Genomic DNA, 71,333 nt, shown 5'->3' with positions numbered 1-71,333 from the left:
GGCCCATATCACTGACCTCATGTGCGGCCAAGCTTATGGAGACGATGGTTCAGGATCCCATCTCTCCATACCTGGAGAGTAAGGGCGTCTTTGCACTCACCCTGTTCGGGTTTCGCCCCCACATGTCTGCACAATATGTCCTTCTCCAGCTGCACAGGGATGTAATACGACCCACAACTATGCAACACAATGACAAAGCCATCCTCGCCCTTGACCTGAAAGGGGCTTTCGACAATGTTAAACACGGAAGCATCCTGGCCAACTTGAGTTCTACCGATTGTGGGGCTAGGGCCTACGCGTATGTAAGAGATTTCTTGACTAATCGCCAGGCCTTCCTTCGGATTGAGGGCGAGGAATACGGCCCTTACATGATGGTAACACGGGGTACCCCTCAGGGAGCGGTGTTATCACCGCTCCTGTTCAACATAGCTATGATGCGCCTCCCAAGCCAACTGGCCCGGGTGGAAGGCATTCAACACGCGTTATATGCAGATTACATTACAATTTGGACCACTGAGGGGAGCCTTGGGGACATGGAAGCCCGCCTTCAGCAGGCCGCTTCCATAGTCGATGCGTATGCTATGGACTGTGGGCCCCAATGTGCTGCAGCGAAATCAGAGCTTCTGCATGTCAGAGCGAACCCAAAGGATAGGACAGCAATTCACATCTCTCTGTCAGGAGGTCCTATTAGAGAGGTGGAGGAGCTCCGTATTCTGGTCCTTTTCATTCACCACAGACTCAGACCGGACTCCACCATTGTGAAACTCAAGAGAGTAGGCGAACAGGTAGGGCGTATGATCCGCCGCGTTTCCAACAGGCGGGGCGGTCTGCGGGGCAGGGACGCGCTTCGGCTCGTCTATGCCTTCGTGACTAGCCGGATCCTCTACGCCGTGCCATATCTCCGCACTACTAAGCAAGACGAGGCGCGAATAGACGCCATCATCCGCAAGGCAACTAAGCGAGCACTGGATCTCCCGGTGGCTACCTCTAATGCCAAACTGAAGGCATTGGGGGTGCTAAACTCCTACCAGGAGCTGCGGGAGGCCCACCTCGTGAACCAATACACGCGGCTCATGCAGACGGCCCCTGGGCGCCGCCTGCTAAACCGCTTACACATCCAACACGACTGCACTCCAGAGGAGACGGAGCGTATCCCGGTACTGTGGCGCCATATGCTCTGGGTCTCCCCGCTCCCCCGTAACATGGACACTGACATGCACGAAAACAGACGACAAGCGCGGGCTCGGGCTCTTGAGAGACAACACGGCTCCCGACCCGGTGTATATTATGTAGACGTAGCAGGGCCGTCGCCCACGGGATTTTACACGGCCACTGTTGTTCACCAGGAAATGCACGTCGATAGACTCTCTTTTCGAGCCCCGAATTCAATGCGAGCCGAGGAAGTAGCGATAGCGCTTGCTGCCGCCCACGCCAATTCGAGAATCATCATTACGGACTCCCGAAAAGCATGTGATCATTACTTGGCTGGGGAGATCTCCCCCTTAGCTGCTTGCATTCTAAGACGGACTGCCACTGATACAACACCGAAAAGAATCATTTGGGCTCCTTGCCATCAGGGCGTACGGGGTAATGAGGCCGCTGACGCGGCTGCCCGAGCGCTTATTTACCGGGCTCCTCATCACAGCTCTTCTGGCTCGGAGACTAACCAGCCGCTGCTGCGATTCAGGGAAATAATAACGCATTATAGCGACAACCACCGCCTTTTCCCGGCCCCTGCCAAGGGGCTGAGTAAGACGGAGAAGCGAACTTTAAGGCGCCTGCAGACAGGTACTCTGCTCTGTACTGCAATCTTAAAGCATTACGATCCTAACACAGATGGGCGATGCCCGCACTGTGGGGAGATATGTGATATCTTCCACATGGTGTGGGCATGTACTGAAAATCCCCACCTCCCCCCTTCCCCTACCCCTTCCAGAGAGGCATGGGAGACTGCCCTCCTCAACTGCTCCTCGCTTGAGTCCCAAAGGGCTCTGGTGAAACGGGCGAGAGACGGGGCATTGTCATGCGATGTCCCGGACTAGGGACGCCGACCATGTAGCGGGGCCACTCTGTGGCTCCCCAACTCTATTGCAGCAATTAAAAGTTTTCACCACCACCATGTCAGTGCACGTTAAAGATCCCCAGGTGGTCGAAATTATTCCGGAGCCCTCCACTACGGCGCCCCTTTCTTCTTTCACTCCCTCCTTTGTCCCTTCCCTTACGGCGCGGTTCCGGTGTCCAACGATATGAGACAGATACTGCGCCATTTACTTTCCACAAAAAAACAATTATTATTAGCTAAGGCGCCCGTGTGCTGTGCGATGTCAGTGCACGTTAAAGATCCCCAGGTGGTCGAAATTATTCCGAAGCTTTCCACTACGGCACCTCTTTCTTCTTTCACTCCCTCCTTTATCCCTTCCCTTACGGCTCGGTTCCGGTGTCCAACGATATATGAGACAGATACTGCGCCATTTCCCTTCCCCCAAAACCAATTATTATTATTATTAGGCAGGCGCGCGGAAGGACACCTTTTCGCTGCCCGACTTAATTGTGGCCGGCATCGCAACCTGGCACAAAACCAGGGACCCCGGAACAGGGGGGAGGCGCCTCCCCCCCCCCAAATCTTCAACTGCTTGCATTTGAATCGGAGTTGTGACAAGTGAAGCATTTCAGTTGTAGGACTCCTTTAATGCAAATCACAGTGGCGCTGAGCTACTTTGCTTCGTAGCCAGATGTAAAGGATTTCATATAACCAGACATGTCCCAACAGAATTAAGTCCACTGTCTGACCCGTGTACATAATCATGATTAGCGGAATTTAAAAAAATAAACTATGCACAAACTTTTTTAATGCAATTGTGATCACTCCTCGTGCGTATAGGTTGCCGCGTTTGTTTGTGTAGCCCCTGCAGTTCCACTGCCAGATTATAATTTTCTGAGTTGTTTGAAGGGGGCTTCGTGGCAGTTGCTGCACGAGCATTTGCACGGTAGCTTCTAGAGCCGCGAGGCGGTCTAGTGCTGTTAGGCGTTGTAGGATTTGTTGGAGAGTCTGTCCGACTAGTGAGAGATTGTGTTTGGTTTCCTGGTTGTCTTTTTCAAGTTTGTCTAACCTCTCGTTTATGCGCGCAGTGCCTTTAGAGGTGACGGTGGTTTTTGGTTTGGGCTGCGGCTCACCCTCTGGAGATGTCTAAGCTACTCTCTTCGCGTTAGCATCTATGTCCTTCGACGCCTGTCTCTTTAGCGTTCCGTGGTTAGCGTCCGTATCCATCGCATCCTCAGTTACGATATGGGTCGGAGTAGGTTGAGCCGGTCGCGCGGTTACCGGTTTGTTGAGGGGTATATGATTGGGACCAGCTTTGACGAGTTTTTCAAGCTCGTCTAGATCCCGACGGAGTGCAGCATTCTCTTATTTTAGCTTTCTATTTTGCTCCAGAGACGCGCGCGCCCTAGTGTCCGCTTGGGAGACAATGTCCACCCAGCTCACCTGTTTGTCGGCGTTCTGGGTGGTACTGCTGCTTCCTGAGAGGGGGGGGGTTTCTTGCGCTCGTTGCTCTTGTTTCTCGGGATGCTTGATCCGCGGTCGTCCAGGAGCGGGCAGGAGGTAGACCTGTCCCTCGACTGACTTTCGCTGCGGCGTCGGCTCGAAGACCGTTGTCTGGATCTCGAGCGTCGTCCGGGGTTGTCGTCTTCCGACGAGAGCAGGGTGTACCGATTTCCGGTCGGTGGCTTCTTGGCCTAGAGTTTCTTCGGTTTCTCGACGAAACGGTGCTTGCAGTTGCGGCTTCCCGTAGCGTGCGCACCCTCGAAAATGATGCATTTGACTTCGCAGCTGGGGGACTCGCCTTCCTCCGGTGGCGGCCGTGCTCCTCCCGGCAGCGACGGCCACGTTGGCTTTTCGGTCTGCAGCCCACATCGGCTCGGTGCCCGACCCCTGCGACAGTTGAGACATGTTTCTACCCGTTCTTTATACGGATAGCAGGTGAAAAGGCCTGCTTGGAAAATCATTTCCTTCGGCGGTTTGGTGCTCTCGAAGGTGATGACGACCGCTCTGGAGCGTCCCATGCGGCGTGCGTTGACGATGGGGAGTTGTGGCTTTTCATTGATGCAGTAATGAAGAATATCATCCGGCGTCTCGTTGCCGAGGGCTCCGTAAATCACTGCTCTCACGGATCGCTCTGGCGTGGGGAAGTAAGCCATTACTGGGTAGTCTTCGTTGTTCATTGTGAATCCTGGCATGCTCCGGTAGGCGTCTGCTCGTTCTTTCACGGGGGTGCTGACCGTGAAGGTGTTGTTGTATGGGTTGATCCGCAACCTGTCGCTCGTGAAGATTTCTTGAGGCGGGATTGGTTGGTTGTGAAACTTTATTTCCAGCGGATATAGAGGAGCGACACGAAGTCGCCCCCCGCTTAAACGGCGGCCGCTATCCCTTGGGCAGCGGCGGCGTCTTCAGCCAGCTGGAGGAGCTTGATCTGTATCCCCGGGTCGGGGCTGAGCAATAGAGCCTCCCAATGAGCAGAGTCGGTAATGAAGTGACTCGCGGGTTTGGACTGCGGGCAGTTCCAGATCATATGATTTAGATCGGCTTTCGCATCACAATTTTTGCATTTGTTTGAGTAGAGTCCTTCCGAATAGAAGCTACACAATTGGGGATTTGGATAGGTGTTAGTTTGAAGTTTACGCCAGGCTTTGGCCTGTTGCTTGGAGAGCGTTTTATCTGCTGGGGGAATCTGAGTCTTGCAAGCCTGTAGTGCTGCAGGATTTCTCTGTAAGAAAACAACCTGTCCTTGCCAGAGTATAGGGCGGGTGGGCTGCACGACCCAGCTCGGCGGGACAGTTCTCGAGCTAGGTTATGAGCCGCCTCATTACCAGCAAGGGAAGCATGAGCAGGCGTCCAGATTAGGCGAATGCGCCGCGTGGGCTGATAATTTAGCAGAATCCGTGCTGCTTGTGGGGAGATTCTTCCGAACGTGTAGTTACGTATAGCCAATTTTGAGTCGCTGACAATGGTTTCTGCCGAGGATCCCACAATGGCTAGAGCAAGGGCTGTTTCTTCTCCAACATGTGTGTGCTGAGTGCGTATAGTGCCCCCAGTTATGAGTGTACCACGTTCCGTGGTGACCACAGCTACCATATTGTCAGCCGAAGAATCTGCCGCATCTACATATACCACAGAGGTATCATTAAGCAAGCGTTTGCCTAATGATTTGGCTCTCTCTGTACGACGTTCAGCGTGGAAATCTGGGTGCATGTTCCGAGGTAGTTGAGGAATGACCAGAAGCTGGCGTATATGTTTGGGAAGGTCAGTTGTGGGTCCGCCTTGTCGTTCGTATGTTATGCCTAGTGTGGACAGAATGTGTCTGCCAGTTAGTGTGGCCGATAGTCGTTCGTACTGCGAGACGGTTACCGCTTCAATAATCTCGCTTAGGGTGTTATGAAGACCGAGACCTAACACTTTCTCAGTCGCTGTGTGCATGGGTAGCCCAACTGCCTGTTTGACGCATTTTCTGATTATGGCCTCCACTTTTTCTTTTTCAGCCTGACTTGAGATGTAGGTAAGGGCATACGTAAGCTATGCGGCTTATCACAAAGGCTTGTACTAAACGGAAAGTATTGCTTTCCTTCAAGCCCGAGTGGCGGTTACTAATGCGGCGAATGAGTCGCATAATTTGCTGCGAGGTTGCCTGAAGCTTCCGAATTACGTCACCGTTGAAGCTGTGTTCTTGTAGAATTAGGCCCAAGATTTTAATTTTGGGCACTCGAGGAATGGGGACTCCGCGAATACTGAGTTCGATGGCCGGTGGGGTTTGCGCAAGGGATCTGATGTTGCGGAATATGAGAAATTCAGATTTGGCTGGAGAGCACCGCAGCCCCCTAGGGTCTACATAGTTCCCCACGATATCTATTGCATGCTGTAGTCTCTCTTCGATTTCGGCATCACTGCCCTCGGCGGTCCACAAGGTGATATCGTCAGCATAGAGGCTGTGGTGGAGTTGCGGAACCTGCGCTAATTGGTGTGGAAGTTTCAACATTGCAACGTTGAAGAGAAATGGTGATAGGACCGATCCCTGCGGGGTGCCCTTGTTGCCGAGGGGGAAGTCATGCGAGTGGAGACCTCCTACTTGAAAATGCGCCTTTCTGCCTGAGAGAAAGTCGCGGATATAGTTGAAGGTGCGGGCTCCCACCCCGAGTTCATGAAGGTTCTCCAAGATCGCATCATGTCTGACATTGTCAAAGGCCTTTTCCAGGTCAAGTCCAAGAATTATTCTGGTGTCCCGCGTTTTTGCCTCAATAATCTGATGTTTGAGTTGAAGCATTACATCCTGCGTAGAAAGTTTTGGTCGAAATCCAATCATGGTTGGAAGGTACAGCTCGTTCTCCTCCATAAACCGGTTGAGGCGGGTATGAACTACGTGCTCCATGAGCTTACCTACACAAGACGTGAGCGAAATCGGCCTGAGGTTCTCAAGGCTGAGTGCCTTCCCTGGCTTTGGGATGAGAATGATCTCTGCCGTTTTCCATATTTGTGGGATGGAGCCCTCCGACCAGCATTTCTGCATATACTCAGTTAGTGATTGTAGCGACACTTCATCCAGGTTGCGGAGGATCTTGTTGGATACTGCATCTGGGCCAGTGGCGGATTTGCAGTTTAGCCTGGCAATCTCTGCCCTAACCTCATCCACAGTAATGGGGGAGTCGAGCTGCGTGTTTTCCGGACCAGCATAATCTGGGAAGGCTTGGATAGGAGCATTGCCAATATATCTATCTTTAAGTTCAAGGAAAAGGTCCTCTGGTGGGCCTGCATACTCATGCACAAGCTTCTGCAGGTTCTGCCTCTGGGTGGTTCTGCTACCTGTAGGGTCAAGTAGATGACGGAGCAAGTGCCAAGTTTTAGAGACTCCCATATTGCCATCCATTTGGTTGCATATGTCATCCCAGTTTTGTTGAGTAAGTTTAGCTGCATGATCCTCGATCTTCTTGTTTAGCCTAGCTATTCTTCTGCGCAGATTGCGGTTCCACCGCTGTCGTTTGAGTCGGTTCTCGAGTCCTCTCTTTGCCTCCCATAGGTGAAGAAGCCGGCTGTCCGCAATCTCCAGGTGGTCAGCCTGGTCTAACGTATGGGTGAATGTTTTGGCATCTTGACAAAGATCCTGTGCTCAGATATCTATGCCTAGTATTTCGGGGGTATCAGCTTCTCGGGCGGCTCTTTTAGCGCGGAACGTGTCCCAATCGACAAGGGTGGGGGCTCGAGCGCTACGACGTTTTGGGCCAGTTGAGGTCACTATTTCCAATATGTAGTGATCGCTGCCGAAATTTTGTTGAGTGTTTATCCATGTTGGAGTGCCCGAATTTTTAGCAAAAGTCAGATCGGGAGACGTATCCCTGGAAACACTGTTACCGCAGCGGGTGGGGACTAGTGGATCTATAATAAGAGTCAACCCACACTGTTGTGCGGTGAGCCACAGTTTTCTACCTTTAATGTCCTCCTGTGCGTAACCCCAAGCCGGGTGTTGGGCATTAAAGTCTCCCGTGAAAATGACGGGGTGATTGCCTGCGAGCTTCAGGGTCGCCTGAAAAAGCGGGCCGAAGCTTGCTTTCCGTAACTTTGGGCTGCTATAGATATTCAGCACAAACAGGCTGTGGTCGGGTTTCCTAGGTGGAATTAATTCGACTAGCACGTGTATGACATTTGTGACTGGTGTATCGTGCTGTACTATCGTAATATTTCGTTTGACAAGAGTCGTGACTCCAAGCGTTCCACCCCCCGATGAAAAGGATTGATACCCAGCTAGCTTGCTATTAGTTTGTGTCTCTTGTAGTGCGATTAAGTCCGGTCCGTCCCTATTGTTGAGGAATTGTTGGAGTACAGCTCGTTTGCGGCTAAATCCTCGGCAGTTCCACTGCCAGATGGTGTAATTGGGTTGTGGCGCCATGTTGTTGCTAGTCGGATACCGCTTCAGAAGAAGCGGGTTTGCGAATTTTGTGAGGAAGGAGCCTGCTCTCTGCTTCCTGCTGCCAGCTGCCTAAGTTAATTCCTGCCGGTGTCTGCATAATTCTTCCATGATGGAAGTCATTGTAAGCTGCACTTGAATGAGGGTGCTGTTAGTCTGCGTTTGCGCTTCTTGAATTTTGTGAATGGTGTCGGCTAGTGTTTGGCCTTCGGACAGGGAATCGCCTGCTTTTCGCTTAGGCGGGGGCTGGGTCAGATGTTGGCATTCCTGTTCCCAGCGGCGTTTGCTGACAATGTATGGAGTGCGGTAGATTTCGCGGCATTTGTTGCTGCCCAGTTCATGGCCCTTACCGCACAAGGCACACTCAGGCTCGCAGCTATGTGTCTCAGGAGGATTGGCCACGCCGCATCCGCGGCAGCGAGCGTTTTTCGGGTCCGGGCAAACGTCTCTGCGATGTCCGAGTTGTCCGCACAAAGAACACACTTCGTATTTTTTTTTTGTAGAGGCAGCAGCGAATCATGCCACCACCGAAGCTGATCCAACGGGGAACTCGCTCACCGTTGAAGAGAATGAGGACCGTCTGCGACTGCGCACCCATGCGCCGGACTCCACATATTGGAGGATTCCTTGGATGCTGAAGGTTCGCAAGGATGTCAGCGTCCGATAGATGTTTCGGAACGCCTTGGATCACTCCTTTACCACTGCCATCCGGCGTGGCGACATTCGAGGTGATGGCGATCTTGTTCTCGCCGTAGATGAGCTCCTTGATGTTTAAGTAGCGTTCCACTCGTACCGCGGAATGGGTGGCCACCAGTATGGTGTGTTGCTTGAAGTTGAGTAGCATGCAGTCTTCAGATGATTCTGCCAAGGTGAGGCCCGCGGCGTCCCGGATGAGTTGAAAGATGCCGAGTTGGCCACAGCTCTCGAGTATACGGAGACCGCCTGATGGCCGGAATATCACCTTGGTTAGGCCCTTGGGTAGGCGAGGTAGGTTCGACGCCACCGATTGTCGAGCAAGTCGTCGGCCAAGCTTTTTCGCAGAGGAGTCGGCAGAGTGCCGCATGCTGCCCTGTCCCTGGTCGCGATCGGTTCCATTGTGTGCCACGGGGTTATTCCTTTGGCGTTCGTGACCGGAGCGTTTCGATTCACCGACGGTGAACCAACCATATTGGTGCGAAACTTCTTCGGGGCTAATGTCAGTCCCCTCCACGGTGACTTCCATGTCCAATGTTGGAGGAAGATCCCACTCAGATAATGCGGCACAGCCCCGTCAGAGCGGGGTCGCTAGGCCTGGCGTGGGCCTAGCGGGCCGTGCGTAACGGCGAGAGCCGAAACGCAGAAAAGTCCGCAGAAACAGGCAAAAAGGGACTTGCCGATGCGTCCGACGGCGTTATCCGAGCTTCGAAGACGAAATCCAGACAAGAGCGGTGTTGACCGTCGCTGAATTCACCGGTGGGCATGGGTGAAGCGAGGAGCATTCGCGCGAGCGTCCAATCCACGCCACGTCCGAGCCGGTTCTCCCTTGAGGCGGGAGGTTTAGCTGCTGGCAGATCGCTTTGAGCAACTGCCCTGGGGTAGTTGTGCGAAGGTTTAAGTTCTTCGGCCTGACTAGGACCTTGCGGTCATATTCCGGTAGGCGTGGGAGTGGTGGCCTCCTACGTCTCGTTGACGACTTTTTATGATCGGTCACTACTGAGGACTTGCCTGTGTTTCGGGCGCGTCCGGCGTTGGTCGATCCGGCGTGCTGCTGCTTTAGGCCAAGCAGCTCCGCTCTTTCCCGGATCCTGGTTTGGCGTGCTCCTTCATATTTTCCGCTGATGTACCCCATCCTTCCTCGGAGAGGGCTGCGGGGGTGATCGTCTCGCCTTCCACGGCGTATACCTCCATGGCAGATGTTGTGGGGGCCCGCGAGCACGATGGCGGGCCTCCGGCGTCCGATGTCGGGGTTACGCCTAACCCGTCCTCGCACGCGTTGAAGTCAGAAATGCCCGAAATTCGGCCAGATGGTGTCCCACCCGGAAAAATTTCGCGTCGGTCGATGCGGCTCACCTTGTCGAATCTGGCGATGTAGCACACGAGTCAATCGCGATGGCGCGTAGCGCCGAAAACGGCTGCAAAGCCGGAGCGTTCGTGGACACGCCCGCACCGCTCAGTTTGGAGAGAAAAACCAGCTAATCCACTTAACTTCTTTCTAGGGGGTGTAATAACGTTGTTCGTATCGCGGAATGGGGTGCGCGCTGAGTTCACGTTGGATCCTTGTACGCGTCTGTCTAACAGCTGAAACCAGTCATTTACAACATATCGCAATGGAAACAGGAACATACCGTTCTCAATCGGAGCCAGTGGCCTCAACGCACGCTACAATATCTATTCGTATTTAGCGCTGGGATTAGTGAAGGCTTTGCCTGTCATAATTAGGTTAGGCATTTATTGCACCTTTGTAAAGGCCGTTGTTGCTTTCCTTATTGGCAGTGCACTTAAAGCATTGCATGAAATAGTAATCAGAAGAATTCAGTTAAGCCGCAAACCAGCATTCCGGCTGATATGCGATTAGTGTGGCGGCAGCCACGTAAATCGACCGTATTGCGTTCACCTTGAGATTGAAAATTGGTTTTTGAGGAAAGGAAATGGCGCAGTAACTGTCTAACCTATCTCGGTGCACACCCGAATCGTGCCGCAAGGGAAGGGTAAAGGAGGCAGTGAAAGAAGACAGGAAAGTAGTGGTACCGTAGCGATGGTGCCGTAGCGGAGTGGCGATGCCTTCCCTAGTAACGCTAAGCTATGATGCACCGGTCTGACATCAGTAGACAGAGAGTCTGGGAAATCCATTCAATAATGTGTATTAGCCCAGCTAATCCAGGATATACAAAGCGAAAGCGATATTGCGATTTGCACTGACCCAAGGAGCCGGTTGTGCGCCTTTCTTTTCGTGAAAATGCGTTGTCAACGTCAATGAACGCTATGAACGCCGTCGGATCACTTGTTTTGTTTGCTTTTGAGGAAAGGAAATGGCAAAGTAACCGTCTCGCATATTACGGTGGACAACCGAACCGCGTCGTAAAGAAAGAGATAAAGGAGGGAGGGAAAGAGGAAACAGAAAACTGAAAATTGAAAGTAGGATTTTGAGGAAAGGTGCGGCGCTGCGCAGCGGCGGTACACCTGTGGCTCGCTGCTACTCGTGGCGCATGCGCAGTATGGACAAGGGAACGAGAGAGAGAGAAACAAACGGATGGAACCAGGCGACGGAGTCGCCGGCGGCCAGCTGCGCCGTGCGTGACGTCACTCGTGGTCCGATATACGCCGGCTTCGTGAAGCGCGGTGTTAACTAGCGTAGTGAAGCTTTTATCTTCAAAAAAATAGCTGCGGCTTAACTACTGCCTATAGGATAGGATAACTTTATTGAGCTCCGCTGGATGCTGCCGTCAGCTGAGGTCGCCGCATCAGACCGATCTGGTCATCGCGGCAGTCGCTGGAGAGCATACCCTCCCATTGCTCCGCACTTGGGTTTGGTATAACGGGAACGACGTTTACTTTTGAAGAGAAAAGCTTCACTAGGCTCGTCAACACCGGGCTTCGCGTGAGCCACACTACAGATTTGCCACCGCTGCGCATGCGCGAAGCTGAGTGACGTCACGTGCAGCGCAGGTGGCCGCTGCTGCCGCAGCCGTCGTAGCCACCGCGCGCTGACTCCGTCGTCTGACCGTGAAACCGAGTGACGTCACGCGGAGCGCAGGTGGCCGCTGCTGCCGCAGCCGTCGTAGCCACCGCGGGCTGACTCCGTCGTCTGACCGTGAAACCGAGTGACGTCACGTGCAGCGCAGGTGGCCGCTGCTGCCGCAGCCGTCGTAGCCACCGCGCGCTGACTCCGGCGTCTGACCGTGAAACCGAGTGACGTCACGCGGAGCGCAGGTGGCCGCTGCTGCCGCAGCCGTCGTAGCCAGTGCGCGCTGACTCCGTCGTCTGACCATGAAACCGAGTGACGTCACGCGGAGCGCAGGTGGCCGCTGCTTCCGCAGCTGTCGTCGCCGCCGCGCGCTGCCTCCGTCGTCTGACCGTTCGGCATGGAAGGAGAAGAAAACCCAGAAGTGGTAGCGTGGGAGTTGGCTCAAAAGCAGCGAAGATATGAAAAGCGCAAGGCTAGACAAGCGGCTGAAGCGCCAGAATCACGAGAGGCACGCCTTGCTAAACGGCGGCAAAAGGATCAAAAACCAAACAAAACAAGTGAGCCGACGGCGCTCATATATAGTTCATTGGCGTTGACAACTTTGCAAACTCCGTTCATTTTCACGAAATTAAAGGGGCAAAACCGGCTCCGTGGGTCAGTGGAGACCTCAATCTCGCTTTTCGCTTTGTATATCCTGGATTAGCTGGGCTAATCTATATTAATTTTTTTACTCACTTTCTCCCAGCTGTTTCTCCCGTGCGAAGCTACACGCTGCGCCTTTCGTGACCCCCCCCCCCCCCCAGGCACCCACCCAAGATCTTGTTTCCTCTACCTTTCAGCTGAAAACTTTTTTTTGCGACCACGAAAGCTGTGTAAAAAATGGCTCTCCCCCCTGCAGCCACCAACCCCTCCTCCCCCCCTCATCGTCGTCTCCCCTGTCATTCTTCACAGTGCTATGCATCGCCACGACACATTCTTGACTGGAAGAGTCTTGCCTTGTCTGGCACGCCGGCGCCAAACCGCCCAACCAGCGCGACGAAAGAGCATGCACACTCGAGCTGGCTCCGTTCGTATTATGCGCAAGCGAAAACCCACATAGCTTCGACGCAGTTCGCTACCCTGGCCTGCAATGTCTTATTTGTAAGTGCCACAAATATTTTATCTTGAGATACGTTCGGAAATTAATGTGATTTTGGGAGTAAGTGTTGCTTTAGCTACATGCGGCTTTAGTTTTACCGGCAGGAACAGAGAACGAGACAAAGCACGAGGACGACTTCTATGTACCTACTCTCATTGCCAAATGTCTGGCTTGACGTCGTGCGCAGTGCAGATCTGCCCGAATGGTAAGAACTTTATTTTTCGTCTTTGGTGCAATGAATTCACCAAACATTCACTACTTTGTCGAACAGCAGGTTTGAATTCATGTGACCTGACACATTCAGGAATACGTTTGTCATGTACAGCTTATGCAGGATAGGAATCGGAACTGTTTTGTGTTCCACTACAGACCAGTCGGTAAGGATATGTGCACTATTTCCGCGCTGTTCCTCTTCGGCTAACACACTTGCAGGTTCAATAGAAAATTAGCAATTTATGGTTAAAGCTTTTGCCAAGATCTCAATGAAAAAGGGCATTACTCTGGACTGTCAGACGGGTGTTTTGCGTTGTTTTCAAGTCAAGTTTCGAATCTGTATTACATGCAATGGAAGCGACAAAGATAAGCTGCTGGATTTAAAAAAACAAAGGTGTTCTGAGTTTTTTTTTCATCCAGCGTATTTATTTTGAACCCCATCCAAAAAAAACGAGTTTTGTTCAAAACTCTTGTTTCGACTCTATGTGGAGGAGATGCTACAACCTGTGCATCTTTACCCGAATAAAAAATGCGCTCTCAATTTACATACGTAGTTATGATATTAAAACAACATACATTAATTTCCTTTCAATATCACGTTACTGTGTTTTTTTCACATTGGATACCTTACTGAAGGTGCGAAACGGCGCATTAAACTAAAAATCACCAAATTCGTACAAGGCAAATTAAATTTCACTTTGTGCAAGAAATGTGCTAGTTCTTACAAATACAAATTATCCTGTAAAATGTGTGTCGAGTGCTTTCACGCCGACTGTGCCTCACAAAATTCAGTGTTATTTAATCATTTCTGTGTTTGTCCTGTGACGGCCATATTTAGGTTCATCATGACATCACGCCTCACTTTGCAGGCCCGACGCATTGTGAGGTAATCGCGCAAGAGCTGGACGAGGAATTTGAGTGCAGTGGAAGAGTCCTCTTGCAAGAGGAGTGCAAAGATTACTTCAGATATGACTGATCAGTTCACAGGAGGACAGCTCCGTTAAGCACTTTACGGATGTCTTAGCCGTACTACAGCAGCTTGCCCAGCTGTGTTGTTCAACCTGAATCATCGGCACGCAGCAAACATGAAAATGATTTTCCCACAGCCTCTGCCACCATGCTCTTGGGTGCTCCTTTCCTTTAATTCCCAGGATAACCGGTAGCCGCGCAAGCCATTCTGCGTGCGCTAGGACTCCTATGGATCTATGAAAGGTTTATGGTTCATGGTGGTTTTACGTCCCAAAGCGACTCAGGCTATGAGGGACGCTGTAATGAAGGGATCCGGAAATTTCGACCACCTATACTTCGCTTCATACATCAGGTGCAACGCTGCGAAAGTTACGGAAGTAGTCCGCACGGGAAAATAAAGGGAGGCGTGTTACTCCGCGTTTGTTCTGCGGTCGAGTAGTCTTAGGCACGAGAAAGTGACAGCGTGTCGTCAGCAATAAGAATGCATTTAATCAAGCTGATGACAAATGTAAAATGCAGTAAGCCTGCAAGCAAAGGATTTACTATATTTTGCTCACCACAAGGAACGCACTACTTTTTGGTCGCGGATGCAGGCAGTGCAAACAAGATGCTCGCTAGCTTCGACAGCGTTGCACCTGCATGAAACGGAGTTTAGGGTTCTTTTACATGCACTGACAACGCACAGTACACTGCCTCTAGACTTTGGTAAATTGGTTTTTTGGGGAAAAGGAAATTCGCCTCAATCTAAATTCGACCGCAGCGGCCGGAATCGAACCCGTGTCTTTCGGGAGAGCCACCGCTACGGATCTACTAAAGTAAAGTAGAGAATGACCTCCTGCATATATGGAAAATACCCCATTCGAGATAGCGCAAAGCAAATATCGTGCGATGCACGTATGCTAAAAGAGAGTTTTAGCCCCACCGTACGGTAAACACGGCAACTACGGCAACTGCTACTGTACTACTGCAAATGTGGCTAGGCAAGCCTGGCAACGGTAGCAACGGCAACGCGTTGCAATTGCCGTATTTACCGGATGGCTGTCCGGCGGCGCTAAAACTGTCTAGAGTTTAATTTAAACACCGGGTATAGAGCAATATATCGATCATTATGTTAGTCGATCGAAGCAATATAGACCTCCTTCACCCCGCGGTCACAAAGATGCGGTGGCGCTGATGTCAGCAGCGACTTTCGCATGGTAGGCAAAACAGGTTCCGCCTTCCCGTGCCTACCACAGCTACAGGCGGCTGCATCATGCCTGCGCACTGCAGAAGCAGCATGTATTGACCAGCTGCGTCACTGTTGGCCAACCAGCACGCCGATAATGACCCGGAACTGGTCGAATACCTGGGAAAATTGGCTCCTATAACGGCCTATAATGGCATCTGCATGGGGCGCTACCCGATCCAATGTTTGAGCCAGTGCACCTCACTGGCTTTCCTATCAGCAGCCAGTAAAGGCATACAAGGTTATTGATTGGCTTGAACGGCATTCCTTGGCTATTCAATATTAGTCATCCAAGATTCCTCATTGGCGTATATATCATAGGCAGCCGGCACACCTCAGCGGCTATCCAATATTTCCCGCCCAAGCTTATCGCTGTTTGTTTATCACAGGCATCCAGCGACTCGCTGGCTACCCACTATTGCCCACCCAAGCTATTGCACTGGTTTTCGCCAAAGGCATCCAGCCACTCGATCACTGGCTATCGAATATTTCCCACCCAAGTACACCCACTGGTTGTTCACCGCATGCATCCAGGTACACTCAATTGCAGTCCCATTAGTCGTTCCCCGACACTGCTTACTATGCATTCTGTGCTTCGCACTGCCAAATTCATCTATGACGAATGTTTCATTTTGTCAACCATCGTCTATGCAATGACTTTGTAAATGCCACAGTCTATTGTCACTTGCACTGAAAGTGAGCAAACCAGCAATGAAGTTTAATGTTTTAACATTTATTAAAAACATAACAAAGAGCCGCAGGTCTAGACGGGCAGTGGAGGCAGCGTGGAAGCGATTAATTAGCCATGTAGAGTCTCATCAGGGCTCCACCGCCTCGCCAAAGGCTCTGCTGCTGTAGCAAGGCCCGGGTTCGAGGGAGCGGCTGCAGTGAGGGCAGGCCCAGGCGCTATCACAGCCAGCTAGCACCTCAGCCATGCGCTTTTTGCGGCCGCCTAACCCAGTGAAGAGCTGCGTACGGCTGCCTGCCGATGATTGCGGGGCAACCTACACAGCTGTCTTGTCCTTTTCGGTGACGGCATCTACACATACAAATAGCAAAAGAAAACGTTATTTGGTAAAATGCATTTTGGACAATAGTAGCTAGGATGTCTAGTACATGCGGTAAGGATTAGAAATAAAAATATCACCTGTAGCCCCTCTACAGAGCCTTGTCAAAATAAAGGCTTTCTTGCTGAATCTGGGCTGGTCGGGAAGGCCCATTATCTTCACAACACTGGCCGCAACCTCTCGCAGCTTGCGGGCCCCTAACTGGAGGAGCTGCCGGCGCTGAAAACAAGAAGCAAATAATTGTGAATGATAATTTGAATAAAAAAATAGAATAGAACCGCTCGGCTAGTTGGTCATGTATGTTAAGTCATACAGTACAAAAATGAAAAGGGACAAGCTTGAAGAAGCACGGTGACCCTTGTCATTCTTTGCGAAAAAAAAGGATATCTGCGTGTCTCAAACTTATTTCAACCTGCAGCCGCTTTCTACCACGACCTAAGGGAGCAGCGAAGCAGCCGGGCTTTGGAGGCAGAGGGGAAGGGTCGAAAAGGAAGGAGGCGGCCAAAAAAAATACCCCCTTGCCAGGCTGTGTTGGTGTCTGGACACTAGACGCGAAAAAAAAAAGACGTAAGCGGAAACAGAATAGATGTGCCAAAGGAAGGGAGATAAGAGAAAAGAAACCAGAGGGGGAACGGCAAAAAAAAAAAAAGAAACACGGCAGCGGGCTGCATCCCACGCATGCCATTGAACGTACTACCGGCCGAACGAACTGTCTCCTCGTCGGTCGGCGGCGGCCGCCAGAGCAACAACAGAAGCTGCGTCGCAGCGAGCACGCTCGAAGGCGTCACGTGTACGCAGCCGCCGTCACTTAGAGAGCGATTACATAGCCGGTATTATCGACTTCGCCATGTGTTAACAGAATGAAAGCGAAGTCCTTTCCCTGCTGCTCCCGGTTCGCATTTCAGCCACCCTTCAAGGGGGGGACCGAGTTGGTCTTGAAATGTTCGGCTTAAAATAGATTATTTGTTGTATCAATATTTTTCAAACTTTTGTTTCTTTTCAAAATTCTACTTCGACTGTACGATTATTGCACAAAGTTTCTGCTTCGAGTGAACTTCGCCGAAGGCGTACAGCTCAAAAATTATATGCAACGTCCGCCGGCGCACAATGACCCATCGGTTTGCTGTCATTCAAGATGTGAATAGGAAAAGGAGCAAAAGTGAAGCGGCCCATGAGAGCTGTATCCCATCTAAAGAGAAATACCACACCCGAGGAAGAATTTCTTGAATATGTAACGTCTACATGTGCGCAATGACCAATCGTTATCTCGGTCGAATTTCGATGAAGGCGAAATTCTAGAGGCCCGTGTTCTGTGCGATGTCAGTGCACGTTAAAGAACCCCAGGTGGTAGAAATTTCCTGAGCCCTTCACTACGGCATCCATTATAACCTGAGTTGCTTTGGGACGTTAAACCCCATAAACCAAACCTATGCTGATAATCGTAATGTGCATCTCTTTACAACTGCGACATATTGCGAGGACATCGTGCAAAAGCTGGACGAGGAATTTGTTTCAGGAAATTGCAAAAGTTCTCTTGCAATACAAGTGTCATGAGTAGTTCGGATACGACTCAGCAGTTCAATGGATGAAGCGCCACGAATCACTTTATGGATGTCTGCCATGCCACATCAGCTTGCCAAGCTGCGTAGCCCAACCTGAATAATCAGAACGGAATCAAACTTGATAATAAATGATGATTCAATAAAATATATCCGCTAGAATTGTTTGAATCTCTTATTTGTTGTCAAGTGATAAACTGCATCAAGAGAGATTCCAGCATTACTTGAAAGTTTAGCCGCCGTCGTTTCTCGCGGCGTCTGCATTGCTCCGGCCCGGCGAAATGATTTGGTCACGCGTGTTTTTATCCGCTTGAATGCTTTAGACGCTGACAAGTATCTTTTTTCAGCAATGTAGACGCTAAGATAATTTAATTTAATGCTTCACTACTCTCATTACACGTGAGAAACTACCAGCATCGACCACGCAGCTGATACAGCGAGGGGCTTAATCTTCAACGCTTATCTCCAATGCCAAGGTTGGCGCACTTGTGCGTTGTAGAAAGTACAGTTCGTCATAGGAATTACTGTGGAAAGGTCAGAACGCTGGAACAACCTTGAACATATGTCACCCGCGCATTTGTCACATATTTGCGATTCTGATAGTACTTTAAAGGGAGGAAGAGATTGGTGCACTATATACCGTCGTTATGGTACAGCCGTTAAAAAGATTACAAAGTACAAAACGTTGGCGGCTCAACACAAGTTTATTACAAATAGTGCAGTTATTACAGAGCACATTATTACAGAACACAGCGCTTAACCCTCTTGACTTTTTTGTGAGTATCAGGCTGGTTTAAACTTAATTGTAACCCAGGTACTCCCTACTCGCCGAGGTAAGGAGTACCTGGGTTCCATTCCGGCCACATTTCGATGGTAGCGACACGCAAATGCACCCGTGTGCTGCGCGATGTAAGCGCACGTTAAAAAAAAAAACCTTAGACCGTCCGAATTAATCCGCAAATCCCCACTACAGCTACCCTCATGGCCCGTTCGTCGCATCGGGTTGTTAAAATCTCAAGTTCTGAGAGAAGCTTTAACACGTACCTTGCGTCGAAGTGCCTTTCGATAACCGCAGAATTCTCTTGCAGCGGCTTGTCGGCCCTTGGAATAGCACGTGCCCACTTTTCAAATTCATGTTTGATCCGGAGTTCCCGGGTTCGAACCCGACCGCGGCGGCTGCGTTTTTATAGAGGCGAACGCTAAGGCGCCCGTGTGCTGTGCGATGCACTGACATCGCATAGCACACGGGATCAAACAGCGCCTCCGGATCAAACATGAATTTGAAAAGTGGGCACGTGCTATTCCCAGGGCCGACAAGCCGCTGCAAGAGAATTCTGCGGTTATCGAAATGCACTTCGACGCAAGGTACGTGTTTAAGCTTCTCTCAGAACTTGAGATTTTAACAACCCGATGCGATGAACGGAACATGAGGGTAGCTGTAGTGGGGATTTGCGGATTAATTCGGACGATCTAAGGTTTTTTTTTAACGTGCGCTTACATCGCGCAGCACACGGGTGCATTTGCGTGTCGCTACCATCGAAATGTGGCCGGAATGGAACCCAGGTACTCCTTACCTCGGCGAGTAGGGAGTACCTGGGTTACAATTAAGTTTAAACCAGCCTGATACTCACAAAAAAGTCAACTACCTCCATCCCAGGCTATCTCCATTTATTAGAATACATCAACCAGATCTGGGACGGGCGTCCACTCCCTCCCGAGTGGAAAACGTCACTTGTGACGTTTATCCCTAAAACAGGTAAGGCCGTGAATACGGACAACCTGAGGCCCATATCACTGACCTCATGTGCGGGCAAGCTTATGGAGACGATGGTTCAGGATCCCATCTCTCCATACCTGGAGAGTAAGGGCCTCTTTGCACTCACCCTGTTCGGGTTTCGCCCCCACATGTCTGCACAGGATGTCCTTCTCCAGCTGCACAGGGATGTAATACGACCCACAACTATGCAACACAATGACAAAGCCATCCTCGCCCTTGACCTGAAAGGGGCTTTCGACAATGTTAAACACGGAAGCATCCTGGCCAACTTGAGTTCTACCGATTGTGGGGCTAGGGCCTACGCGTATGTAAGAGATTTCTTGACTAATCGCCAGGCCTTCCTTCGGATTGAGGGCGAGGAATACGGCCCTTACATGATGGTAACACGGGGTACCCCTCAGGGAGCGGTGTTATCACCGCTCCTGTTCAACATAGCTATGATGCGCCTCCCAAGCCAACTGGCCCGGGTGGAAGGCATTCAACACGCCTTATATGCAGATTACATTACAATTTGGACCACTGAGGGGAGCCGTGGGGACATGGAGGCCCGCCTTCAGCAGGCCGCTTCTATAGTCGATGCGTATGCTATGGACTGTGGGCCCCAATGTGCTCCAGCGAAATCAGAGCTTCTGCATGTCAGAGCGAACCCAAAGGATAGGACAGCAATTCACATCTCTCTGTCAGGAGGTCCTATTAGAGAGGTGGAGGAGCTCCGTATTCTGGGCCTTTTCATTCACCACAGGCTCAGACCGGACTCCACCATTGTGAAACTCAAGAGAGTAGGCGAATAGGTAGGGCGTATGATCCGCCGCGTTTCCAACAAGCGGGGCGGTCTGCGGGGCAGGGACGCGCTTCGGCTCGTCTATGCCTTCGTGACTAGCCGGATCCTCTACGCCGTGCCATATCTCCGCACTACTAAGAAAGACGAGGCGCGAATAGACGCCATCATCCGCAAGGCAACTAAGCGAGCCCTGGATCTCCCGGTGGCTACCTCTAATGCCAAACTGAAGGCATCGGGGGTGCTAAACTCCTACCAGGAGCTGCGGGAGGCCCACCTCGTGAACCAATACACGCGGCTCATGCAGACGGCCCCTGGGCGCCGCCTGCTAAACCGCTTACACATCCAACACGACTGCACTCCAGAGGAGACGGAGCGTATCCCGGAACTGTGGCGCCATATGCTCTGGGTCTCCCCGCTGGACCGTAACATGGACACTGACATGCACGAAAACAGACGACAAGCGCGGGCTCGGGCTCTTGAGAGACAACACGGCTCCCGACCCGGTGTATATTATGTAGACGTAGCAGGGCCGTCGCCCACGGGATTTTACACGGCCGCTGTTGTTCACCAGGAAATGCACGTCGATAGACTCGCTTTTCGAGCCCCGAATTCAATGCGAGCCGAGGAAGTAGCGATAGCGCTTATTGCTGCCGCCCACGCCAATTCGAGAATCATCATTACGGACTCCCGAAAAGCATGTGATCATTACTTGGCTGGGGAGATCTCCACCTTAGCTGCTTGCATTCTAAGACGGACTGCCACTGATACAACACCGAAAAGAATCATTTGGGCTCCTTGCCATCAGGGCGTACGGGGTAATGAGGCCGCTGACGCGGCTGCCCGAGCGCTTATTTACCGGGCTCCTCATCCCAGCTCTTCTGGCTCGGAGACTAACCAGCCGCTGCTGCGATTCAGGGAAATAATAACGCATTATAGCGACAACCACCGCCTTTTCCCGGCCCCTGCCAAGGGGCTGAGTAAGGCGGAGAAGCGAACTTTAAGGCGCCTGCAGACAGGTACTCTGCTCTGTACTGCAATCTTAAAGCATTACTATCCTAACACGGATGGGCGATGCCCGCACTGTGGGGAGATCTGTGATATCTTCCACATGGTGTGGGCATGTACTCAAAATCCCCACCTCCCCCTTTCCCATACCCCTTCCAGAGAGGCATGGGAGACTGCCCTCCTCAACTGCTCCTCGCTTGAGTCCCAAAGGGCTCTGGTGAAACGGGCGAGAGACGGGGCATTGTCATGCGATGTCCCGGACTATGGACGCCGACCATGTAGCGGGGCCACTCTGTGGCTCCCCAACTCTATTGCAGCAATTAAAAGTTTTCACCACCACCATGTCAGTGCACGTTAAAGATCCCCAGGTGGTCGAAATTATTCCGGAGCCCTCCACTACGGCGCCCCTTTCTTCTTTCACTCCCTCCTTTGTCCCTTCCCTTACGGCGCGATACTGCGCCATTTACTTTCCACAAAAAAACAATTATTATTAGCTAAGGCGCCCGTGTGCTGTGCGATGTCAGTGCACGTTAAAGATCCCCAGGTGGTCGAAATTATTCCGAAGCTTTCCACTACGGCACGTCTTTCTTCTTTCACTCTCTCCTTTATCCCTTCCCTTACGGCGCGGTTCCGGTGTCCAACGATATATGAGACAGATACTGCGCCATTTCCCTTCCCCCAAAACCAATTATTATTATTATTAGGCAGGCGCGCGGAAGCGAGACACCTTTTCGCTGCCCGACTTAATTGTGGCCGGCATCGCAACCTGGCACAAAACCAGGGACCCCGGAACAGGGGGGAGTCGCCTTCCCCCCCCCCCAAATCTTCAACTGCTTGCATTTGAATCGGAGTTGTGACAAGTGAAGCATTTCAGTTCTAGGACTCCTTTAATGCAAATCACAGTGGCGCTGAGCTACTTTGCTTCGTAGCCAGATGTAAAGGATTTCATATAACCAGTCATGTCCCAACAGAATTAAGTCCACTGTCTGACCCGTGTACATAATCATGATTAGCGGAATTTAAAAAAAAAAAATATGCACAAACTTTTTTTAATGCAATTGTGATCACTCCTCGTGCGTATAGGTTGCCGCGTTTGTTTTTGTAGCCCCTGCAGTTCCACTGCCAGATCTTAATTTTCTGAGTTGTTTGAGGGGGGCTTCGTGGCAGTTGCTGCACGAGCATTTTCACGGTAGCTTCTAGAGCCGCGAGGCGGTCTAGTGCTGTTAGGCGTTGTAGGATTTGTTGGAGGGTTCTGTCCGACTAGTGAGAGATTGTGTTTGGTTTCCTGGTTGTCTTTTTCAAGTTTGTCTAAGCTCTCGTTTATGCGCGCAGTGCCTTTAGAGGTGACGGTGGTTTTTGGTTTGGGCTGCGGCTCACCCTCTGGAGATGCCTCAGCTACTCTCTTCGCGTTAGCATCTATGTCCTTCGACGCCTGTCTCTTTAGCGTTCCGCGGTTAGCGTCCGTATCCATCGCATCCTCGGTTACGATATGGGTCGGAGTAGGTTGAGCCGGTCGCGCGCTTACCGGTTTGTTGAGGGGTATATGATTGGGACCAGCTTTGACGAGTTTTTCAAGCTCGTCTAGACGCCTACGGAGTGAAGCATTCTCTTCTTTTAGCTTTCTATTTTGTTCCAGAGACGCGCGCGCCCTAGTGTCCGCTTGGGAGACAATGTCCACCCAGCTCACCTGTTTGTCGGCGTTCTGGGTGGTGCTGCTGCTTCCTGAGAGGGGAGGTTTCTTGCACTCGCTGCTCTTGCTTCTCGGGATGCTTGATCCGCGGTCGTCCAGGAACGGGCAGGAGGTAGACCTGTCCCTCGACTGACTTTCGCTGCGGCGCCGGCTCGAAGACCATTGTCCGGATCTCGAGCGTCGTCCGGAGTTGTCGTCGTCTTCCGACGAGAGCAGGGGGTACCGATTTCCGGTCGGTGGCTTCTTGGCCTAGAGTTTCTTCGATTTCTCGACGAAACGGTGCTTGCAGTTGCGGATTCCCGTAGCGTGCGCACCCTCGAAAATGATGCATTTTACCTCGCAGCTGGGGGACTCGCCTTCCTCCGGTGGCGGCCGTGCTCCTCCCGGCAGCGACGGCCACGTTGGCTTTTCGGTCTGCAGCCCACATCGGCTCGGTGCCCGACCCTGCGACAGTTGAGACATGTTTCTACCCGTTCTTTATACGGATAGCAGGTGAAAAGGCCTGCTTGGAAAATCATTTCCTTCGGCGGTTTGGTGCCCTCGAAGGTGATGACGACCGCTCTGGAGCGCCCCTTGCGGCGTGCGTTTACGATGGGGAGTTGTGGCTTTTCATTGATGCAGTAATGAAGAATTTCATCCGGCGTCTCGTTGTCGAGGGCTCCGTAAATCACTGCTCTCACGGATCGCTCTGGCGTGGGGAAGTACGCCATTACTGGGTAGTCTTCGTTGTTCATTGCGAATCCTGGCATGCTCCGGTAGGCGTCTGCTCGTTCTTTCACGGGAGTGCTGACCGTGAAGGTGTTGTTGTATGGGTTGATCCGCAACCTGTCGCTCGTGAAGATTTCTTGAGGCGGGAGGTTGAGCTGCTGGCAGATCGCTTTGAGCAACCGCCCCGGGGTAGTTGTGCGGAGGTTTAAGTTCTTCGGCCTGACTACGACCTTGCGGTCATATTCCGGTAGGCGTGGGAGTGGTGGCCTCCTACGTCTCGTTGACGACTTTTTATGATCGGTCACTACTGAGGACTTGCCTGTGTTTCGGGCGCGTCCGGCGTTGGTCGATCCGGCGTGCTGCTGCGTTAGGCCAAGCTGCTCCGCTCTTTCCCGGATCCTGGTTTGGCGTGCTCCTTCATATTTTCCGCTGATGTACCCCATCCTTCCTCGGAGAGGGCTGCGGGGGTGATCGTCTCGCCTTCCACGGCGTATACCTCCATGGCAGCAGTTGTGGGGCCCGCGAGCACGATGGCGGGCCTCCGGCGTCCGATGTCGGGGTTACGCCTAACCCGTCCTCGCACGCGTTGAAGTCAGAAATGCCCGAAATTCGGCCAGATGGTGTCCCACCCGGAAAAATTTCGCGTCGGTCGATGCGGCTCACCTTGTCGAATCTGGCGATGTAGCACACGAGTCAATCGCGATGGCGCGTAGCGCCGAAAACGGCTGCAAAGCCGGAGCGTTCGTGGACACGTCCGCACCGCTCAGTGGCTTGGAGAGAAAAACCAGCTAATCCACTTAACTTCTTTCTAGGGGGTGTAATAACGTTGTTCGTATCGCGGAATGGGGTGCGCGCTGAGTTCACGTTGGATTCTTGTACGCGTCTAACAGCTGAAACCAGTAATGTACAACATATCGCAGAGGAAGCAAGAGCAAACCGCTCTCAATCGGAGCCAGTGGCCTCAACGCATACTACAATATCTATTCGTATTTAGCGCTGGGATTAGTGAAGGCTTTGCTTGTCATAATTAGGTTAGGCATTTATTGCAGCTTTGTAAAGGCCGTTGTTGCTTTCCTTATTGGCAGTGCACTTAAAGCATTGCATGAAATATTTATTAGAATTCAGTTAATCCGCAAACCAGCATTCCGGCTGATATGCGATTAGTGTGGCGGCAGCCACGTAAATCGACCGTATTGCGTTCACTTTGAGATTGAAAATTGGTTTTTGAGGAAAGGAAATGGCGCAGTAACTGTCTAACCTATCTCGGTGCACACCCGAATCGTGCCGCAAGGGAAGGGTAAAAGAGGCAGTGAAAGAAGACAGGAAAGTAGTGGTACCGTAGCGATGGTGCCGTAGCGGAGTGGCGGTGCCTTCCCTAGTAACGCTAAGCTATGATGCACCGGTCTGACATCAGTAGACAGAGAGTCTGGGAAATCCATTCAATAATGTGTATTAGCCCAGCTAATCCAGGATATACAAAGCGAAAGCAATATTGCGATTTGCACTGACCCAAGGAGCCGGTTGTGCGCCTTTCTTTTCGTGAAAATGCGTTGTCAACGTCAATGAACGCTATGAACGCCGTCGGATCCCTTGTTTTGTTTGATTTTGAGGAAAGGAAATGGCAAAGTAACCGTCTCGCATATTACGGTGGACAACTGAACCGCGTCGTAAAGAAAGAGATAAAGGAGGGAGGGAAAGAGGAAAGAGAAAACTGAAAACTGAAAGTTGGATTTTGAGGAAAGGTGCGGCGCTGCGCAGCGGCGGTACACCTGTGGCTCGGTTCTACTCGTGGCGCATGCGCAGTATGGACTAGGGAACGAGAGAGAGAGAGAAACAAACGGATGGAACCAGGCGACGGAGTCGCCGGTGGCCAGCTGCGCGATAGGGCTCCGTGCGCTGGTATGGTGGCGCCACCAGCGACCACGTCGCCAGCGCCGCCTCGTGGCACTCGCCGCGTTAACCGGACGCTCAGTCACGGCCGGTCTCTCGAAGGGAGAGCGCACGCGCCCCCCTCGAGACTGGCCCTGGCGGCCCTGAGCCTTCCTCCATGCCCGATGCGTTCGCGCCAGCCCGGCCGTATAGCAGACGCGCACTGACCGCGATGCCATTCTAACGTCTGCTTCTCTGCGGATTTCAACACATTGAAAGCCTTGACGCCACTACTGCTGCATTTCGTTTCAATTGCTTTCAGGTTGGCCTCATAACTCATTCCAACAACCATGGTTGTGTTGCATTCCCGACGGCTCTGCAATATCCGGCAGCGCAGTTGAGCTTATTGAGATTAATTATGTACCTTTACAGTTTGAGAAACAAGGCTCTGACCCAAATAATGAATTCAGCTATGTAATTTACATCAACTGTGACATCGACTATGTGAATGGCGGCTAGAATTGCGAAAAACGCAAACTTGCAGCACATATATATATATCAGATGATAGTGCTCTATATCCTGCAGGGTCGACACTGTTTTAGTTTGTGTATTCCTCTCAGAGAAGCATAGCTCTAAGCCTACAAAAATACGATGGGTTTCTTCCTAGTATCTTCCACAGGACTTTCATTTCAGGAATTTCATGAAGACACCAAGTACATCAATTAATTTGGCCGTATTTTTCTTTCGGTAAATACTAAAATATAAAAAGGCCGCCGCGGTGGCTCAGTGGTTATGGTGCTCAGCTGCTGACCCAAATGACTCGTGTTCGATCCTGGTTGCGGCGGTCGCATTTCGCTGAAGGCAAAATTCTAGAGGCCCGCGTACTGTGCGATGTCAGTGCACGTTAAAGAACCCCACGTAGTTGCAATTATCTGGAACCTCCTACTATGGCGCCCCTTATAGTCTGCGTTGCATTGGGACGATAAAACCAATTAAAATCAAAAGATTAATTCCCGAAATAAAGGTTTAGTGATGTGAAATCCAAGAAATATATACAGAGAAATTTGAACCACTCTCTATTTTTCTTTTTATTCGTCCCGAACGGGACCTGAGATCTCATAAATGAAACAAATAAAAATACAAAATTTTAAAGCACTGAAGGAAATAAAATGGTGAATTAATACGCTAAAGCTTAGGTGAAACAATGTGAAAAACGACATAAGCGCTCTCAAAAGAACGACGTCGCTCCCACTGCATACACACACTCACGAAAAAAAAGCTAGAAACAAAATTGACACGCTGAACCACCGATGAACATAACAAACGAAGACTTAAACTTCAGATGCTAGTTCCAAGAACTTCACCGTAGACCATTTCCTGTGACTGGCTGAGCGCATTCCTTCGCTCCTTGGCTCCGGACAGGCCGCCATTGGAATCTGAACCTGGCAACGTTTAACGCTAGAACTTTAGCTAGTGAGGCTAGCCTAGCAGTGCTGTTCGAGGAACTAGCGGGAATTAAATGGGATGTGATAGGGCTTAGCGAAGTTAGGAGGACAGGTGAGGCGTATACAGTACTAAAGGACGGACACATACTGTGCTATCGCGGGCTAGAGGGTAGACGAGAACTAGGTGTGGGTTTCCTCATTAATAAGGATATAGCTAGCAACGTAGAGGAGTTCTACAGTATTAACGAGAGGGTAGCAGCTATAGTAATTAGGCTGAATAGGAGGTACAAGCTGAAAGTGGTGCAGGCCTACGCACCCACATCCAGCCATGATGACCAGACCGTTGAAAGCTTCTATGAGGACGTAGAATCAGCAATGAATAGAGTAAAATCGCAGTACACTGTACTGATGGGCGACTTCAATGCGAAGGTGGGCAAGAAGCAGGCTGACGACCACGCGGTAGGTGACTATGGGATAGGCTCTAGAAATAGCAGGGGAGAGTTATTAGTCGAATTCGCGGATAGAAATAATTTACGGATCATGAATACCTTCTTCCGCAAACGAGAAAACAGGAAGTGGACCTGGAAGAGACCCAATGGTGAGATTAAAAATGAAATAGACTTCATACTATGCGCTAAACCTGGCATCATTCAGGATGTGGCCGTCCTCGGAAGGGTGCGTTGCAGCGACCATAGAATGGTAAGGTCTAGAATTAGCCTAGACTTGAAGAGGGAACGGAAGAAGCTAGCGAAGAAGAAGACCATTAACGAGTTAGCCGTAAGAGGGAAAGCACAGGAGTTTAGGATAGCGCTGCAAAATAGATACTCGGCTTTAACTGAGGAAGATGATCTTGATGTTCATTCAATGCACGATAACCTGACATCAATAATTACGGAGTGCGCAGTAGAAGTAGGCGGTAGGACAGTTCGAAAAGATACCGGGAAGCTATCTCAGGTGACGAAAGATCTGATTAAGAAGCGCCAAAACATGAAGGCATCTAACACTACCGATAGAATAGAACTAACGGAGCTATCAAAGTTAATAAATAAGCGCAAGGTAGCCGACATAAGGAAGTTTAATATGGAGAGAATCGAGCATGCTCTAAAGAACGGAGGTAGCCTAAAAACAGTGAAGAGGAAACTAGGCATAGGTAAAAACCAGATGTATGCATTAAGAGACAAGCAGGGCAATGTCATTAGCAATATGGATAAGATAGTTAAAGTAGCCGAAGAGTTCTACACAGACCTGTACAGTAGCCAATGTAATCAGAACGCTAATGAGAAAGACAGCAGTGCACAGCAATGCGTCATCCCGCCAGTAACGAAAGATGAAGTAAAGAAAGCCTTAGAAGCAATGAAAAGGGGAAAAGCAGCTGGGGAGGATCAGGTAACAGCAGATCTGTTGAAGGATGGAGGGGACATCGTGCTAGAAAAACTAGCCACCCTGTATACGCAATGCCTTATGACCTCGACTGTACCAGAAGCTTGGAAGAATGCAAACATTATCTTAATTCATAAGAAGGGAGACGCCAAGGACTTGAAAAATTACAGGCCGATCAGCTTACTATCCGTTGCCTACAAAGTATTTACTAAGGTAATCGCTAATAGAGTCAGGGCAACGTTAGACTTTAATCAACCAAATGATCAGGCAGGCTTTCGTAAAGGATATTCTACAATAGATCATATTCACACCATCAATCAGGTGATAGAGAAATGCGCAGAATATAACCAACCTCTATATATAGCATTCATTGATTACGAGAAAGCATTCGACTCAGTGGAAACCTCAGCAGTCATACAGGCATTGCGTAATCAGGGGGTAGAAGAGCCTTATGTCAAAATACTGGAAGATATATATAGCAACTGCACAGCTACTATAGTCCTCCATAAAGTCAGCAATAAAATCCCAATAAGGAAGGGCGTCAGGCAAGGAGACACGATCTCACCAATGCTGTTCACCGCATGTTTGCAGGAGGTATTTCGAGGCCTGAATTGGGAACAGTTGGGAATAAGAATAAATGGAGAATACCTAAATAATCTGAGATTTGCTGATGACATTGCCTTGCTGAGTCACTCAGGAGGTGAACTGCAAATCATGATCAACGAGTTAGACAGGCAGAGCAGATCGATGGGTCTAAAAATTAACATGCAGAAAACCAAGGTAATGTTCAAAAGCCTAGCAAGGGAACAGCAGTTCACAATTGGCAGCGAGAGCCTAGAAATTGTGCCGGAATACGTCTACTTAGGGCAGGTAGTGACAGCTGATCCGGATCATGAGTGGGAGATAACTAGAAGGATAAGAATGGGGTGGAGCGCATATGGCAAATTCTCGCAGATCATGAGTGGCAGTTTACCAATTACCCTCAAGAGGAAAGTGTACAACAGCATAATCTTACCGGTACTCACCTACGGGGCAGAAACGTGGAGGCTAACGAAAAGAGTTCAGCTTAAGTTAAGGACAACGCAGCGAGCCATGGAAAGAAAAATGATAGGTGTAACGTTAAGAGATCGGAAGCGGGCAGAGTGGGTGAGGGAACAAACACGGGTTAATGACATCCTAGTCGAAATCAAGAGAAAGAAATGGGCTTGGGCAGGGCATGTAATGCGAAGGCAAGATAACAGCTGGTCTTTAAGGGTAACGGAGTGGGTTCCAAGAGAAAGTAAGCGTAGCAGGGGGCGGCAGAAGGTTAGATGGGCGGATGAGATTAAGAAGTTTGCAGGCAAAGGGTGGATGCAGCTGGCAAAGGATAGGGTTAATTGGAGAGACATGGGAGAGGCCTTTGCCCTGCAATGGGTGTAGTAGGGCTGATGATGATGATGATGATGACGTAAAGACATAAAGCAGCTCCTACCAATGATATCGCATTCAAAACACCCCAGTCAATGTAAACCCTTTCCCAGTTCACACTCATGAATTTGATTCCACAGTGCAGTCATTTCCGGCACACTCTCTGTGCATGAGCGAGCATGCGCAATGTCCAAGGAAAGCGTTTAAATATATTTGCTACCTTGACTGCAGTGTTTTTATACCTGTTGTGACATTGAGTAAACACAGCAGTAGGTAGGGCACCCATAATTATCCAAGTTTGTTTTCGCCTTCGGACGAAACACCTCACCGCTCGCCTCGCTCACTACAAACTGAATCAGAGAGCTGCGTTGGCTGCGCCCGCCTTTCGCCACCGCTGTTAACCAGGTGGCGCCACTCGCGCGCGCCAAACTGCAGCGCACGGAGCCCATACGCCGGCTTCGTGAAGCGCGGTGTTAACTAGCGTAGTGAAACTTTTATCTTCAAAAAAAATAGCTGCGGCTTAACTACTGCCTATAGGATAGGATAACTTTATTGAGCTCCGCTGGATGCTGCCGTCAGCTGAGGTCGCCGTATCAGACCGATCTGGTCATCGCGGCAGTCGCTGGAGAGCATACCCTCCCATTGCTCCGCACTCGGGTTTGGTATAACGGGAACGACGTTTACTTTTGAAGCGAAAAGCTTCACTAGGCTCGTCAACACCGGGCTTCGCGTGAGCCACACTACAGATTTGCCACCGCTGCGCATGCGCGAAGCTGAGTGACGTCACGTATAGCGCAGGTGGCCGCTGCTGCCGCAGCCGTCGTAGCCACCGCGCGCTGACTCCGTCGTCTGACCGTGAAACCGAGTGACGTCACGCGGAGCGTAGGTGGCCGCTGCTGCCGCAGCCGTCGTAGCCACCGCGGGCTGACTCCGTCGTCTGACCGTGAAACCGAGTGACGTCACGCGGAGCGCAGGTGGCCGCTGCTGCCGCAGCCGTCGTAGCCACCGCGCGCTGACTCCATCGTCTGACCGTGAAACCGAGTGACGTCACGCGGAGCGCAGGTGGCCGCTGCTGCCGCAGCTGTCATCGCCGCCGCGCGCTGCCTCCGTCGTCTGACCTTTCGCCATGGAAGGAGAAGAAAAACCAAGAAGTGGTAGCGTGGGAGTTGGCTCAAAAGCAGCGAAGATATGAAAAGCGCACGGCTAGACAAGCGGCTGAAGCGCCAGAATCACGAGAGGCACGCCTTGCTAAACGGCGGCAAAAGGATCAAAAACCAAACAAAACAAGTGAGCCGACGGCGCTCATAGAGTTCATTGGCGTTGACAACCTTGCAAACTCCGTTCATTTTCACGAAATTAAAGGGGCAAAACCGGCTCCGTGGGTCAGTGGAGACCTCAATCTCGCTTTTCGCTTTGTATATCCTGGATTAGCTGGGCTAATCTATATTATTTTTTTACTCACTTTCTCCCAGTTTTTCTCCCGTGCGAAGCTACACGCTGCGCCTTTCGTGACCCCCCGCCCCCCAGGCACCCACCCAAGATATTGTTTCCTCTACCTTTCAGCTGAAAACTTTTTTTTGCGACCATGAAAGCTGTGTAAAAAATGGCTCTCCCCCCTGCAGCCACCAACCCCTCCTCCCCCCCTCATCGTCGTCTCCCCTGTCATTCTTCACAGTGGTATGCATCGCCACGACACATTCTTGACTGGAAGAGTCTTGCCTTGTCTGGCAAGGCGGCGCCCAACCGCCCAACCAGCGCGACGAAAGAGCATGCACACTCGAGCTGGCTCCGTTCGTACTATGCGCAAGCGAAAACCCACATAGCTTCGACGCAGTTCGCTACCCTGGCCTGCAATGTCTTATTTGTAAGTGCCACAAATATTTTATCTTGAGATACGTTCGGAAATTAATGTGATTTTGGGAGTAAGTGTTGCTTTAGCTACATGCGGCTTTAGTTTTACCGGCAGGAACAGAGAACGAGACAAAGCACGAGGACGACTTCTATGTACCTACTCTCATTGCCAAATGTCTGGCTTGACGTCGTGCGCAGTGCAGATCTGCCCGAATGGTAAGAACTTTATTTTTCGTCTTTGGTGCAATGAATTCACCAAACATTCACTACTTTGTCGAACAGCAGGTTTGAATTCATGTGACCTGACACATTCAGGAATACGTTTGTCATGTACAGCTTATGCAGGATAGGAATCGGAACTGTTTTGTGTTCCACTACAGACCAGTCGGTAAGGATATGTGCACTATTTCCGCGCTGTTCCTCTTCGGCTAACACACTTGCAGGTTCAATAGAAAATTAGCAATTTATGGTTAAAGCTTTTGCCAAGATCTCAATGAAAAAGGGCATTACTCTGGACTGTCAGACGGGTGTTTTGCGTTGTTTTCAAGTCAAGTTTCGAATCTGTATTACATGCAATGGAAGCGACAAAGATAAGCTGCTGGATTTAAAAAAACAAAGGTGTTCTGAGTTTTTTTCCCATCCAGCGTATTTATTTTGAACCCCATCCAAAAAAACGAGTTTTGTTCAAAACTATTGTTTCGACTCTATGTGGAGGAGATGCTACAACCTGTGCATCTTTACCCGAATAAAAAATGCGCTCTCAATTTAGATACGTAGTTATGATATTAAAACAAAATACATTAATTTCCTTTCAATATCACGTTACTGTGTTTTTTTTCACATTGGATACCTTACTGAAGGTGCGAAACGGCGCATTAAACTAAAAATCACCAAATTGGTACAAGGCAAATTAAATTTCACTTTGTGCAAGAAATGTGCTAGTTCTTACAAATACAAATTATCCTGTAAAATGTGTGTCGAGTGCTTTCACGCCGACTGTGCCTCACAAAATTCAGTGTTATTTAACCATTTCTGTGTTTGTCCTGTGACGGCCATATTTAGGTTCATCATGACATCACGCCTCACTTTGCAGGCCCGACGCATTTAGAGGTCATCGCGCAAGAGCTGGACGAGGAATTTGAGTGCAGTGGAAGAGTCCTCTTGCAAGAGGAGTGCAACGATTACTTCAGATATGACTGATCAGTTCACAGGAGGACAGCTCCGTTAAGCACTTTATGGATGTCTTAGCCGTACTACAGCAGCTTGCCCAGCTGTGTTGTTCAACCTGAATCATCGGCACGCAGCAAACATGAAAATGATTTTTCTTTGTGTAGTGTGTTTATTGTGTTCATTCATTCATACTTCAGTTCTCTCCCACAGCCTCTGCCACCATGCTCTTTGGTCCTCCTTTCCTTTAATTCCCAGGATAACCGGTAGCCGCGCAAGCCATTCTGCGTGCGCTAGGACTCCTATGGATCTATGAAAGGTTTATGGTTCATGGTGGTTTTACGTCCCAAAGCGACTCAGGCTATGAGGGACGCTGTAATGAAGGGATCCGGAAATTTCGACCACCTATACTTCGCTTCATACATCAGGTGCAACGCTGCGAAAGTTACGGAAGTAGTCCGCACGGGAAAATAAAGGGAGGCGTGTTACTCCGCGCTTGTTCTGCGGTCGAGTAGTCTTAGGCACGAGAAAGTGACAGCGTGTCGTCAGCAATAAGAATGCATTTAATCAAGCTGATGACAAATGTAAAATGCAGTAAGCCTGCAAGCAAAGGATTTACTATATTTTTCTCACCACAAGGAGCGCACTACTTTTTGGTCGCGGATGCAGGCAGTACAAACAAGATGCTCGCTAGCTTCGACAGCGTTGCACCTGCATGAAACGGAGATTAGGGTTCTTTTACATGCACTGACAACGCACAGTACACTGCCTCTAGACTTTGGTAAATTGGTTTTTTGGGGAAAAGGAAATTCGCCTCAATCTAAATTCGACCGCAGCGGCCGGAATCGAACCCGTGTCTTTCGGGAGAGCCACCGCTACGGATCTACTAAAGTAAAGTAGAGAATGACCTCCTGCATATATGGAAAATACCCCATTCGAGATAGCGCAAAGCAAATATCGTGCGATGCACGTATGCTAAAAGAGAGTTTTAGCCCCACCGTATACGGTAAACACGGCAACTACGGCAACTGCTACTGTACTACTGCAAATGTGGCTAGGCAAGCCTGGCAACGGTAGCAACGGCAACGCGTTGCAATTGCCGTATTTACCGAATGGCTGTCCGGCGGCGCTAAAACTGTCTAGAGTTTAATTTAAACACCGGGTATAGAGCAATATATCGATCATTATGTTAGTCGATCGAAGCAATATAGACCTCCTTCACCCCGCGGTCACAAAGATGCGGTGGCGCTGATGTCAGCAGCGACTTTCGCATGGTAGGCAAAACAGGTTCCGCCAGCCCGTGCCTACCGCAGCTACCGGCGGCTGCATCAAGCCTGCGCACTGCAGAAGCAGCATGTATTGACCAGCTGCGTCACTGTTGGCCAACCAGCACGCCGATAATGACCCGGAACTGGTCGAATACCTGGGAAAATTGGCTCCTATAACGGCCTATAATGGCATCTGCATGGGGCGCTACCCGATCCAATGTTTGAGCCAGTGCACCTCACTAGCTTTCCTATCAGCAGCCAGTAAAGGCATACAAGGTTATTGATTGGCTTGAACGGCATTCCTTGGCAATTCAATATAAGTCATCCAAGATTCCTCATTGGCGTATATATCATAGGCAGCCGGCACACCTCAGCGGCTATCCAATATTTCCCGCCCAAGCTTATCGCTGTTTGTTTATCACAGGCATCCAGCGACTCGCTGGCTACCCACTATTGCCCACCCAAGCTATTGCACTGGTTTTCGCCAAAGGCATCCAGCCACTCGATCACTGGCTATCGAATATTTCCCACCCAAGTACACCCACTGGTTGTTCACCGCATGCATTCAGGTACACTCAATTGCAGTCCCATTAGTCGTTCCCCGACACTGCTTACTATGCATTCTGTGCTTCGCACTGCCAAATTCATCTATGACGAATGTTTCATTTTGTCAACCATCGTCTATGCAATGACTTTGTAAATGCCACATTCTATTGTCACATGCACTGAAAGTGAGCAAACCAGCAATGAAGTTTAATGTTTTAACATTTATTAAAAACATAACAAAGAGCCGCAGGTCTAGACGGGCAGCGTGGAAGCGATTAATTAGCCACGTAGAGTCTCATCAGGGCTCCACCGCCTCGCCAAAGGCTCTGCTGCTGTAGCAAGGCCCGGGTTCGAGGGAGCGGCTGCAATGAGGGCAGGCCCAGGCGCTATCCCAGCCAGCCAGCACCTCAGCCATGCGCTTTTTGCGGCCGCCTACCCCAGTGAAGAGCTGCGTACGGCTGCCTGCCGATGATTGCGGGGCAACCTACACAGCTGTCTTGTCCTTTTCGGTGACGGCATCTGCACATACAAATAGCAAAAGAAAACGTTATTTGGTAAAACGCATTTTGGACAATAGTAGCTAGGATGTCTAGTACATGCGGTAAGGATTAGAAATAAAAATATCACCTGTAGCCCCTCTACAGAGCCTTGTCAAAATAAAGGCTTTCTTGCTGAATTTTGGCTGGTCGGGAAGGCCCATTATCTTCACAACACTGGCCGCAACCTCTCGCAGCTTGCGGGCCCCTAACTGGAGGAGCTGCCGGCGCTGAAAACAAGAAGCAAATAATTGTGAATGATAATTTGAATAAAAAATAGAATAGAACCGCTCGGCTAGTTGGTCATGTATGTTAAGTCATACAGTACAAAAATGAAAAGGGACATGCTTGAAGAAGCAGGGTGACCCTTGTCATTCTTTGCGAAAAAAAAAGGATATCTGCGTGTCTCAAACTTATTTCAACCTGCAGCCGTTTTCTACCACGACCTAAAGCCCGTTTCACATGCAAGCGAAAATGCCAGCGAATCCTGTCGCAGCGACGGAAAAACCTGTTTCGACCCGTCGCGGCGGCTCGGCGTGCCGGGGCGACGGGGTTCCAACAAGTTGGAAATTTTCGCAGCGACAGAGCGATAGCTCCGCCCTCTGACCAATGACTGCACGGCGGAAAAGCCACGTGACAAGAAGAGAATTCGTGCGGGAAAGACGACAATGTTTGTTTGCTACACGTGCTTCCGACACCACGACAACATGTCGCGTGGACTGTTCAATGAGGTGCTGATCATCGAAGTATTCAAGCGCCCACTTCTATGGGATGTTAAAGATAACAACTTCCGCAATAAGTCGACCAAGGAGTCCCTTTGGGAAGAAGTGAGGGACGCAATTCGAGCAATTGACGACACCGGTAAGTGAAAGCACGCTTTGTGGCGAGCTCGAATATTATCAGCCATTTTTTTCATTGTGCAGCCAACAAATTTTCCTCGTCACACTGGCAGGATTCTGCAGCGTGTCAAAAACTGTTTTATGTCCCCGCGCATTCCTGCGTACTGCTCGGTGTTTTTTTTTTTTCGGTGCGCCGGCTATTGTGCGTAGATGAGCTGTATGAAAATTGTCGGCATCCCGCAGCCGTGAGCAAATGTTTTTGGTTCTTAAGACACGCTAGCTGCATCATTTTGTACCCTTCACTTCAATCGTGAAATGCACGACGTGCACGTTTTCATGTTCTCAGCTACGTTCGTAAATGCGGGAGGCGACCTTTCTCAGGCGTGAAGTTAATCCGGGCGCTGAGAGCCTATTAAAATCGTCTCTTGCGTGTATGTAGAGCGAGCGCTCCGTCCCGCAGCACTGCCCGCTCATCGTAGTCTTGTACGTAGCATTAATCTGCAGCTCCTGAACCGCGCAAAATCATCTCGTGCGTGTCCGCAAAATAAATCATTCATCATGTGTGTGCCTCAGTTCAGTCATGCATGCATGCATAATCAGTAAAACTGCCTTTTAGAAGAAAAAAAAACTCGTGCTTCCGTACTGAATCGTGTGTTGTAAACATTTTCTGCAACATTCTTGTGTGCTAACAGATGAGAATTTGTACATGTTCATGCTAAACTTTGGGCCACATGTCTGCCATTGTTTCCTTATTTGCTTGTTTAACATTATGCTCTATACTGCTCCATATTTCAGTAACAGTTGAGGAGATTATTGCTCGGTGGAAGAATCTAAAAGATACATACAGGCGAAAAATTAGAGGAAAAAGACGGGAAGAAGAGTGGGTCAGGAGCCACTGCAAAGACGGCCTGGCCACATTTAAAGCAGATGGAGTTCCTGAGGGACTCCATGGAAACGAGACGGTAAGCAATGACTGATACTAATGACGAATTGAATGTGTAAGTGACAGCAATTAACAGCCTGTACATTTTACTCAGGAGCTTCTGCAACCTCGACGCAGTGAGCCACGTGCAGGTGGCCAGCGCAGCAGCCGAGACGAGCCACGCCAGCTGCAGCCCAGCATCGCCAGGCTCGAAAGTACAAGCATCGCCAAATGAACTTGAAAGCATGTATAGCGTCCCAGGCCTTCCTGATGAACCAGGACCATCCTGTATGGCAGCAAATTCACAAGAGGTTCTCCCACATAGGGGAAACAAGCGACAAAAGAAAAGGCGGCAGGAAGTGGAGGCTGCTGACAGGGACATTCAGGCCGTGCGAAGTGCAATTGCTGCGCACAGGCCAATGGACGCCAGCAGCCATTTTCTTCTGTCCCTGCGGCCGCAATTGGAGGCAACTCCACCACACATGCTCGTGCATCTTAAGATGGAGTTATTACATATTTGCCATTTGTACAGCCAGGGTGAATACCCTTCTAACCTGGCTGTACATAAGGAAATAAATGATCATTAATTTTTGTATGTCTGTTTATTTTTTGCTGCAGTTGTTCTACCACAGAAGCATACATGTCACACATACATACATGAATTCAACACAAATATATACAGTAGCCAATTTAATCAGAATGTTAATGATAGAGACAGTAGCGCACAGCAGTGGGACGTCCCGCCAGTAACAAAAGAGTAAATAAAGCCTTAGGAGCAATGCAAAGGTGAAAAGCAGCTGGTGAGGATCGGGTAACAGCAGACCTGCTGAAAGACGGAGGGGAGATTCTGCTATAAAAACTAGCCACCCTGTATACACAATGCCATATGACCTCGACCGTACCAGAAGCTTGGAAGAACGCAAATATAATCTTAATTCATAAGAAAGGAGACGCCATTAGACCGATCAGCTTACTGTCCGTTGCCTACAAAGTATTTACTAAGGTAATCGCTAATAGAGTCAGGGCAACCTTAGACTTTAATCAACCAAATGACCAGGTAGGCTTTCATAAAGGATATTCCACAATGGATCACATTCACACTATCAATCAGATGATAGAAAAATGTGCAGAATATAACCAACCCCTATATATAGCCTTCATTGATTAGGAGAAAGCATTTGAATTGAATTAAATTTATTTCTCCAGAACAACTGGAAGGATTTCCAGGCAAAAAGCTGCTTTTACAGCTTGACTGGGCCCAGAAAACCTTTACATAGCATAGCAGTGGCTTCGACATATCAGCTGATGGAAATTAACATAATAAAGATACAACAAAGGAGAACAAATATACACACTATCAAATACAAACAATCAGTACACTTAATACATACAACTGTATGATTAAAACTATAACTTCTAGCCTCATATAGTGCAAAAGAATACGTAATTAAGAAATGCATATGTAATATAATCACAAAAATGAACTTTATGTTCAGTAATACATATTTTAAACATATGCATATACATGAAAAGCAGAATACACACATCAAGTTGCACCAAGTTGAGGTTTTCAGTGGAAACCTCAGCAGTCATACAGGCATTGCAGAATCAGGGTGTAGAAGAGCCTTATGTCAAAATACTGGAAGATATATAAACTGCACAGGTACCATAGTCCTCCATAAAGTCGGCAGTAAAATTCCAATAAGGAAGGGCGTCAGGCAGGGAGACATGATCTTGCCAATGCTACTCACCGCCTGTTTACAGGAGGTATTCTGAGGCCTGAATTGGGAACGGTTGGGGATAAGAGCTAGTTAATGGAGAATACCTAAATAATCTGCGATTCACTTATAACATTGCCTTACTGAGTCACTTAGGACGTGAACTGCAAATCATGATTAATGAGTTAGACAGGCAGAGCAGAACGGTGGGTCTAAAAATTAACATGCAGAAAACCAAAGCAATGTTCAACAGTATAGCAAGGGAACAACAGTTCACAATTGGTAGCGAAGGGCTGGAATTAGTAAAGGACGTCTACTTCGGGCAGGTAGTGACCGCTGATCCGGATCATGAGGGAGAAGTAACTAGAAGGATAAGAATGGGATGGAGCGCATATGGCAGGTTCTCTCGGATCATGAATAGCAGGTTACCAATATCCCTCAAGAGAAAAGTGCACAACAGCTGTATCTCACTGATACTCACCTACAGGGCAGAAACGTGGAGGGTAAAGAAAAGGGTCCAGCATAAGTTAAGGACAACACAGCGAGCCACGGAAAGGAAAATGATAGGTGTAACGTTAAAGAGACCGGAAGCGGGCAGAGTGGGTAAGGGAACAAACGTGTGTTAATGACAGCAGAGTCGAAATCAAGAGGAAAAAATGGACTTGGGCAGGGCATGTACTGCAAAGGCACGATAACCGCTGGTCCTTAAGGGAAACGGAGCGGATTCCAAGAGACGGCAAGCGTAGCAGGGGGCGGCAGGAGGTTAGGTGGGCAGATGAGATTAGGAAGTTTGCAGGCACAGGGTGGGCGCAGCTGGCAAAGGACAGAGTTAATTGGAGAGACATGGGAGAGGCAAAAGCCTCTCCTATGTCTCCCATGGGTGTAGTAAGGCTGATGATGACAATCAGCAGTGTATCATCATCATCGCCGCAGCCCAGCTGATGCCCACTGCCATGGCACTGCTCCTTGGCTACTCATAAAATAAGATTTGAACAAATCTCTTGTCTCGGCTGCGGAACGACTGTAGTTGTGCCCTACAGGTGGCTCAAGATTGAGCACAGCTGCGTCTTCTGCTGCTGCCCGCCACTGACCTGCAGTAACATTGCCATAGGCATCTTCCACGTCGGCATAGTTTTCCGGCATATAGATGGCATCCTCCACAAGAAAGTTATGAAGAACGCATGATGCCATGACAACGTAGTCAGCGTTTTCCGGAAGGAGATTAATGACGCGGCGGAAGATCCGGAACCGGGACGCCATAACGCCAAAGGCGTTTTCAACGCACCTTCTGGAAAGAATGAAACATCACTGAGTGCTTTGTTTTTTTGTCAACTGCACACACACATGAAAAGTATCTGCATTCATTGCCACCAGGATAGTGATGAAATCCATGCAGTAGATCAGTTTTGTGCCGCAACAAACCTTGCACGGCTGAGCCTGTAATTGAATATTCGTTTAGAGTCGTCCAGGCCCCTGCCCGGGTAGGGTCGCAGAAAATCAGGGCGCAGCTGGAACGCCTCGTCTCCAAGAAAAACATGAGGTGCCACTGTTGGTGTTCTTGGTAGCAATTTAGGAAGTGGCAGATTCAGGAGGCCACGCTCAAGGCATTTTCCCATCCTTGATGCGCTAAGGGTCCCTCCATCGCTCTGCCTCCCATAAGCCCCAACGTCAACCATGACAAACTTGAGATTGCTGTCGGCCACAGCCATCAGTACTATTGAGTACATACCCTGTAATGACAAGAGTTTATATATACAGAAAAATAATGTAATTGAAAAAAGACCATTCAATGTGTACATTACCTTATAGTTGAAATAAAGGCTGCCTGAATGTGGTGGGGCCTGAATTTGCACATGTTTGCCATCCACGGCACCAACACAGTGTGGAAAATTCCACTTTTCACAAAATCCGGAGGCAACCTTCTCCCAGTCAGCAGTGGTTGGTATCTGCGGTGGCAATGAAGTAGAAACATGAAAGCATTTTTAGTCTAAAACTAGTAGCAGCAAAACGACGGTGCAGTGAGAAGCATTCATCCGGTCTTCTCTGCCAATGCGTGCCTTCGGTTTGTGCCCATTTTCCCTGTAGTACAAAACGAGCGCAGCAACATGCACTACTCAGATGTTTTCAGTACATAAAGCAACTGCTCGTGTAAAATTTCTTTTCCTTTTTGACAGCAGGGGGAAGGCATGTAAGCTGCAGTAGTCATTAAATATACTATTCATTTTAAATGGTAGCAACACATAGGTCACAAGGTCCCAGTAAGCACAGCAGGCTTCGCCTGAAAGATTTCATGTTTTTATGGGGGTTTAATGTCCCAAAGCGCCTCGGGCTATGAAGGACGCTGCAACGGAGGGCTCCGGAAATTTCGACCGCCTGGGGTTCCTTACCATGCACTGACATCGCACAGTACACGGGCCTCTAGAATTTCCCCTCTATCGAGATTCCCTTCGCCTTAATGAGTATTTCACTCCAGCTGCAACGCACCTTGAGGCAAATCGGCTGGAGGACTTCCCAAAGCAGCTTGCAGGTGTCGCAGAAGATGCCGTTCGCAGTGGAGATGCCCACGCGGAACGCCATGGCAACATCCTGGATCTGCATTCCCGATGCCAAGTACCTAGAAGGAATCGCTAAAAAACAGTATCAGTTTGCATGCAATGGTCAGGTAGTCATCAATGCAACGCGTTTATAGTACCTCAGTGTCATGGCAAGCCTTGCTCGTGATGGTATCGGCTCCCGTATAATGTACTGCTTTGTGAGAGGCCCCTCAACAAGGGCGTGAAGTTCCTCGAACTTGCTTGCGGATCTTATAGTACTTGTGGAAGTACTCACTGTCTCCGCTCATGAGGAGTGGCATCTGTACAGAAAACTTTGCAGTTTAAGGCACCAGTATCAGGCAAACTACAACGTGCAACTCACCGCGGTGTAGTACTCAGATTCTTGCTTGCGGTTCTCCCAGACGGGCCGCACACACCAGCGCCGCGGCATTGGGAGCTCCAGCAACGCCTTCTTTTTTCTTAACAGACAGTATTCCTCTAGCAAGAGGAGATGGGTGTACGACGACTCAAATGTTTCGCATACATCCATTTCGGACGACACCACGTCTGCTCCGCCGTCTGCCCCTCCGATTGCACGAGCGTCCATGTTTGCAAATGACCAGAATTTCGAAACGGCGCTGGTTACACCGCACGTACGGACTTAAAAAATGATGTTATTACCATCAAAATAAGAAGTATTTGATATTTAAAAAAGAAGAGTTCTTTATTTCTTAACAAAATTTGAGTAATCGTGGCAAAATAATGCATAAACATTGTCCGTGTTGTTGTTTGCAAACCACCGAAACCAACCGCGAGCTCGTATTCTTTGCCAGCAACACTGATATTCGCAGCGGCAGTAAACGCTGTGGAGCGACGCATGTGAAACGGAACCCTGCGAAAAGCATCGCTGCGCCGTGCCGCTGGTCGCTGAGTTCGCTCAATCGCTTGCGTGTGAACCGCCCTTAAGGGAGCATCGAAGCAGCCGGGCTTTAGAGGCAGAGGGGAAGGGTCGAAAAGGAAGGAGGCGGCCAAAAAAAATGCCCCCTTGCCAGGCTGTGTTGGTGTCTGGACACTAGACGCGAAAAAAAAAAAAGACGTAAGCGGAAACAGAATAGATGTGCCAAAGGAAGGGAGATAAGATAAAAGAAACCCGAGGGGAAACGGCAAAAAAAAAAGAAACACGGCAGCGGGCTGCATCCCACGCATGCCATTGAACGTACTACCGGCCGAACGAACTGTCTCCTCGTCGGTAGGCGGCGGCCGCCAGAGCAACAACAGAAGCTGCGTCGCAGCGAGCACGCTCGAAGGCGTCACGTGTACGCAGCCGCCGTCACTTAGAGAGCGATTACATAGCCGGTATTATCGACTTCGCCATGTGTTAACAGAATGAAAGCGAAGTCCTTTCCCTGCTGCTCCCGGTTCGCATTTCAGCCACCCTTCAAGGGGGTGACCGAGTTGGTCTTGAAATGTTCGGCTTAAAATAGATTATTTGTTGTGTCAATATTTTTCTAACTTTTGTTTCTTTTCAAAATTCTACTTCGACTGTACGATTATTGCACAAAGTTTCTGCTTCGAGAGGACTTCGCCGAAGGCGTACAGCTCAAAAATTATATGCAACGTCCGCCGGCGCACAATGACCCATCGGTTTGCTGTCATTCAAGATGTGAATAGGAAAAGGAGCAAAAGTGAAGCGGCCCATGAGAGCTGTATCCCAATCTAAAGAGAAATACCACACCCGAGGAAGAATTTCTTGAATATGTAACGTCTACATGTGCGCAATGACCAATCGTTATCTCGGTCGAATTTCGATGAAGGCGAAATTCTAGAGGCCCGTGTACTGTGCGATGTCAGTGCACGTTAAAGAACCCCAGGTGGTAGAAATTTCCAGAGCCCTTCACTACGGCATCCATTATAACCTGAGTTGCTTTGGGACGTTAAACCCCATAAACCAAACCTATGCTGATACTCGTAATGTGCATCTCTTTACAACTCCGACATATTGCGAGGACATCGTGCAAAAGCTGGACGAGGAATTTGTTTCAGGAAATTGCAAAAGTTCTCTTGCAATACAAGTGTCATGAGTAGTTCGGATACGACTCAGCAGTTCAATGGATGAAGCGCCACGAATCACTTTATGGATGTCTGCCATGCCACATCAGCTTGCCAAGCTGCGTAGCCCAACCTGAATAATCAGAACGGAATCAAACTTGATAATAAATGATGATTCAATAAAATATATCCGCTAGAATTGTTTGAATCTCTTATTTGTTGTCAAGTGATACACTGCATCAAAACAGATTCCAGCATTACTTGAAAGTTTAGCCGCCGTCGTTTCTCGCGGCGTCTGCATTGCTCCGGCCCGGCGAAATGATTTGGTCACGCGTGTTTTTATCCGCTTGAACGCTTTAGACGCTGACAAGTATCTTTTTTCAGCAATGTAGACGCTAAGATAATTTAATTTTTTTTGCTTCACTACTCTCATTACACATGAGAAACTACCAGCATCGACCACGCAGCTGATACAGCGAGGGGCTTTATCTTCAACGCTTATCTCCAATGCCAAGGTTGGCGCACTTATGCGTTGTAGAAAGTACAGTTCGAAATAGGAATTACTGTGGAAAGGTCAGAAAGCTGGAACAACCTTGAACATATGTCGCCCGCGCATTTGTCACATATTTGCGATTCTGATAGTACTTTAAAAGGAGGAAGAGATTGGTGCCCTATATACAGTCGTTATGGTACAGCCGTTAAAAAGATTACAAAGTACAAAACGTTGGCGGCTCAACACAAGTTTATTACAAATAGTGCAGTTATTACAGAGCACATTTTTACAAAACACAGCGCTTAACCCTCTTGACTTTTTTGGGAGTATCAGGCTGGTTTAAACTTAATTTTAACCCAGGTACTCCCTACTCGCCGAGGCAAGGAGTATCTGGGTTCCATTCCGGCCACATTTCGATGGTAGCGACATGTAAATGCACCAGTGTGCTGTGCGATGTAAGCGCACGTTAAAAAAACCTTAGATCGTCCGAATTAATCCGCAAATCCCCACTACAGCTACCCTCATGGCCCGTTCGTCGCATCGGGTTGTTAAAACTTCAACTTCTGAGAGAAGCTTAAACACGTACCTGGCGTCGAAGTGCCTTTCGATAACCGCAGAATTCTCTTGCAGCGGCTTGTCGGCCCTTGGAATAGCACATGCCCACTTTTCAAATTCATGTTTGATCCGGAGTTCCCGGGTTCGAACCCGACCGCGGCGGCTGCGTTTTTATGGAGGCGAACGCTAAGGCGCCCGTGTGCTGTGCGATGCACTGACATCGCATAGCACACGGGATCAAACAGCGCCTCCGGATCAAACATGAATTTGAAAAGTGGGCACGTGCTATTCCAAGGGCCGCCAAGCCGCTGCGAGAGAATTCTGCGGTTATCGAAAGGCACTTCGACGCAATGTACGTGTTTAAGCTTCTCTCAGAACTTGAGATTTTAACAACCCGATGCGACGAACGGGCCATGAGGGTAGCTGTAGTGGGGATTTGCGGATTAATTCGGACGATCTAAGGTTTTTTTTAACGTGCGCTTACATCGCACAGCACACGGGTGCATTTGCGTGTCGCTACCATCGAAATGTGGCCGGAATGGAACCCAGGTACTCCTTACCTCGGCGAGTAGGGAGTACCTGGGTTACAATTAAGTTTAAACCAGCCTGATACACACAAAAAAGTCAGCTACCTCCATCCCAGGCTATCTCCATTTATTAGAATACATCAACCAGATCTGGGACGGGCGTCCACTCCCTCCCGAGTGGAAAACGTCACTTGTGACGTTTATCCCTAAAACAAGTAAGGCCGTGAATACGGACAACCTGAGGCCCATATCACTGACCTCATGTGCGGGCAAGCTTATGGAGACGATGGTTCAGGATCCCATCTCTCCATACCTGGAGAGTAAGGGCGTCTTTGCACTCACCCTGTTCGGGTTTCGCCCCCACATGTCTGCACAATATGTCCTTCTCCAGCTGCACAGGGATGTAATACGACCCACAACTATGCAACACAATGACAAAGCCATCCTCGCCCTTGACCTGAAAGGGGCTTTCGACAATGTTAAACACGGAAGCATCCTGGCCAACTTGAGTTCTACCGATTGTGGGGCTAGGGCCTACGCGTATGTAAGAGATTTCTTGACTAATCGCCAGGCCTTCCTTCGGATTGAGGGCGAGGAATACGGCCCTTACATGATGGTAACACGGGGTACCCCTCAGGGAGCGGTGTTATCACCGCTCCTGTTCAACATAGCTATGATGCGCCTCCCAAGCCAACTGGCCCGGGTGGAAGGCATTCAACACGCGTTATATGCAGATTACATTACAATTTGGACCACTGAGGGGAGCCTTGGGGACATGGAAGCCCGCCTTCAGCAGGCCGCTTCCATAGTCGATGCGTATGCTATGGACTGTGGGCCCCAATGTGCTGCAGCGAAATCAGAGCTTCTGCATGTCAGAGCGAACCCAAAGGATAGGACAGCAATTCACATCTCTCTGTCAGGAGGTCCTATTAGAGAGGTGGAGGAGCTCCGTATTCTGGTCCTTTTCATTCACCACAGACTCAGACCGGACTCCACCATTGTGAAACTCAAGAGAGTAGGCGAACAGGTAGGGCGTATGATCCGCCGCGTTTCCAACAGGCGGGGCGGTCTGCGGGGCAGGGACGCGCTTCGGCTCGTCTATGCCTTCGTGACTAGCCGGATCCTCTACGCCGTGCCATATCTCCGCACTACTAAGCAAGACGAGGCGCGAATAGACGCCATCATCCGCAAGGCAACTAAGCGAGCCCTGGATCTCCCGGTGGCTACCTCTAATGCCAAACTGAAGGCATTGGGGGTGCTAAACTCCTACCAGGAGCTGCGGGAGGCCCACCTCGTGAACCAATACACGCGGCTCATGCAGACGGCCCCTGGGCGCCGCCTGCTAAACCGCTTACACATCCAACACGACTGCACTCCAGAGGAGACGGAGCGTATCCCGGTACTGTGGCGCCATATGCTCTGGGTCTCCCCGCTCCCCCGTAACATGGACACTGACATGCACGAAAACAGACGACAAGCGCGGGCTCGGGCTCTTGAGAGACAACACGGCTCCCGACCCGGTGTATATTATGTAGACGTAGCAGGGCCGTCGCCCACGGGATTTTACACGGCCACTGTTGTTCACCAGGAAATGCACGTCGATAGACTCTCTTTTCGAGCCCCGAATTCAATGCGAGCCGAGGAAGTAGCGATAGCGCTTGCTGCCGCCCACGCCAATTCGAGAATCATCATTACGGACTCCCGAAAAGCATGTGATCATTACTTGGCTGGGGAGATCTCCCCCTTAGCTGCTTGCATTCTAAGACGGACTGCCACTGATACAACACCGAAAAGAATCATTTGGGCTCCTTGCCATCAGGGCGTACGGGGTAATGAGGCCGCTGACGCGGCTGCCCGAGCGCTTATTTACCGGGCTCCTCATCACAGCTCTTCTGGCTCGGAGACTAACCAGCCGCTGCTGCGATTCAGGGAAATAATAACGCATTATAGCGACAACCACCGCCTTTTCCCGGCCCCTGCCAAGGGGCTGAGTAAGACGGAGAAGCGAACTTTAAGGCGCCTGCAGACAGGTACTCTGCTCTGTACTGCAATCTTAAAGCATTACGATCCTAACACAGATGGGCGATGCCCGCACTGTGGGGAGATATGTGATATCTTCCACATGGTGTGGGCATGTACTGAAAATCCCCACCTCCCCCCTTCCCCTACCCCTTCCAGAGAGGCATGGGAGACTGCCCTCCTCAACTGCTCCTCGCTTGAGTCCCAAAGGGCTCTGGTGAAACGGGCGAGAGACGGGGCATTGTCATGCGATGTCCCGGACTAGGGACGCCGACCATGTAGCGGGGCCACTCTGTGGCTCCCCAACTCTATTGCAGCAATTAAAAGTTTTCACCACCACCATGTCAGTGCACGTTAAAGATCCCCAGGTGGTCGAAATTATTCCGGAGCCCTCCACTACGGCGCCCCTTTCTTCTTTCACTCCCTCCTTTGTCCCTTCCCTTACGGCGCGGTTCCGGTGTCCAACGATATGAGACAGATACTGCGCCATTTACTTTCCACAAAAAAACAATTATTATTAGCTAAGGCGCCCGTGTGCTGTGCGATGTCAGTGCACGTTAAAGATCCCCAGGTGGTCGAAATTATTCCGAAGCTTTCCACTACGGCACCTCTTTCTTCTTTCACTCCCTCCTTTATCCCTTCCCTTACGGCGCGGTTCCGGTGTCCAACGATATATGAGACAGATACTGCGCCATTTCCCTTCCCCCAAAACCAATTATTATTATTATTAGGCAGGCGCGCGGAAGGACACCTTTTCGCTGCCCGACTTAATTGTGGCCGGCATCGCAACCTGGCACAAAACCAGGGACCCCGGAACAGGGGGGAGTCGCCTCCCCCCCCCCCAAATCTTCAACTGCTTGCATTTGAATCGGAGTTGTGACAAGTGAAGCATTTCAGTTCTAGGACTCCTTTAATGCAAATCACAGTGGCGCTGAGCTACTTTGCTTCGTAGCCAGATGTAAAGGATTTCATATAACCAGACATGTCCCAACAGAATTAAGTCCACTGTCTGACCCGTGTACATAATCATGATTAGCGGAATTTAAAAAAATAAACTATGCACAAACTTTTTTTAATGCAATTGATCACTCCTCGTGCGTATAGGTTGCCGCGTTTGTTTTTGTAGCCCCTGCAGTTCCACTGCCAGATCTTAATTTTCTGAGTTGTTTGAGGGGGGCTTCGTGGCAGTTGCTGCACGAGCATTAGCACGGTAGCTTCTAGAGCCGCGAGGCGGTCTAGTGCTGTTAGGCGTTGTAGGATTTGTTGGAGGGTTCTGTCCGACTAGTGAGAGATTGTGTTTGGTTTCCTGGTTGTCTTTTTCAAGTTTGTCTAACCTCTCGTTTATGCGCGCAGTGCCTTTAGAGGCGACGGTGGTTTTTGGTTTGGGCTGCGGCTCACCCTCTGGAGATGCCTCAGCTACTCTCTTCGCGTTAGCATCTATGTCCTTCGACGCCTGTCTCTTTAGCGTTCCGCGGTTAGCGTCCGTATCCATCGCATCCTCGGTTACGATATGGGTCGGAGTAGGTTGAGCCGGTCGCGCGCTTACCGGTTTGTTGAGGGGTATATGATTGGGACCAGCTTTGACGAGTTTTTCAAGCTCGTCTAGACGCCTACGGAGTGAAGCATTCTCTTCTTTTAGCTTTCTATTTTGTTCCAGAGACGCGCGCGCCCTAGTGTCCGCTTGGGAGACAATGTCCACCCAGCTCACCTGTTTGTCGGCGTTCTGGGTGGTGCTGCTGCTTCCTGAGAGGGGAGGTTTCTTGCGCTCGCTGCTCTTGCTTCTCGGGATGCTTGATCCGCGGTCGTCCAGGAACGGGCAGGAGGTAGACCTGTCCCTCGACTGACTTTCGCTGCGGCGCCGGCTCGAAGACCATTGTCCGGATCTCGAGCGTCGTCCGGAGTTGTCGTCGTCTTCCGACGAGAGCAGGGGGTACCGATTTCCGGTCGGTGGCTTCTTGGCCTAGAGTTTCTTCGGTTTCTCGACGAAACGGTGCTTGCAGTTGCGGCTTCCCGTAGCGTGCGCACCCTCGCAAATGATGCATTTGACCTCGCAGCTGGGGGACTCGCCTTCCTCCGGTGGCGGCCGTGCTCCTCCCGGCAGCGACGGCCACGTTGGCTTTTCGGTCTGCAGCCCACATCGGCTCGGTGCCCGACCCCTGCGACAGTTGAGACATGTTTCTACCCGTTCTTTATACGGATAGCAGGTGAAAAGGCCTGCTTGGAAAATCATTTCCTTCGGCGGTTTGGTGCCCTCGAAGGTGATGACGACCGCTCTGGAGCGCCCCATGCGGCGTGCGTTTACGATGGGGAGTTGTGGCTTTTCATTGATGCAGTAATGAAGAATTTCATCCGGCGTCTCGTTGTCGAGGGCTCCGTAAATCACTGCTCTCACGGATCGCTCTGGCGTGGGGAAGTACGCCATTACTGGGTAGTCTTCGTTGTTCATTGCGAATCCTGGCATGCTCCGGTAGGCGTCTGCTCGTTCTTTCACGGGAGTGCTGACCGTGAAGGTGTTGTTGTATGTGTTGATCCGCAACCTCTCGCTCGTGAAGATTTCTTGAGGCGGGAGGTTGAGCTGCTGGCAGATCGCTTTGAGCAACCGCCCCGGGGTAGTTGTGCGAAGGTTTAAGTTCTTCGGCCTGACTATGACCTTGCGGTCATATTCCGGTAGGCGTGGGAGTGGTGGCCTCCTACGTCTCGTTGACGACTTTTTATGATCGGTCACTACTGAGGACTTGCCTGTGTTTCGGGCGCGTCCGGCGTTGGTCGATCCGGCGTGCTGCTGCGTTAGGCCAAGCTGCTCCGCTCTTTCCCGGATCCTGGTTTGGCGGGCTCCTTCATATTTTCCGCTGATGGTACTCCATACTTCGTCGGAGAGGGCTGCGGGGGTGATCGTCTCGCCTTCCACGGCGTATACCTCCATGGCAGCAGTTGTGGGGGCCCGCAAGCACGATGGCTGGCCTCCGGCGTCCGATGTCGGGGTTACGCCTAACCCGTCCTCGCACGCGTTGAAGTCAGAAATGCCCGAAATTCGGCCAGATGGTGTCCCACCCGGAAAAATTTCGCGTCGGTCGATGCGGCTCACCTTGTCGAATCTGGCGATGTAGCACACGAGTCAATCGCGATGGCGCGTAGCGCCGAAAACGGCTGCAAAGCCGGAGCGTTCGTGGACACGTCCGCACCGCTCAGTGGCTTGGAGAGAAAAACCAGCTAATCCACTTAACTTCTTTCTAGGGGGTGTAATAACGTTGTTCGTATCGCGGAATGGGGTGCGCGCTGAGTTCACGTTGGATCCTTGTACGCGTCTAACAGCTGAAACCAGTAATGTACAACATATCGCAATGGAAACAGGAACATACCGTTCTCAATCGGAGCCACTGGCCTCAACGCACGCTACAATATCTATTCGTATTTAGCGCTGGGATTAGTGAAGGCTTTGCTTGTCATAATTAGGTTAGGCATTTATTGCAGCTTTGTAAAAGCCGTTGTTGCTTTCCTTATTGGCAGTGCACTTAAAGCATTGCATGAAATATTTATTAGAATTCAGTTAATCCGCAAACCAGCATTCCGGCTGATATGCGATTAGTGTGGCGGCAGCCACGTAAATCGACCGTATTGCGTTCACCTTGAGATTGAAAATTGGTTTTTGAGGAAAGGAAATGGCGCAGTAACTGTCTAGCCTATCTCGGTGCACACCCGAATCGTGCCGCAAGGGAAGGGTAAAAGAGGCAGTGAAAGAAGACAGGAAAGTAGTGGTACCGTAGCGATGGTGCCGTAGCGGAGTGGCGGTGCCTTCCCTAGTAACGCTAAGCTATGATGCACCGGTCTGACATCAGTAGACAGAGAGTCTGGGAAATCCATTCAATAATGTGTATTAGCCCAGCTAATCCAGGATATACAAAGCGAAAGCGATATTGCGATTTGCACTGACCCAAGGAGCCGGTTGTGCGCCTTTCTTTTCGTGAAAATGCGTTGTCAACGTCAATGAACGCTATGAACGCCGTCGGATCACTTGTTTTGTTTGATTTTGAGGAAAGGAAATGGCAAAGTAACCGTCTCGCATATTACGGTGGACAACCGAACCGCGTCGTAAAGAAAGAGATAAAGGAGGGAGGGAAAGAGGAAAGAGAAAACTGAAAGTTGGATTTTGAGGAAAGGTGCGGCGCTGCGCAGCGGCGGTACACCTGTGGCTCGCTGCTACTCGTGGCGCATGCGCAGTATGGACAAGGGAACGAGAGAGAGAGAAACAAACGGATGGAACCAGGCGACGGAGTCGCCGGTGGCCAGCTGCGCCGTGCGTGACGTCACTCGTGGTCCGATATACGCCGGCTTCGTGAAGCGCGGTGTTAACTAGCGTAGTGAAGCTTTTATCTTCAAAAAAATAGCTGCGGCTTAACTACTGCCTATAGGATAGGATAACTTTATTGAGCTCCGCTGGATGCTGCCGTCAGCTGAGGTCGCCGTATCAGACCGATCTGGTCATCGCGGCAGTCGCTGGAGAGCATACCCTCCCATTGCTCCGCACTTGGGTTTGGTATAACGGGAACGACGTTTACTTTTGAAGCGAAAAGCTTCACTAGGCTCGTCAACACCGGGCTTCGCGTGAGCCACACTACAGATTTGCCACCGCTGCGCATGCGCGAAGCTGAGTGACGTCACGTGGAGCGCAGGTGGCCGCTGCTGCCGCAGCCGTCGTAGCCACCGCGCGCTGACTCCGTCGTCTGACCGTGAAACCGAGTGACGTCACGCGGAGCGCAGGTGGCCGCTGCTGCCGCAGCCGTCGTAGCCACCGCGGGCTGACTCCGTCGTCTGACCGTGAAACCGAGTGACGTCACGCGGAGCGCAGGTGGCCGCTGCTGCCGCAGCCGTCGTAGCCACCGCGCGCTGACTCCATCGTCTGACCGTGAAACCGAGTGACGTCACGCGGAGCGCAGGTGGCCGCTGCTGCCGCAGCTGTCGTCGCCGCCGCGCGCTGCCTCCGTCGTCTGACCTTTCGCCATGGAAGGAGGAGAAGAAAAACCAAGAAGTGGTAGCGTGGGAGTTGGCTCAAAAGCAGCGAAGATATGAAAAGCGCACGGCTAGACAAGCGGCTGAAGCGCCAGAATCACGAGAGGCACGCCTTGCTAAACGGCGGCAAAAGGATCAAAAACCAAACAAAACAAGTGAGCCGACGGCGCTCATAGAGTTCATTGGCGTTGACAACCTTGCAAACTCCGTTCATTTTCACGAAATTAAAGGGGCAAAACCGGCTCCGTGGGTCAGTGGAGACCTCAATCTCGCTTTCTTGCTGAATTTGGGCTGGTCGGGAAGGCCCATTATCTTCACAACACTGGCCGCAACCTCTCGCAGCTTGCGGGCCCCTAACTGGAGGAGCTGCCGGCGCTGAAAACAAGAAGCAAATAATTGTGAATGATAATTTGAATAAAAAATAGAATAGAACCGCTCGGCTAGTTGGTCATGTATGTTAAGTCATACAGTACAAAAATGAAAAGGGACATGCTTGAAGAAGCAGGGTGACCCTTGTCATTCTTTGCGAAAAAAAAAGGATATCTGCGTGTCTCAAACTTATTTCAACCTGCAGCCGTTTTCTACCACGACCTAAGGGAGCATCGAAGCAGCCGGGCTTTAGAGGCAGAGGGGAAGGGTCGAAAAGGAAGGAGGCGGCCAAAAAAAATGCCCCCTTGCCAGGCTGTGTTGGTGTCTGGACACTAGACGCGAAAAAAAAAAAGACGTAAGCGGAAACAGAATAGATGTGCCAAAGGAAGGGAGATAAGATAAAAGAAACCCGAGGGGAAACGGCAAAAAAAAAAAAGAAACACGGCAGCGGGCTGCATCCCACGCATGCCATTGAACGTACTACCGGCCGAACGAACTGTCTCCTCGTCGGTAGGCGGCGGCCGCCAGAGCAACAACAGAAGCTGCGTCGCAGCGAGCACGCTCGAAGGCGTCACGTGTACGCAGCCGCCGTCACTTAGAGAGCGATTACATAGCCGGTATTATCGACTTCGCCATGTGTTAACAGAATGAAAGCGAAGTCCTTTCCCTGCTGCTCCCGGTTCGCATTTCAGCCACCCTTCAAGGGGGTGACCGAGTTGGTCTTGAAATGTTCGGCTTAAAATAGATTATTTGTTGTGTCAATATTTTTCTAACTTTTGTTTCTTTTCAAAATTCTACTTCGACTGTACGATTATTGCACAAAGTTTCTGCTTCGAGAGGACTTCGCCGAAGGCGTACAGCTCAAAAATTATATGCAACGTCCGCCGGCGCACAATGACCCATCGGTTTGCTGTCATTCAAGATGTGAATAGGAAAAGGAGCAAAAGTGAAGCGGCCCATGAGAGCTCTATCCCAATCTAAAGGGAAATACCACACCCGAGGAAGAATTTCTTGAATATGTAACGTCTACATGTGCGCAATGACCAATCGTTATCTCGGTCGAATTTCGATGAAGGCGAAATTCTAGAGGCCCGTGTACTGTGCGATGTCAGTGCACGTTAAAGAACCCCAGGTGGTAGAAATTTCCAGAGCCCTTCACTACGGCATCCATTATAACCTGAGTTGCTTTGGGACGTTAAACCCCATAAACCAAACCTATGCTGATACTCGTAATGTGCATCTCTTTACAACTCCGACATATTGCGAGGACATCGTGCAAAAGCTGGACGAGGAATTTGTTTCAGGAAATTGCAAAAGTTCTCTTGCAATACAAGTGTCATGAGTAGTTCGGATACGACTCAGCAGTTCAATGGATGAAGCGCCACGAATCACTTTATGGATGTCTGCCATGCCACATCAGCTTGCCAAGCTGCGTAGCCCAACCTGAATAATCAGAACGGAATCAAACTTGATAATAAATGATGATTCAATAAAATATATCCGCTAGAATTGTTTGAATCTCTTATTTGTTGTCAAGTGATACACTGCATCAAAACAGATTCCAGCATTACTTGAAAGTTTAGCCGCCGTCGTTTCTCGCGGCGTCTGCATTGCTCCGGCCCGGCGAAATGATTTGGTCACGCGTGTTTTTATCCGCTTGAACGCTTTAGACGCTGACAAGTATCTTTTTTCAGCAATGTAGACGCTAAGATAATTTAATTTTTTTTGCTTCACTACTCTCATTACACATGAGAAACTACCAGCATCGACCACGCAGCTGATACAGCGAGGGGCTTAATCTTCAACGCTTATCTCCAATGCCAAGGTTGGCGCACTTATGCTTTGTAGAAAGTACAGTTCGAAATAGGAATTACTGTGGAAAGGTCAGAAAGCTGGAACAACCTTGAACATATGTCGCCCGCGCATTTGTCACATATTTGCGGTTCTGATAGTACTTTAAAGGGAGGAAGAGATTGGTGCACTATATACAGTCGTTATGGTACAGCCGTTAAAAATATTACAAAGTACAAAACGTTGGCGGCTCAACACAAGTTTATTACAAATAGTGCAGTTATTACAGAGCACATTTTTACAGAACACAGCGCTTAACCCTCTTGACTTTTTTGTGAGTATCAGGCTGGTTTAAACTTAATTTTAACCCAGGTCCTCCCTACTCGCCGAGGTAAGGAGTATCTGGGTTCCATTCCGGCCCCATTTCGATGGTAGCGACATGCAAATGCACCCGTGTGCTGTGCGATGTAAGCGAACGTTAAAAAAACCTTAGATCGTCCGAATTAATCCGCAAATCCCCACTACAACTACCCTCATAGCCCGTTCGTCGCATCGGGTTGTTAAAACTTCAACTTCTGAGAGAAGCTTAAACACGTACCTGGCGTCGAAGTGCCTTTCGATAACCGCCGAATTCTCTTGCAGCGGCTTGTCGGCCCTTGGAATAGCACGTGCCCACTTTTCAAATTCATGTTTGATCCGGAGTTCCCGGGTTCGAACCCGACCGCGGCGGCTGCGTTTTTATGGAGGCGAACGCTAAGGCGCCCGTGTGCTGTGCGATGCACTGACATCGCACAGCACACGGGCGCCTCCGGATCAAACATGAATTTGAAAAGTGGGCACGTGCTATTCCAAGGGCCACCAAACCGCTGCAAGAGAATTCTGCGGTTATCGAAAGGCACTTCGACGCAAGGTACGTGTTTAAGCTTCTCTCAGAACTTAAGATTTTAACAACCCGATGCGACGAACGGGCCATGAGGGTAGCTGTAGTGGGGATTTGCGGATTAATTCGGACGATCTAAGGTGTTTTAACGTGCGCTTACATCGCACAGCACACGGGTGCATTTGCGTGTCGCTACCATCGAAATGTGGCCGGAATGGAACCCAGGTACTCCTTGCCTCGGCGAGTAGGGAGTACCTGGGTTAAAATTAAGTTTAAACCAGCCTGATACACACAAAAAAGTAAACTACCTCCATCCCAGGCTATCTCCATTTATTAGAATACATCAACCAGATCTGGGACGGGCGTCCACTCCCTCCCGAGTGGAAAACGTCACTTTTGACGTTTATCCCTAAAACAGGTAAGGCCGTGAATACGGACAACCTGAGGCCCATATCACTGACCTCATGTGCGGGCAAGCTTATGGAGACGATGGTTCAGGATCCCATCTCTCCATACCTGGAGAGTAAGGGCGTCTTTGCACTCACCCTGTTCGGGTTTCGCCCCCACATGTCTGCACAATATGTCCTTCTCCAGCTGCACAGGGATGTAATACGACCCACAACTATGCAACACAATGACAAAGCCATCCTCGCCCTTGACCTGAAAGGGGCTTTCGACAATGTTAAACACGGAAGCATCCTGGCCAACTTGAGTTCTACCGATTGTGGGGCTAGGGCCTACGCATATGTAAGAGATTTCTTGACTAATCGCCAGACCTTCCTTCGGATTGAGGGCGAGGAATACGGCCCTTACATGATGGTAACACGGGGTACCCCTCAGGGAGCGGTGTTATCACCGCTCCTGTTCAACATAGCTATGATGCGCCTCCCAAGCCAACTGGCCCGGGTGGAAGGCATTCAACACGCGTTATACGCAGATGACATTACAATTTGGACCACTGAGGGGAGCCTTGGGGACATGGAGGCCCGCCTTCAGCAGGCCGCTTCCATCGTCGATGCGTATGCTATGGACTGTGGGCCCCAATGTGCTCCAGCGAAATCGGAGCTTCTGCATGTCAGAGCGAACCCAAAGGATAGGACAGCAATTCACATCTCTCTGTCAGGAGGTCCTATTAGAGAGGTGGAGGAGCTCCGTATTCTGGGCCTTTTCATTCACCACAGACTCAGACCGGACTCCACCATTGTGAAACTCAAGAGAGTAGGCGAACAGGTAGGGCGTATGATCCGCCGCGTTTCCAACAAGCGGGGCGGTCTGCGGGGCAGGGACGCGCTTCGGCTCGTCTATGCCTTCGTGACTAGCCGGATGATCTACGCCGTGCCATATCTCCGCACTACTAAGCAAGACGAGGCGCGAATAGACGCCATCATCCGCAAGGCAACTAAGCGAGCCCTGGATCTCCCGGTGGCTACCTCTAATGCCAAACTGAAGGCATTGGGGGTGCTAAACTCCTACCAGGAGCTGCGGGAGGCCCACCTCGTGAACCAATACACGCGGCTCATGACGACGGCCCCTGGGCGCCGCCTGCTAAACCGCTTACACATCCAACACGACTGCACTCCAGAGGAGACGGAGCGTATCCCGGTACTGTGGCGCCATATGCTCTGGGTCTCCCCGGTCCCCCGTAACATGGACACTGACATGCACGAAAACAGACGACAAGCGCGGGCTTGGGCTCTTGAGAGACAACACGGCTCCCGACCCGGTGTATATTATGTAGACGTAGCAGGGCCGTCGCCCACAGGATTTTACACGGCCGCTGTTGTTCACCAGGAAATGCACGTCGATAGACTCTCTTTTCGAGCCCCGAATTCAATGCGAGCCGAGGAAGTAGCGATAGCGCTTGCTGACGCCCACGCCAATTCGAGAATCATCATTACGGACTCCCGAAAAGCATGTGATCATTACTTGGCTGGGGAGATCTCCCCCTTAGCTGCTTGCATTCTAAGACGGACTGCCACTGATACAACACCGAAAAGAATCATTTGGGCTCCTTGCCATCAGGGCGTACGGGGTAATGAGGCCGCTGACGCGGCTGCCCGAGCGCTTATTTACCGGGCTCCTCATCTCAGCTCTTCTGGCTCGGAGACTAACCAGCCGCTGCTGCGATTCAGGGAAATAATAACGCATTACAGCGACAACCACCGCCTTTTCCCGGCCCCTGCCAAGGGGCTGAGTAAGACGGAGAAGCGAACTTTAAGGCGCCTGCAGACAGGTACTCTGCTCTGTACTGCAATCTTAAAGCATTACGATCCTAACACAGATGGGCGATGCCCGCACTGTGGGGAGATCTGTGATATCTTCCACATGGTGTGGTCATGTACTCAAAATCCCCACCTCCCCCCTTCCCCTACCCCTTCCAGAGAGGCATGGGAGACAGCCCTCCTCAACTGCTCCTCGCTTGAGTCCCAAAGGGCTCTGGTGAAACGGGCGAGAGACGGGGCATTGTCATGCGATGTCCCGGACTAGGGACGCCGACCATGTAGCGGGGCCACTCTGTGGCTCCCCAACTCTATTGCAGCAATTAAAAGTTTTCACCACCACCATGTCAGTGCACGTTAAAGATCCCCAGGTGGTCGAAATTATTCCGGAGCCCTCCACTACGGCGCCCCTTTCTTCTTTCACTCCCTCCTTTGTCCCTTCCCTTACGGCGCGGTTACGGTGTCCAACGATATGAGACAGATACTGCGCCATTTACTTTCCACAAAAAACCAATTATTATTAGCTAAGGCGCCCGTGTGCTGTGCGATGTCAGTGCACGTTAAAGATCCCCAGGTGGTCGAAATTATTCCGAAGCTTTCCACTACGGTACCTCTTTCTTCTTTCACTCCCTCCTTTATCCCTTCCCTTACGGCGCGGTTCCGGTGTCAAACGATATATGAGACAGATACTGCGCCATTTCCCTTCCCCCAAAACCAATTATTATTATTATTAGGCAGGCGCGCGGAAGGACACCTTTTCGCTGCCCGACTTAATTGTGGCCGGCATCGCAACCTGGCACAAAACCAGGGACCCCGGAACAGGGGGGAGGCGACTCACCCCCCCCCCAAATCTTCAACTGCTTGCATTTGAATCGGAGTTGTGACAAGTGAAGCATTTCAGTTCTAGGACTCCTTTAATGCAAATCACAGTGGCGCTGAGCTGCTTTGCTTCGTAGCCAGATGTAAAGGATTTCATATAACCAGTCATGTCCCAACAGAATTAAGTCCACTGTCTGACCCGTGTACATAATCATGATTAGCGGAATTTAAAAAAATAAACTATGCACAAACTTTTTTTAATGCAATTGATCACTCCTCGTGCGTATAGGTTGCCGCGTTTGTTTTTGTAGCCCCTGCAGTTCCACTGCCAGATCTTAATTTTCTGAGTTGTTTGAGGGGGGCTTCGTGGCAGTTGCTGCACGAGCATTAGCACGGTAGCTTCTAGAGCCGCGAGGCGGTCTAGTGCTGTTAGGCGTTGTAGGATTTGTTGGAGGGTTCTGTCCGACTAGTGAGAGATTGTGTTTGGTTTCCTGGTTGTCTTTTTCAAGTTTGTCTAACCTCTCGTTTATGCGCGCAGTGCCTTTAGAGGCGACGGTGGTTTTTGGTTTGGGCTGCGGCTCACCCTCTGGAGATGCCTCAGCTACTCTCTTCGCGTTAGCATCTATGTCCTTCGACGCCTGTCTCTTTAGCGTTCCGCGGTTAGCGTCCGTATCCATCGCATCCTCGGTTACGATATGGGTCGGAGTAGGTTGAGCCGGTCGCGCGCTTACCGGTTTGTTGAGGGGTATATGATTGGGACCAGCTTTGACGAGTTTTTCAAGCTCGTCTAGACGCCTACGGAGTGAAGCATTCTCTTCTTTTAGCTTTCTATTTTGTTCCAGAGACGCGCGCGCCCTAGTGTCCGCTTGGGAGACAATGTCCACCCAGCTCACCTGTTTGTCGGCGTTCTGGGTGGTGCTGCTGCTTCCTGAGAGGGGAGGTTTCTTGCGCTCGCTGCTCTTGCTTCTCGGGATGCTTGATCCGCGGTCGTCCAGGAACGGGCAGGAGGTAGACCTGTCCCTCGACTGACTTTCGCTGCGGCACCGGCTCGAAGACCATTGTCCGGATCTCGAGCGTCGTCCGGAGTTGTCGTCTTCCGACGAGAGCAGGGGGTACCGATTTCCGGTCGGTGGCTTCTTGGCCTAGAGTTTCTTCGGTTTCTCGACGAAACGGTGCTTGCAGTTGCGGCTTCCCGTAGCGTGCGCACCCTCGCAAATGATGCATTTGACCTCGCAGCTGGGGGACTCGCCTTCCTCCGGTGGCGGCCGTGCTCCTCCCGGCAGCGACGGCCACGTTGGCTTTTCGGTCTGCAGCCCACATCGGCTCGGTGCCCGACCCTGCGACAGTTGAGACATGTTTCTACCCGTTCTTTATACGGATAGCAGGTGAAAAGGCCTGCTTGGAAAATCATTTCCTTCGGCGGTTTGGTGCCCTCGAAGGTGATGACGACCGCTCTGGAGCGCCCCATGCGGCGTGAGTTTACGATGGGGAGTTGTGGCTTTTCATTGATGCAGTAATGAAGAATTTCATCCGGCGTCTCGTTGCCGAGGGCTCCGTAAATCACTGCTCTCACAGATCGCTCTGGCGTGGGGAAGTACGCCATTACTGGGTAGTCTTCGTTGTTCATTGCGAATCCTGGCATGCTCCGGTAGGCGTCTGCTCGTTCTTTCACGGGAGTGCTGACCGTGAAGGTGTTGTTGTATGGGTTGATCCGCAACCTGTCGCTCGTGAAGATTTCTTGAGGCGGGAGGTTGAGCTGCTGGCAGATCGCTTTGAGCAACCGCCCCGGGGTAGTTGTGCGAAGGTTTAAGTTCCTCGGCCTCACAACGACCTTGCGGTCATATTCCGGTAGGCGTGGGAGTGGTGGCCTCCTACGTCTCGTTGACGACTTTTTATGATCGGTCACTACTGAGGACTTGCCTGTGTTTCGGGCGCGTCCGGCGTTGGTCGATCCGGCGTGCTGCTGCGTTAGGCCAAGCTGCTCCGCTCTTTCCCGGATCCTGGTTTGGCGTGCTCCTTCATATTTTCCGCTGATGGTACTCCATACTTCGTCGGAGAGGGCTGCGGGGGTGATCGTCTCGCCTTCCACGGCGTATACCTCCATGGCAGCAGTTGTGGGGGCCCGCAAGCACGATGGCTGGCCTCCGGCGTCCGATGTCGGGGTTACGCCTAACCCGGTCTCGCACGCGTGTAAGTCAGAACTGCCCGAAATTCGGCCAGATGGTGTCCCACCCGGGAAAATTTCGCGTCGGTCGATGCGGCTCACCTTGTCGAATCTGGCGATGTAGCACACGAGTCAATCGCGATGACGCGTAGCGCCGAAAACTGCTGCAAAGCAGGAGCGTTCGTGGACACGCCCGCACCGCTCAGTTTGGAGAGAAAAACCAGCTAATCCACTTAACTTTTTTCTTGGAGGTGTAATAAAGTTCTTATCGCGGAATGGGGTGCGCACTGAGTTCACGTTGGATTCTTGTACGCGTTCAACAGCTGAAACCAGTAATGTACAACATACCGCAGAGGAAGCAAGAACAACCGCTCACAATCGAAGCACAATCGAAGCCATTGGCCTCAACGCACGCTACAATATCTATTCGTATTTAGCGCTGGGATTAGTGAAGGCTTTGCCTGTCATAATTAGGTTAGTCATTTATTGCACCTTTGTAAAGGCCGTTGTTGCTTTCCTTATTGGCAGTGCACTTAAAGCATTGCATGAAATAGTAATCAGAAGAATTCAGTTAAGCCGCAAACCAGCATTCCGGCTGATATGCGATTAGTGTGGCGGCAGCCACGTAAATCGACCGTATTGCGTTCGCCTTGAGATTGAAAATTGGTTTTTGAGGAAAGGAAATGGCGCAGTAACTGTCTAACCTATCTCGGTGCACACCCGAATCGCGCCGCAAGGGAAGGGTAAAGGAGGCAGTGAAAGAAGACAGGAAAGTAGTGGTACCGTAGCGATGGTGCCGTAGCGGAGTGGCGGGTGCCTTCCCTAGTAACGCTAAGCTATGATGCACCGGTCTGACATCAGTAGACAGAGAGTCTGGGAAATCCATTCAATAATGTGTATTAGCCCAGCTAATCCAGGATATACAAAGCGAAAGCGATATTGCGGTTTGCACTGACCCAAGGAGCCGGTTGTGCGCCTTTCTTTTCGTGAAAATGCGTTGTCAACGTCAATGAACGCTATGAACGCCGTCGGATCACTTGTTTTGTTTGCTTTTGAGGAAAGGAAATGGCAAAGTAACCGTCTCGCATATTACGGTGGACAACCGAACCGCGTCGTAAAGAAAGAGATAAAGGAGGGAGGGATAGAGGAAACAGAAAACTGAAAATTGAAAGTTGGATTTTGAGGAAAGGTGCGGCGCTGCGCAGCGGCGGAACACCTGTGGCTCGGTGCTACTCGTGGCGCATGCGCAGTATGGACAAGGGAACGAGAGAGAGAGAAACAAACGGATGGAACCAGGCGACGGAGTCGCCGGCGGCCAGCTGCGCCGTGCGTGACGTCACTCGTGGTCCGATATACGCCGGCTATCGCGAAGCGCGGTGTTAACTAGCGTAGTGAAGCTTTTATCTTCAAAAAAAAATAGCTGCGGCTTAACTACTGCCGATAGGATAGGATAGGATAACTTTATTGAGCTCCGCTGGATGCTGCCGTCAGCTGAGGTCGCCGTATCAGACCGATCTGGTCATCGCGGCAGTCGCTGGAGAGCATACCCTCCCATTGCTCCGCACTTGGGTCGCCGCCGCGCGCTGCCTCCGTCGTCTGACCTTTCGCCATGGAAGGAGAAGAAGGAAACCCAGAAGTGGTAGAGTGGGAGTTGGCTCAAAAGCAGCGAAGATATGAAAAGCGCAAGGCTAGACAAGCGGCTGAAGCGCCAGAATCACGAGAGGCACGCCTTGCTAAACGGAGGCAAAAGGATCAAAAACCAAACAAAACAAGTGAGCCGACGGCGCTCATAGAGTTCATTGGCGTTGACAACTTTGCAAACTCCGTTCATTTTCACGAAATTAAAGGGGCAAAACCGGCTCCGTGGGTCAGTGGAGACCTCAATCTCGCTTTCTTGCTGAATTTGGGCTGGTCGGGAAGGCCCATTATCTTCACAACACTGGCCGCAACCTCTCGCAGCTTGCGGGCCCCTAACTGGAGGAGCTGCCGGCGCTGAAAACAAGAAGCAAATAATTGTGAATGATAATTTGAATAAAAAAAATAGAATAGAACTGCTCGGCTAATTGGTCATGTATGTTAAGTCATACAGTACAAAAATGAAAAGGGACAAGCTTGAAGAAGCAGGGTGACCCTTGTCATTCTTTGCGAAAAAAAAGGATATCTGCGTGACTCAAACTTATTTAAACCTCCAGCCGCTTTCTACCACGTTCCCGGGTTCGAACCCGACCGCGGCGGCTGCGTTTTTATGGAGGCGAACGCTAAGGCGCCCGTGTGCTGTGCGATGCACTGACATCGCACAGCACACGGGCGCCTCCGGATCAAACATGAATTTGAAAAGTGGGCACGTGCTATTCCAAGGGCCGACAAGCCGCTGCAAAAGAATTTTGCGGTTATCGAAAGGCACTTCGACGCAAGGTACGTGTTTAAGCTTCTCTCAGAACTTGAGATTTTAACAACCCGATGAGACGAACGGGCCATGAGGGTAGCTGTAGTGGGGATTTGCGGATTAATTCGGACGATCTAAGGTTTTTTTAACGTGCGCTTACATCGCACAGCACACGGGTGCATTTGCGTGTCGCTACCATCGAAATGTGGCCGGAATGGAACCCAGGTACTCCTTACCTCGGCGAGTAGGGAGTACCTGGGTTAAAATTAAGTTTAAACCAGCCTGATACTCACAAAAAATCAACTACCTCCATCCCAGGCTACCTCTATTTATTAGAATACATCAACCAGATCTGGGACGGGCGTCCATGGACTCCCTCCCGAGTGGAAAACGTCACTTGTGACGTTTATCCCATAAACAGCTAAGGCCGTGAATACAGACAACCTGAGGCCCATATCACTGACCTCATGTGCGGGCAAGCTTATGGAGACGATGGTTCGGGATCGCCTCTCTCCATACCTGGAGAGTAAGGGCGTCTTTGCACTCACCCAGTTCGGGTTTCGCCCCCACTTGTCTGCACAGGATGTCCATCTCAAGCTGCACAGGGATGTAATACGACCCACAACTATGCAACACAATGACAAAGCCATCCTCGCCCTTGACCAGAAAGGGGCTTTCGACAATGTTAAACACGCAAGCATCCTGGCCAACTTGAGTTCTACCGATTGTGGGGCTAGGGCCTACGCGCATGTAAGATTTCTTGACTAATCGCCAGGCCTTCCTTCGGATTGAGGGCGAGGAATACGGCCCTTACATGATGGGAACACGGGGTACCCCTCAGGGAGCGGTGTTATCACCGCTTCTGTTCAACATAGCTATGATGCGCCTCCCAAGCCAACTGGCGCCCCCTCTCAATGACACGGTCCGGTGGTCGTGTCTCTTTTAACATGGTGCAGGCAGCTCCGAAAAGCCTCAGGCCTAAATACCGCTCCGACCACGACCGTGACCACAACAGCCGAAGCCCCCCTGCCCCCTCTCCCGCGCGCGGGCTTTGGCAGTCTCCGCGCAGCGATGCTGGCGCCCTCTCTTGCCAGTTAATGTAACTCACAAGGGAATGCGCTCAGCCTCGAAGTGAGACCGCCGCTGCACGGTGCCTCGCGGGAAAGCAAACTCAGGGGGCTGCAGGGCAGGTCCCCACACTGGACACTAGACGCGAAAAAAAAGACGTAAGCGGAAACAGAATAGATGCGCCAAAGGAAGGGAGATAAGAGAAAAGAAACCCGAGGGGGAACGGCACAAAAAATGGCCTGGCTTAGCTTATGGTTAAGCCTAGGATGCGAAGCATACGTCGCTTGGCAAGCCGTACTTCTCGTTCTTCTCCCGTTTCCGTGGCTCTTTGTAACTTGCGCTTTGCGGTCTGGCGAGCCGCCCTCTCCCTGGCCGACATCTCGCTGCTCAACTGACTCACCGAGTGCGTCGCCTTTTATACAATTGAGTGACGTCAGTATCTCCTAGCGGTAGGAGTGGGAGTTAGGCCGCCGGCGGAGGCTGCGCGTCCGCAAGCGAGCGCACGAGTTGAGCCCCAGCTTTCACAGCTGTTGTGACGTCATATCACGTGGTGCGCCGATGTAGGTCAAGTGGTAGCTACGCGGCCGCGCGCGGCGCAGCAAGGAAGAGCTCGGTTGTGCGGCTAGTATGCTTCGCATCAAAAGAAACACGGCAGCGGGCTGCATCCCACGCATGCCATTGAACGTACTACCGGCCGAACGAACTGTCTCCTCGTCGGTCGGCGGCAGCCGCCAGAGCAACAACAGAAGCTGCGTCGCAGCGAGCACGCTCGAAGGCGTCACGTGTACGCAGCCGCCGTCACTTAGAGAGCGATTACATAGCCGGTATTATAGACTTCGCCATGTGTTAACAGAATGAAAGCGAAGTCCTTTCCCTGCTGCTCCCGGTTCGCATTTCAGCCACCCTTCAAGGGGGGGACCGAGTTGGTCTTGAAATGTTCGGCTTAAAATAGATTATTTGTTGTGTCAATATTTTTCAAACTTTTGTTTATTTTCAAAATTCTACTTCGACTGTACGATTATTGCACAAAGTTTCTGCTTCGAGAGAACTTCGCCGAAGGCGTACAGCTCAAAAATTATATGCAACGTCCGCCGGCGCACAATGACCCATCGGTTTGCTGTCATTCAAGATGTGAATAGGAAAAGGAGCAAAAGTGAAGCGGCCCATGAGAGCTGTATCCCATCTAAAGAGAAATACCACACCCGAGGAAGAATTTCTTGAATATGTAACGTCTACATGTGCGCAATGACCAATCGTAATCTGCAATTGAACAAAATCATGTGCAAAGTCAGCGATAGACTATAGGCATAAAAAATTCACCTACGGGGTATGTTTCCCCTGACTTTACGCAATTTTTTAAATGTAGGCTTTATGAGCTAGAAGAGCGCTTTTTCGGCATAAAGTTGGCAGTGGTGTATTAAATTAGATTACACTTAAAATGAGTTAATTGGCAGGCTGCTTAACTAATATTGAGTAGTCAAGTTTTTAACTACTGCTGTTAAGCTTCGTAATTATTGAGAGGCGTGTAGCCCACCGTAAGTAACCTCCATATAAGATTTTGAATTTCGAAAACGCGGTCACCCTGGGCGCTGTGGCCCAACAAATTTTGACTATACATCGCGCCAATATACGTCCGGTTTTGAGAAGATTTGAAGCAAAGCAAATTCGCCAGCCAAATTAGCAAAAAAATGGCCAGAAGTTGTTGGGCCTGTTAGATGCGGGCCCCTGTTTCGCCTGTGCCGTCTCTCGCCAAGGTCGGTGTCCCCGGGTTCCGGATCGGGAGACTGCTGCTGTGGGGTGACGAAGAGAGGAGAGGGTCTTTGAGGTGGAGAAAGGACTGAAAGGGTTTATTTACATCTTTACATAGTTCGAAAGAGTGAATCGGGAGCTGGCGATCACACGCCAGATCGCTGCTTAAATAGGGTCCCCTGTCCCCAGGTCCTTAGTTGGGGAATTTAGTTCATTAAAAATGCGTCGAATCACTGTGATGTAGATCACGTGTCCAGTCTTTAGGGTCCGCCTTCCAGGACGCCCCCAACAACACTCTTGCCACTTCTGGCAGATTATAATGCGCGCTGTCCAGGCAGCAGTGATGAATAGCCCGCAGCGGGCCCCAAGCAGCTTCGAAGGTCAGTCACCTGCACTTCACAGCGGTAGCCTGGGAACGAAAGGAAGCCAATGCACTTTGCAGAAGGTTCCATGTATAAGGAAAAGCACTTAGGGTAAGACGAGGTTGTTTTCGAAGCACGAGGATTCCGGCGTCGTTGGCTTAGTCAAACACGGCCGCATTTGTCACGGCCACGGTGTAAGAATACCATGCTGAGGTGTTGACACTCTTCCCCCGCCGCGCGCAAGAGCGCCGCCCGCTCGCGGCCACAATATGTTCGGGTGGGGGGGCCTTGGAAACCGGTCCGACCGGTCACCAACTTAGAGGGCGCTGCGAAATGGGGTCCCACGCTAGGCGGCTCGGTCCGGCGTGGCGCGGCAGTGCGCACGTGTTTTTGCCTCGTTTTGGAGTATGCGGCTGCTTGCTGTGCTGTTTTAAACAAGTTCCTTTATTTTAGACCAAGACCTTGTGTTTGGCTATCGTCGGCAGAGTAGCCCACAGCTGGTGAGTGCTGCGCTGAGTGCTGCGCAATGGGACGAAAGTGCTTCGTGCCGAACTGCAATTCGGGCTACCGGACTTGTGCGGAGCGTGTGACATTGTTCAAAGCTCCGTCCGACAATGTTCGTTTGGATAAGTGGCGGCGCGCGATTCCTAGGGCAGACCGGACATTAATGCCCACTGACCATGTCTGCGCCAAGCATTTCGCAGAGTACGCAATTTCCCGGGCATATTACGCGGAGCTCGATGGGAGAGTGCTGCTTGACGCGGAAAAGAGGCCCGTGCTTTCCAAAGAGGCAGTCCCTACGTTATTTCCAAACTGTCCGAAGTATCTAACGCGGCCAGAGAGACACAGAAAGCCACCTCGGAAGAAAAAAAGAAACTGGCAAAGCTTTGTTCCTCTTAGCCGCAATTTTCATCATATGTTCCTCTATGCCAAAGTTTTTGCGACTTTTTCTGCTTACGTTAGACGGAAAACTGCTGTTACCGCGCAGTGACACTGTGTATATCTTGAATATTTCACCCAGTTACTGCATTTTTTGTTTGCACTGTGCATATGGTGTGCAATAAAGTTCTGAAGATTTTCATTTCGTTTTTTTATTGTGGGAGTACATGACAGTGTGACCTTCTGAGATGGTGATTTCCTTATATTTTTTTACCTCGTGAGTTTCGAAAGCGTACTTGGCTGAATGTTGACCCCTGAATACTTGAGTCCTTCAAGAGCCATTTAGCCTCCAGTGGAAAGGAGCTTATTGAAAATTACGTCCGTTCTATGATAATATGCATCGGAATAAAAATGCCGTTTTCTCAAGCTTTCGTGTTGGGTTATGGTCCATGATCCGACGCAACCTTGCATCCCGTCTGGTACATTTCCGGCGTGAGAAAGTTTTTACCTAATACGCAGCCTCTTCACTACATCAGTCGTAAATAGCCGCGCTATACTAGTGCGCTGCATCTTGAAAATTAGCGCACTCAGCGAAAGAACGTTTGATCGATCTTCATACAGAGTGAAAAAGCAACGATAAGCGTGAAGCAAAAACTTTCTGGTGCCATAATAATCTGCCCTTGTGAACGGAAAAGGGCACGATCACCCCCACTTATATTTATTATGCTTAGATCTATGATTAGATCGAATGATTTATGAATTGAACGAGAAAGCGAAACGTGAATGAGCCATCGCGCAAGATAATCGAGTGCTGCTCGACCGAGTTCATATCATTAACTGCTTTGCACGAAATAATTTCACGCAAACAAAATTTTAAGACTGGCACACTACTAATTTTAATTCCAAGCTACGAACTTCTTTAGCGTTCTCAATTCAATTCACGCCCACAAAGCGAAAGTCGAGCTTTGGCAGCGGAATCTCAAGGCGCCAGCACCGCTCAACTGGGCCCACTGACATCGGCGCCATCTGTCGGCTTGCAGCCGAACTGCAAGGCGCGCTCCGCCGCGGCCGAGCATAATCGGGACGCTCCAGCGGGCGCAGTGTCAACACCTGAGTATTCTTGCACCGTGGTCACGGCTCATCTGCAGCCCCGCGCCGCTCCCTCGCCGTCCCCTCCCGGAGAACACGTCGTTATGTCCCGGGTGGGTCCGGCATTGAGAACGACAGGTTCCCCAAAGCCGTTCTCAGGCAGCGGCGGGGCCGTTTCTTGAGGCATATCTGTGAAAGGTAGATGTTTGTCAAATTGAGATTAAGAGCATGGATAAGGTCAGAGACTATATTTACGCACTTCCCCTGAATAAACCCTGTTGAAAGTGTAGCGCTCGTCCTGTTCCCTTCCTCGTCCGTGTTGCCAGTTTGCGCTATTATGTCTTTCACAAATATGCACCAACAAGCCCAGTTGCAAGTACTTCTTCATCATTTCTAAGCATCGAAAACATTTACAAGCGACTTTTTATTCATTGCACAGTCCCTTTAAACCGCAGACGACTTTTCTGCAGCCTCGCCACCAATATTTCTATACACAAAGAGAAGTTTATTCACACGAAAACCAAACATGCAATACAGTCAGAACCCATCTGCTAGAACAAACGACAATCTAATTGCACAACAGTAAAAAAAAACGAAGGGGGGGGGGGGGGGGGGGGGCTAGCTAATACCGTAGCATCGGCATAGCTACATAAAGGGATGTTCATTAACAGACCAAAAACAAAACTACAATACAATCAAAACCCGTCTGCTAAAACCAAACAAACAAACCACAATCTAATTGCACAACAGTCAGTCCGGGGGGGGGGGGTAGCTAATACCGTACGATCGGCATAGCCAGCCGGGCCTCCCGTACGACAAAGCAACGAGTGTGCCAGCGCCGCAGGAACAGCGCCTCCGCTGCAAGCCGGTCAGACAGGTACTGCCAGATGAGGAGAGACAGAGTCCGCAACGCCGGGTACATTGCCCTCGCCGGCTGCCGCCGAGCTTCGGCCAGACAGCGCCGACGCCACAATACAAACATCGCGCATACAAAAACAAGTTTGCCAAAGTGGCTGCGTGGTTGGCGGACACCTGGCCCGGCACGAACAGAAAACACGCGGTGAACCAATCGCCACATTGTCCGCGCGACGGGACACATGAAGAAAATGTGGCGCGCCATTTCTTGCGCTCCACATTGCGCGCATTGGGCACAACGCCCCACGATGCGAGTCGTTCTCGCATGGGGAGGACGCCCCATCTCCTCCTCCGCTCAAAGTCGCGAACCTCAGGTGGGAGGCGACTTCTACACCAAGTACGCCACTTGCGTACCGCGGTGCGCCGCTGGTCGTCGGGATCAAGGCGCGCGCACGCGACCATCTCGCTGAGCTGAGATGCAGGCACCTCACTCAGGTCAACCTCCGGTAGATCCGAGGCTACAGACAGCTTAAACCCCGCTTCTGCTCTGCAAAAGGCCAAAGGCGTCTCTGCTTGCGGGCTTGTATGGCAATCCGGGCTGAAAGCACGACGCGCCGTGCTCATCCAATAGAGCGTGAGCGAACGCCCCAGATACGACTCATTTCCTGCCAGTGCGGTTGCAAATTTGGCCGCGAGAGCCCGCGCTACTGTAGCTACACAGGGCAGCCCGAGCCCTCCCCGTGAAGGCGGCAGCCGGCAAAGGCGTCGGGCGACCTGCCCCGTGCGACCGTCCCAGACGAAGGCGCCCACGAGGGACGCAAGCCAATTCGCGGTAAGGCGCGGCATCACTGCTATGCGGGCCACATAGTGCGCAAAGGCGCACGCGCGGGCCTTTACAACGACTATCTTTGCCTCCATGGAGAGGCCGCACTGCGCCGACGTCGCTAGTGCACTCGTCGAGCGCGCGACTTCACCCCATGTCCGGGACGAAACACCGCTCTGCTCGAAGAGGACCCCACGCACCCGGACCCCATCCACGAAAGGAATGGGCACCGGTAGGGGATCACTGAAGGCTCCAAAACGAAGGGCCCGGCCTTTGCTGGCGTTGATCTCGGCGCCGGACAGAGCTGCGTGAAACTCCGGGTGTCTCGGACGGAAATGGAAATACCGTCGGTATAGGCCGAGACGACGATCGTTTCCTGTCCTTTCAGTGGAAAGCCGCGGATCCGTCCGTTAAAGGCAACGCTACGCATTTGTGTACAGAATGACTACGAGGTTTCCACCGCACAATGCAGCCAAACATTCCTGGCGACTATGCGGTTCTCTTTACTGCACAGAACGCTCATAAGTGCACTAATATTCTAAAGAAATGCAGCACTTTTAACTCTACTTCGTCAGCGCTTGAGCGTAAGTTGCGAGAAATATCCCTGTATTTCACATGCTTCTTTTATCTTCAAATTAATATTTGCATATAATTGACCTTTATCGGAAAAGAGCCAGCATTGCAAGGAGAGCTTACAGCATCCCATTCCTACGTCGCAATTGAGAGACCCGTCGCGGATTACTAAAGCATAATAATAATAATAATAATTGGTTTTTGGGGAAAGGAAATGGTGCAGTATCTGTATCGTTGGCCACCTGAATCGCGCCGTAAGGGAAGGGAAAAAGGAGGGAGTGAAAGAAGAAAGGAAGAGAGAGGTGCCGCAGTGGAGGGCTCCGGAATAATTTCGACCACCTGGGGACCTTTCACGTGCACTGACATCGCACAGCTAACCAGTTCGTTGGCTAGTTCTTTTAGGAGGGTAGAAAAAAATCTACGTAAATTTTATTGAAAACATTTATGTCTGCTTATATAATTGGTTTTTGGGGAAAGGAAATGGCACAGTATCTGTCTAATATATCGTTGTCTAATATACCTGAACCGCGCCGTAAGGGAAGGGATGGAGGGCGCTGCGGTCGTCACGCGGAGCGGACGTGCGTTGCATGGGCTCCGTGAAAACGCAATTACTCAACCGGACGATTCACCTGGCCACCAAATATTTTTGGCGGGATCGAAGCCACAAGTCAAGCGGGTCACTAGAACACCTTTTTCAACCCGGTAAGCCAATTTTTGGCTTTTCTGCCGGTCTTTACTTGTAAATAGTGTATATATGCCCTCAACCCTATCTCTTTCCTGCTATCCCCTCACCTCTTTTGTTTCACTTCTTCAAACTGCCTGCTATCCTATATTTCCGCTACCCCAGCTCAGGTGCCGCCGATTAGTGATGGCAGATGCCGGGGTGAGCAAACATCTTTTACCTTCCTTTTTGTTATTTTATATATATATATATATATATATATATATATATATATATATATGCCGGTCTTTGAAATCGGGCCGAGTGACCGGGGGAGCTAGGCCTACAGACAAGGCCTAGCAGCCCCGCGTCCGTAAGGGCGACCGGCCATGCGGGCAAGCGAGATGGCTGGAGTGAAGGATGCAAAATCAAGCCACGGCAGGAAACCTGATAACCGATCCAGCCCAAGATCGAGAGGAAGAATTAGGAATGGAGTTCACCAACGATGCGGAATCAGAAGATGCGCAACGCTCGGAGGAAGAACTCGCAAACCCCCATAAATGCATGGATGTCCAGCAAGGAACCGACAACAGCGGATCCCATGACAGCATGAAAAACAGGCATTTCAAAGTAGTCCAATCCAAATGTTTCATGAAGCAGGCTAGGCGAGAAGCCAAGGAAGCCGCCATCTTGAAAGCAGGGGAGCCTCTACAAGGGAAGAATAATGGCAAGATGGCGCCGGCAAGCGCAGCTGCCGGTGGCGTGAGG

At 50.6% G+C, this 71,333-nt stretch overlaps 3 protein-coding genes and 2 pseudogenes across 4 annotated transcripts; all 5 read left to right on the top strand.

Moving 5' to 3' along the window:
• Positions 1-371: 371 nt before the first annotated feature.
• LOC144134063 (uncharacterized) lies at positions 372-2,042 on the top strand. The gene has a single exon (XM_077667058.1). It carries the CDS (start codon positions 372-374, stop codon positions 2,040-2,042), a length of 1,671 nt encoding a protein of 556 aa, XP_077523184.1.
• Positions 2,043-19,938: 17,896 nt separating this feature from the next.
• On the top strand, positions 19,939-22,276 carry LOC144112698 (uncharacterized; annotated as a pseudogene).
• Positions 22,277-35,666: 13,390 nt separating this feature from the next.
• LOC144113296 (uncharacterized) lies at positions 35,667-37,578 on the top strand (annotated as a pseudogene). Its single transcript, XR_013310722.1, has 3 exons — positions 35,667-36,076; positions 36,850-37,016; positions 37,092-37,578. The product of XR_013310722.1 is annotated as an uncharacterized LOC144113296 (transcript).
• Positions 37,579-45,465: 7,887 nt separating this feature from the next.
• On the top strand, positions 45,466-47,136 carry LOC144134052 (uncharacterized). The gene has a single exon (XM_077667050.1). The coding sequence runs from the start codon at positions 45,466-45,468 to the stop codon at positions 47,134-47,136; it is 1,671 nt and encodes a 556-aa protein (XP_077523176.1).
• An 8,598-nt stretch (positions 47,137-55,734) lies between these two features.
• On the top strand, positions 55,735-57,405 carry LOC144134044 (uncharacterized). Its single transcript, XM_077667045.1, has one exon. The coding sequence runs from the start codon at positions 55,735-55,737 to the stop codon at positions 57,403-57,405; it is 1,671 nt and encodes a 556-aa protein (XP_077523171.1).
• The last annotated feature ends 13,928 nt before the right edge of the window (positions 57,406-71,333 follow it).

Source organism: Amblyomma americanum, chromosome 1 (assembly GCF_052857255.1).
Source record: "Amblyomma americanum isolate KBUSLIRL-KWMA chromosome 1, ASM5285725v1, whole genome shotgun sequence".
In the NCBI taxonomy this organism is placed as follows: domain Eukaryota; kingdom Metazoa; phylum Arthropoda; class Arachnida; order Ixodida; family Ixodidae; genus Amblyomma; species Amblyomma americanum.
Note: the sequence above shows the minus strand (reverse complement) of the source record. Positions and strands in the feature narration are given on the sequence as shown.

Bases quoted from the DNA above. Each gene is read 5' to 3' on its own strand.
- LOC144134044 (XM_077667045.1), top strand. From the start codon at position 55,735: ATGGTAACACGGGGTACCCCTCAGGGAGCGGTGTTATCACCGCTCCTG.
- LOC144134052 (XM_077667050.1), top strand. From the start codon at position 45,466: ATGGTAACACGGGGTACCCCTCAGGGAGCGGTGTTATCACCGCTCCTG.
- LOC144134063 (XM_077667058.1), top strand. From the start codon at position 372: ATGGTAACACGGGGTACCCCTCAGGGAGCGGTGTTATCACCGCTCCTG.